The sequence below is a fragment of the Zalophus californianus genome, chromosome 9 (assembly GCF_009762305.2).
Source record: "Zalophus californianus isolate mZalCal1 chromosome 9, mZalCal1.pri.v2, whole genome shotgun sequence".
Lineage (NCBI taxonomy): Eukaryota > Metazoa > Chordata > Mammalia > Carnivora > Otariidae > Zalophus > Zalophus californianus.
This window is the reverse complement of record NC_045603.1, coordinates 77,938,605-78,010,693: the sequence shown is the minus strand read 5'-3', so window position 1 is coordinate 78,010,693 and position 72,089 is coordinate 77,938,605. Positions and strand designations below refer to the sequence as shown.

The window sequence follows — 72,089 nt, the reverse complement described above, 5'->3', positions numbered from 1 at the left end:
GTTCAGTAAATTTTGCTTGTTTCATAAAATTCAACCTCTACAGGGTATCAATTTTTCATTATGCAGCTTTGGCTACACACACGGAGGTGGCTCAGAGAACTGATCTCCATTTCATATTCTGTCAGCTCTCCTGATTTCACTTAGAATGAACGATTCCACAAAGCAATTCTAGGGAATACCACACATATGAGTGAGTGCAAAAGCTCCTTGCCCTAATACCCTATGCCCACTTTCCACCAAAACAAACTTTAAGACATAACTGTTCCTCCATTCAAAGATGGTCTAAGTGAGAACTGACAAATGCCCATAAAGGGCACAGGGGACTTTCTGGTAATTAAAAGGTTCTAAATGTGTGATTTAAATAGGCTCCAAGAAGAAATGGAACCTTCCAGGAGTGTTTGAAATGGCAACTTTCTAAGGCAATAGCAGCAGGCAGTACTGGAAAATGCTGCTTTGGCAGAAAAAAAGAAACAGGTTTCACCATTGAAGGTGTGGCAAAAAGGTTTTATAAATTAATGCATAAATCAGTCAACTTGTATTTTAATTAGCTTAGCGAAAAACACTAGGAGGAAAAAAATGTTGGGTTTAGAACGAAGTATAAATAACTCACTAATTTTATGATGTATGATACACATATAGAAAAGTGCAGAAACCATAAGTATACAGTTCCGTGAATATTTACAGGTGAACTCATCTATGTAACTGATGTCCAAATCCAGAAAGGAAAGATTCTTAGCACTCTGGAAGGCCCTCACTTGCTCCCTCCCTATTACCATCTGCCCCATCCCCAAAGGTAACCACTTCTCCGACTTTAAACCACATTGATTAATTTTGCCTATTTCTGAACTTTACATAAATAGAATGAATATAGATGGAATAATATAGTACTCTTTTTCGTCTGGTTTCTTTTGCTCACCATGATTTTTGTGAGATACATCCCTATTGTGCAAAGGTCTAGATTTTTCTTTCTCATTGCTATATAGTGTTCCATTGTGTAGATATACCATAATTTCATTATTTGTTCTTTTATTGATGGGCATTTGTGTAGTTTCCAGGTAAGGGCTATCACTAATAGAGCAGCATTATGCATTCTAGTACATTTTAGTTTTAGGTGTATGTACCTTTCAGTTGGGTACACGCCTAAGGATAGAATTGCTGGGTCATAGATGATGCATACATTCAGCTTTAGCAGGTACTACAAAAAGTTTTCCAAATGGTGTGCCAATTAAAATTTCTCTCTGCTGTGTACAAAAATTTGAATTGCTCCACATCCTTGTCAACACTTGATATTTTCCATCTTTTTCATTTTAGCCATGTTGGTGCTAATTTATGTTTTTATCATCACTAAGAAATTTGGCCGGATGGATATCCTCTTTTGCAAAGTACCCTTTCAAGCCTTTACCCATTTTCTTTATTGGTCTGTCTGTCTTACTGATTTGTAACAGTTTTTACACATTGACATATATTCAGAAAATATCTGTATGTGTTTGTGATTTCTTTGTCAGATAGAAGTACTGCAATTATCTTCGCCCACTCTATAGGTTGCCTTTTTACTCTCTTGATGATGTCTTTTGGTGAATAAAAGTCTCTAATTTAAAAATAATAATACATTTATCACTTTTTTTCTTGATGGTTAGCACTTTTGGAGTCCTTGTAACATTTTTCTACCATTAGTTTTTTTGCTTTAGTTTTTATATTTAGATCTGGAATCCATGTGGAACTGACTTATGTTTTGATATTAGGTAGAGATTAAAATACAGATGTGTATGAGTGTCCATTTTGCATAGTATCATTCATTTTAAAAAATTCCTTTCCCAATCATGCTGCATTGTCATCTTTGCCATTGATCTTATGTATGGGTCTGTTTTCTGGTCTCTAATCTATTCCACTGGTCAATATATTTATCCTTATGTTAATTCCATGCTGTACTCTTTACTGTAGCTCTATAAAGTTCTAGCTATCTAGTAGTGTAATTCTTTCACATTTGTTCTTTTCCTTCTTCAAGATGACAGTAACTGTTCTTGGTTCTTTGCATTTCTATACTCATTTTAGAATAATTTTATTGGGGCACCTGGGTGGCTCAGTTAGCTAAGTATCTGACTCTTGTTTCGGGTCAGGTCATGATCTCATGGGTCATGAGATCGAGCCCTGAGTCGGGCTCCGCACTCAGCGGGGAGTCTGCTTGAAGATTTTCTCCTTCTGCCCCTTCCCCCCTCTAAAATAAATAAATAAATCTTTAAAATAATTTTATCCATTTTCATAGCAAAATATGCTGTCCGTTTCAAACTGTGTTAAATCTGTGGATTAATATAGGAAATGTTAACATCTCTCAAACATTGAATCTTGCAATTTATTAACATCATATATCCTCCCACTTATCTTGCTCTTCTCTAATTTCTCTCAAAAATGTTTCTAGTTTCAGTGCAAAGTTCCCACATTTGTTTTCTACTTGTTGCTGGTATGTTGAAGTCCAACTGATTTTTGCAAATTGATCTTGTATCCAGCAACTTTGCCAAATTGACTCGTATGTGGTTTCTCTATGAAAGGTGATAGATTTTCTACTTACACAATTATGTCACCTCTGAATAATTCTATTTCTTATTTTCCTATTTGTATACATTTTCATATTCTGCCCTTGCTTACTGAACTATCTGGAAGTTCATTCAGTATAATGCTGAATAGAGGGATGTTAATGGACATCCATGTTTCATTCCCAATCTCGAGGCCAAGCTTTCAATCTTTCACCTTGAATCATGTGCTAGCTATATCATTTTTATAGTTTCCCTTTATCAGATTAAAATTTCCCATCTCTTCTTCTATTTCCTGAGAAAATTTTAACCTGCTGTTAAACTATGCTAAGCATACTTTCTGTAATTTTGAGGAGATTGTGTGGTTCTTCTCTTTTGTTCTCTTAATGAGTTAAAATATATTGGCTGATTAACAAGGTTAAATAATCTTGCATTCCTGAATAAACCCAACCAGGTTATGATGTATTATCTTTTCCACATTTTACTACTCACAATTTTTTTGGAATGTTTTCCTTCTTAAATGTTTGGTAGAATTCACTAGTGAGGCCATCTGAGTGATCTTGATATTCCTTTTTGGAAAGGTTTTTAATTATGCACTCAGCTTAGCAGTTATATGGGCATTTGGGTTTTTTTCTTTCTTTCCTTTCTTTTTTTTAAATTGAGACTGAAGGGGGGCAATTAGAGAAGGAGATGAATCATGAGAGACTATGGACTCTGGGAAACAATCTGAAGGTTTCAGACGGGAGCGGGGGTTGGGGGATGGGGTAGCCCAGTGATTGGTGTTAAGGAGGGCATATGTTATAATGAGCACTGGGTGTTATACGAAAATAATGAATCATGGAACACTACATCAAAAACTAATGATGAGTACATTTGTATGTGACTAACATAACAATAAAAATAAGTAAAAATAAATAGAGTTTTTCTAAGAATAAAAAAAGAATTTGTGCATTTTTATCTACCTTTTCAAAATTCATTGGCATAAAGTTCATAGTAAAATCTTATTATTGTCTTTGTAATGACTACAGAATTTACTTTAGTGACTATTCTTTCTTTCCTGATATTAGTAATTTTATCTCTCTCTCTCTCTCAGGCTCTTTGTCCTTTTTTAAAGATTTTTTAAAGGATTTAAAGAATTTTTAAAGAATTCAAAGAATCTAAAGATTTTTTTAAAGAATCAACCTTTGATTTTTTTTACATTTTTTATATTTACATTTTTACACTTTACATTTTATTTCTTCATTAGTTTTTGCTGCTCTACTTATGATTTTCTTCCTTCTCTATCATTATATTTAGTTCCTTCTTTTTGAGGTGGGTGTATTGCTTTTTAGTCTTCCTTCCTGAAACTTTGTGGCTATAAATTCCCTTGTAATCACTGCCTAACCCACAAGATTTGATGTGTTATATTTTTATTATCATTTGGCATAAAATATTTTCAAATTTCTGTTGTAAATTCTTCTTTGACCTGTGCATTATTTATAAGCATATGTTTCTTAATTTTTAAAAACATAGAATTTTCTTATTATTTCTTGTTCAGCCACTTCTAGCCTAATAGTCTTACTGTACCGGCTGAGACTTTTAGTACAGTACTGAAAACAAGTAGTACCTTGTCTTATTTCCAATATTGTGAATAACTGTTCAGTATTTTTCCTTTAAGTAAAATGTTTGCTATAGGATTTTTGAGGATATACATTATCATGTTAAAAAGGCAGAACATGTAATCCTAACCACTATGATGTACTTCTTCTCATTAAGTAATATTCGGAATATTTTACCTTATCCCACTTGTCTCCTAGACTTGGTCTGAGCTAAGAAAGACCTGCATGGTCACTTAAGTTTGCCCTTGCTCCTGATGAAGAGCTGGGCTTCCAAACCAAGACACATCACAATATTTTAATTTTCACTTTGCACCCCCAGTGGATTTCTCTACAAACTGCTTCTTTAGAAAGAAAGGAACTTCTTCCTCCGCTGCGGGATTCTGTGAAGCAGATTTCTGGGTCATTTCAGATCTGAGAGATGATGAGGACCAAGGGCTGAATCGTAAAGCATGGTATTTTTGCATCTTTTCCCCCTGTAATTGGGCATCTATTGCCTTTACCCCCTCGCGCATTCCTCTCGTCCCCTCCAGAGACACATTTCCACCATCAGAGAAAGAGGATCTCCTATCCATCACCCAAGTCATGTTGTTTCCTTGCAACATCTGCCTTTGTGGGCTAAAGGGATCCATTCAGTCTCTTTCTTTTTTTTTTTTTTTAAGATTTTTCTTGATTTATTTTAGAGAGAGAGAGAGGAAGAGCAGAGAGAGAAGGACAAGCAGACTCTGTGCTGAGTGCGGAGCCCAATACGGGCCTTAATCTCACGACCTTGAGATTACAACCTGAACCAAAATCAAGAGTTGGATGCTCAACCGACCGAGCCATCCAGGCACCCCCATTCAGTCCTTTTCTACTTCCTAAAGTGATTTTCCATTCTCAGCAATCAGTGGACGAAATAATTATGTGAGTAACACCTTTTGCAGGTGCCTATTTAGTGCTAAGATAGCAAAGAGACAGTGTTTGTGCTCCCCCATCACCCTCAGGCTCTAAGCAGACATTGTTCATCTTTCTCACAATAAAGTCTTACTACCCGTCCCACACAGCACATGGGTTTCCTTTAAGAGCATTTCTTCTTTACGAGTAGGGCAGACACCTACTTCTCTCCTCTGTAAGAGATCTTACTTCACTGTTAGCCCTGAAGTTGGGAAGCCCTTTGGGGGAAAATGTGAACTTTTGGTTGCTTCTTATAAACAAGTATGGGCTCTCTTTTCAGCCACCCTCTCAGGAGTGGAGGAGGACACTGCCCTTAATATAGCAGGAAAATATCTTCACTTTTTAAAAAGTAGATTTCACTTTTTCTATAGTGAGTAAATCAGTGTCTTAGAAAATGGGACGAGTTGCCAAAACAAAGTCACGTTTTTTAATGCGACAAGGTTTGAAATCCACTTGTATCCCTGATATTTTTAAGTGGAAAAAAAAATCAAAGCCAGATGAGTCACTGTATTGTGATTGGTTTTCATTTCATTTCTTCCTCTTTAGTTTCCAATATTCATCTGTCCACTCTAATCTCATGACTTGGAAGTTGTTAAAAGACTCTTTTCTTTTCCATCTCTTTTCTTTATGCCTTAAGCTCCCAGGGCTCCTCTAATTAGATGAGTAAGTGAAAAATCTCTTCATGACTCGTGCAACGAAGCAGAGGTTCCTCCATTCTCCAGGCTCCCCAACAAGCCTCCAGAGCAGAGCAAAGGCCTGGCCAGTCCTGGTTACTCCCAAAAGAGGTAAAGAAAACTACATTATAGCTTAAGTACAGCTTAAGAATTACTGGCAGCTTCTTTAAGTTGTAAAATGCTTTGTGCATATAGAGTAGGTTGAGTGACCCATTGATTAAGCAATCATGCATTCTGTATAGGAATGAGCAACAACCTTTTTTAACATATGTGAGAAAAAAATAAATCCTTTTTTTTTGTTCTTCTTGATTCCTATGAATACATTCGTGAAAAGGTCATTCCCATACACATTAAGGTTCATATTAGTGTTCCAAAGATAGTTTTCACTGTACACACAGGAAAAAAACAAAAACAAAAACAAAAATGGTATTGTGGAATAGCAATCATGTTGCATGAAGCAAGCGGCCACATTTCTGCCTTTCTGACCTCCTGTGGCCTTAAAGATTGACTCTTAGGTTGTGAGGGGACCGGTCACAGTTGCTAAGATGATCTCAGTTGTTTTGCTCATGTCTGAAACTGCAAGTACTCTCTGAGCCCCTCCAGTCTCTTGCCATCTTTCTTTGCTGGCATTCAAGAACAAGCACATAAGGGACTGATACATGAAAGCCCCCCCATATTTAAGAAAACATGAAGGATTTGGGATGGAGTGGGGAGGCCAGTGCCTAAGAGCCAGCTTCTGTTCTATTTACTTCATGTGTATTTCTCAAGAGAAAGATGTTCCTTTTCAAGAGTCTGGGACCACCCAGGACAGTGAAGCAGTCTTGAGACAGATGGCCTCATCAGGTGGGCCTCTTTGGGCACAAGTCATCTTACTTCTCAAGAGATTGGCTGAGAAATCCAGGCATATTGCACAACAGATCCTGGGGCTTCAACATTTAACACACACACATTTCAGGAGGGAGGGAAGATGGACTTACAGCAATCCCTATCACATCTTCCTTTCCAAGCTCCTTGCTGTTCTGCCTGAATCCCCTCTTCTTAGTTATTCCTTGGCGCCCCCACCCCCACTGCCACCCAGTCCCTGTAATAGTGCACTGACCTACTTGGAAGTTGGCTGCAGATCTGAGAATCCCAGTCCTTTCCCGGTTTCTGTGGTTGCCACATTCATTACTCAGAAAAGAGACAGGGAGTCCCAACTCTCCACGGGGCCTCTGGGCTTTACTTTACTATTTATTTGTTTATTGATTTTGCCACAGCTCACACTGGAGCCCAGGGAGGGCCCGTCTACTCGACCAAGACGGGCTAGTGCGGAAGCTTTGCTAGAAAGAGCTGTCAGTTCTAGCATCTCCATCAGGTGAGAGCTGGGTGTTCCAGGGTTTTGGTTTTTGTTTTTGTTTTTAAGATTAGCTCAACTAAAACGTCTTATGTTTTCATGGTTGTTCATACATGTGCAATTTTTTAAAACATGAGTATTTGTAGAGGCAAAGGAAATGAGTTTTCCTGCATGTGCAATGTTTAAAAATAACAATGCCAAATGTAAATAAAAAGGGAAGGTACTTCCTGTAAGTTTGTGAAGGACTCTGAAAATAGCTTCAAGCCTGAGCCAATGTTAATACAGTGACACAGCCAGAATTTCCATGAAAGCATTGGTACCTTGGGTATTTGTACTAGTAAAATTGTGCAAATATCTGCAGCCTGGATGCTCTGCTCACCACAGCCTGACTGTCCCACACACAAACTTGAGATTCCTTAGTTCTCAGGCCACTTTTTCACCCCAGTTAAAAAGGGGGCAGTCATGAGCCTTCTGATGTCCAAAGATTTTCAGACCCTTGCTGTATTTTATAAAATAGCGCGAAACCTGGCTGTGTCATTACAACAACACACTGAAGGGGTTGTGATCATTCTGAGAGTGTGGACAGGGGAACATTCCTCTCTTCATCTCACTGCCCTTCACAGGAGCTCCCTACATCATACAGAAAGGAAAGTCGAACCACACAGTCACGAATTTTCCGGATATGTTCTCTCAATTATCTCATTTAATCTTCACAGAAATCCAGTGCAGTACAGAAGCCAGAAAGTACTATTTTCACCTTAGAGATGAGGAAACTTAGAGACTCAGAAAAGATATAAAATGGAATAATTCCTGACGTTTCAATTTCATGGACTATCACGATTTAAAAAAAAAAAAAAAAACTAAGGAGGCCATTTAGAGTAGAAATTAGTATTTGGCCCAAATGATATTTTTTAAAAATGCTCATCAATAATTATGACAATGGTCAACCCCACACACCGTAGCACACACTCACCTCGGGCTGTGAAGTTGGATTTCCCTGGTGAGAATTCCAGTTCTGCCACTTAACAGCCAAATGACCTGGGCAAATCAGTTAGCCTCTTGGTGCATCTACTTCCTCACCTACAAGATCAAAGTAAGAGCGCCTACTTCATAAATTTGTTGTGAGCACCAAGTTAATATTTGTCAAGTGCTCAGAGCAATGTCTGGCTTAGAGTCAGCACTACTGCTATTTGTTAAATAAAGAAATAATTTCATTTAATCCTCACAACAGCCCACAGAAATGTATAGCAAGGTTAACCAAGTTAACTAAGGCCACACGGATAACAGAGCGCAAAGGCAATGCTCTCACCCAGAAAATGTCAGTCTAGAAGCCACAAACTTCAGGGTCATGCAACCCTGAGCATTAGCCTTTCAACTTTATATTAAGAAGGGGACATTTTTACCCCAAAAGTTAAATAGGACATGGCGTTAGGATAAAGGACAACTCTCCTAAGAAAAGATAATTAGAAATTATACAAAGGCATATATGTACATTTATATTTTTATTTACTTAATATATATGTATACATACAAGCATATATGTTTATATACACTATAGTGTGCTTCTTTTAAAATATTATGTAACAACAAAAACTTGGCAGTGGGTGGCACTGGCCTATGGAGAACACTGGCATTATTGATTGATTCTGGGAGATTTTCGAACGCATTCTCTTGTGTGGATCCACCCATGGTCACCCAGGAAGCAAGGCACAGTAGCATCTGTGTGCTGTTTTTCCAGAAAGAAAATTCCAGATATTGTAACAAATAAAAGCTATAATATTTCTTCCATTCTTTTGAGGTTGTTATTAAAGAAGAGAGAGTATAGGTCCCATGGAACCTGCCTCAAGTAAGTAATAGAATCATGAGTAAATATTACCATGACCGTCCATTACCTTGAAAGGAGATATAATCAGGAGCTCAGAACATACTCAAACTTCTGCCACCACTTTGAAGAAGTCAATAGTTGTCTCTGTTCTCTATCCATAAGAATAAAGGCATAGTGAAGAATCTAGGACCACTCAGACTTGAGATGAGAGAAATTTTTCAGCAGAGGGATGAAATCTGTGTGGATAATATCTGAATGGGGTTTAATAATGTTTAGAGTAGAGAAGCAGGGTCAAAGAAAAACCTTTCACTGGTCTTTTGGTACCCTGAATGTTCTGTCTTATTGCTTAAAGTGACTCCTGAATTGGGTAAGGCTCTGAATGATTCCTCAAGCTTATATGGCTAATAAAGTCAGAAAAACCTCCTGAACCTTGAATCCAGGGGGATTTTTATCCCATGATACTTGGTCTTGGTTGTGGTGACCATCAGGACTTTGACACAGTCTGGTGTTCTGGCAAGCTTTTCCTTTCTTCAGCCTGATCTGACCCAGTGGTCGTAGTAATTACCATGTTCCCTATGGATACCAGAAAGACCATAGTTCTGGAAGTTTTGCATCCAATCACACTGGATTCTTTTAAAAACAAAAGAAGTTTTATTGTAGTAAAATGCATGTAACAAAATTTACCTCTTCACATTTTTTTTTAATTTTTTGTTGGGGGGAGGGGCAGAGGGAGAGGGAGAATCTTAAGTAGGGATTGATCTCACCACCCTGAGATCATGACCTGAGCCCAAATCAAGAGTCCGACAACGCTCAACGGACTGAGCCACCCAGGCACCCCTACCTCTTCACCATTTTAGGTATACAATTCAGTGGTATTAAATGCATCCATAATGTTATGCAGCTATTACCACCATCCATCTTCATTAACACTTTTAATCTTGTAAAGCTGAAACTCTATAGCCATTAAAAAAAAAGTAACCCCCCAAGCCCTTGGCAATCACCCTTCTACGATCGTGACTATTTTGAATGACTTATATACGTGGAATCATCGAGTATTTGTCTTTTTGTGATTGGCTTATTTCACTTAGTATAATGTCCTTAAGGTTCATCCATGCTGTAGCATATGTCAGAATTTGCACACTGGAATCCTCTTAAGTCTCAAAGAAAATATCCTATTTTGCCTGATGCATTTGGGAGTACACAAAAGAAAAATGGCAATCTAAGTCTGAAAGCATTAGCAGGTCTCCCTACTTTTCACCACAAAGATGGGTGGAGATACAAAAAATATATTACTCATATAATTCTTATGGTTTGAAGGCTTTCACCTCTGTCACCATAGCAGGTACTATTCTCTATGGTGAGTAATTCTTTTCCATCTCTGTTCCACCTTACAGTCTACTGTAATTCTGAACTCCCTGAAACACGGAGTTCTTTCTGCCATTTCCTAGCAAAAGAGAATGTATGGCTCCTTACCTATGATCCCCTTTCTAATTTTATGGCCTTCCATCACCTGCCTACTCCCCTGCCCTTGACTTATCCCATCTGACTTGACAGTTTGATTTGTTCACAGTTCCTCCTCCCCTCTTCATCCTTGCCATGACTCCCCTCTGAGCAGGGTGTACTTCCCCACCCTACTGATACTGGGCTTAGATATGTCGGTTTTGCCAAATGGAGTGAATGGAAGTGACAAGTTGTTAGTTCTGAGCCAAAGATTTAAAAGGCATGGCAAGATTCTTTGAGCCCTCCTGAGCTTCTGACATCTTCCATTACAGAGCACGTGCCAAGTTGTCAGAGGTCCTGCAGCCTGAGTCCTAGGATGAGTAAATATGGCTTGTAGCCTAGAGCTAAATCCCGCTGAACCCAGGAAATCTTAGCCAAACGCAGCAGACACATACCTAACCTGTGGACTCATGAGCAAGAAATAAATGTTTGTTAGGCCACTGAGAACTGGGGCTGGTTTGATACACAGCAACATTGCAGCAAAACTGACTGATACACTAACCTCAAATTCTACTCATCTTGAAATATATCCCCTGCTCTAAATAAGCTTTCTGGTCTTTGAATATACCAGACTTATCCCTGCCTCAGTTATTATTCTTGTGCCCTCTCCCTCCTCTATATTTGTAAATCCCAGATCCAGCTTCACTTCATAGGTGAGGCTTTCCCTGATTCTCCCTCTACAATGTTGGAGCATTCCCTCAAGTTTAATATGGACTGAAATCAATACCATGGATTTTATTCTGATTTATTTCATTTTTAAATGAAATAATTGACTCATATTCATTTAATGTTCTATTTTATGACACCTTGTTGAGAAAGTTGATCATCAATATAGTAGAGAGTACTTTGGCATTGAGTCAAAAGACGAGGATTCAATCTTGCTTCTGCTACATATTTGCCTTACAAACTTGAGCAAGTTATACAATCTCTCTGAGCGTTAGTCTCTTCATCTTTAAAGTGGTGGCTATAATATCTGAATATAATATTCAGAGAAGAATAAATAAGATGAAGTATACTCCATGCTCTATATCCCTTCCTTGCTCACATTCACTAATGCCCACCCCATTCCAACCACTTTATTTTATTCCTTCTGTTGTGATGCAACAAAATCATTTCACGCAGATGTTTGAAATAATTGGAAGATTTTACATGAATTTTTATCAAATAGGTAAAACCAAATCAATGACCTTCCAGTATTTCATGCAAAATCAAATTTAAGCCCAGAAGTGCTAAGATTCATGTTAAGTACAGTAGAAATTTAAGATGTATTTCCTTCTTTGTAGAATGTCATAGTATAGCCTAGAAGTCAAATTAACAAACCCACCTGGAAATTATTAGAAAACAATTAAGAGATAAATTATACAGTCTAGATTTTTTCTAAGATTTTATTTATTTATTTGATATATATATGGAGAGAGAGAAAGCACACGAGCGGGGAGGGGGGCAGAGGGAGAGGGAGAAGCAGGCTCTCCACTGAGGAGGGAACCTGATGCAGGGCTCAATCCCAAGACCCTGGGATCATGACCTGAGCCAAAGGCAGACGCTTAATCAGCTTAATCCACAGGTGCCCCGTGGATTTTTTAAAGTTCAGTAAAAATAAGCACTTCAAGTAGTCTAAGAAGTGAAGAGGTTTTCAAGAAGGCACTTGGGCTGAATATTAAAATATCTGAAACATCAAGGTAGGCAGAAGGCTGAAGGAGGGGTGTTCCAGGTAGAGTGTGAATAACATCACTGAAGCCCAGTGGTAAAGGAACGGGGTAGTTTATGCAAAGACAGTGGAAATATCCTTCTAGAAGAATAAATATATGTACCAACCAGAAAAAAAGAATGAGGTTGGTTTGATACAGTGGGACCAGATTAAGAAGAAACAGGAACTGTTATTGGGATTTTTATGTTGTTGCCAAGAGTAAACTATTATGTGTACTTGGGCAGAACAATGATCTAAAGGATAGACAGATGATAAACACAGTTTATTATTCTCTCAGCTCTTGATAATTATACAAAAGCATCTTGCATTTGTTATCATTTCTACTTTCTTTTCTCCCTCCTAGAGCCAGAAATGCATTTCCCTCAAGTGGAGACCTAGCGGAGGTAAAACTTTTTTAATCAACCTTTCTAAGAATTATAATAAATAATGATATCTTTTGAAATAATTTTCTTAAAAAACACAATCTTGGGGCACCTGGGTGGCTCAGTTGGTTAAGTGTCTGCCTTCAGCTCAGGTCATGATCTCAGGGTCCTGGGAGTCTCAGCAGAGAGTCTATTTCTCCCTCTCCTCCCTCTCCTCTTCCCCCCATGTCCCCCGCCACTCCTGCTCTCCCTCTCTCTTAAATAAATAAATAAAATCTTTAAATAAATAAATAATAAATAAATAAACACAATCTTTTAATATTTATAGTATATTGGTAGAGTCCTTTCCTCATCCCTTATATGCCCTATACAACCCCTCTAGAGAAGAGCAGGAAAGATGGGGAAAATTATATAAATCTATCTTATGATAAAACATTATAATATTTAGTAACTTGAAAACCTTTATATCATGATGATCTTTGTCATTTGGGCAAACCATATTTACAAGCTCATTAGGTACATATTGTCTATGTTTGAAATATAGATTTTTATCCTTTTAATTTGTAAAGTTCTCTTAAAAACAATTTTTTAGAATAACTATAGAGTCCAAACGATAAGAAGAGTTGATTTTGAAAGAATTCCTCATAATGTTGGTAGAGAGATTGAGGTTTGAAGGTCCCTGAGAATCATACCCTAGCTCTCTAAAATTGCTTGGCTGGTAGATCAGAAAGCCCTAAGCTGTGACTTACTCTTCTCTTTGTCAGCAGTCATAAGGAGAGACCAGTATTTCTTTTAAACCTTCTCGGCTTTTCTAACATATTCTTACGCTGAAAACAAAAGATAAATCCCCTTAGTTACTTTGCCAAAATGTGAGTCTGATATTAACATGCATTGGCTAGACAATAGACTACATGGTACCAATTAGGAAAACTAATTTGTGGATGATAAGAGAGAAGACAGATACTGTTTGGTTTCATTGTCTTTTTTCTTTGCTGAAACCTCTTTTCTCTCTCCCTAGACCTGACTCATAGTGACATTAGGACTCCCAGTTTGACTGCCAAATCCTATAAATGATCCCATTCATGCCATGCAAATGCCATGTGGTGGGGTGTGGGTTCAGTGCAGTGTTTCCTACTCTGAAGTTTGCTTACATTGCTCTACATCCCCCGCCCCCGTTATATAGCACATGGGACAAAATCCCAAAAACTTGATAGAGATTTCTCTTTCTCAATATGACACTAGTCACCTTCAAGGTCAATGAGTGCAATACCCAGAGGGGGAAAAAAAAGAATGATTACAGAATAAGGGAAATGTTTTCACAGTGGATAATTGCATACTAAGTGAACTACCTTAGGGGGTCCGATGTGACAAAAGCTGCCAAAATAACAAGATTGGGAGGGCTAAAGAAAAGAATAAGATGCTTTAAGCCTGCTCTCTCAAATCTGAACATGTGCTATATCAGAAATAAATGTATGCTAAATCTGATTTGGGTAGTAGTAGTTTCTGCTCCTAAAACTGAAGAAAGAATATAGATTTCCAGTTTGCCTTAATCCACTCCCAAGACGAGCATGGGACCACTACTATTCCTGGTGTCGAATACCTTATAGTAGTTTACTATAAAGGAAAAATTCCAGAGAAGCCTCAGGGAAGAGAAGGGGAAAAAATCGAGGGCAATAATGAATATCATACCTATTGATAAAAAAGTTAGATTTAAACTTCAAGGATTCATTCTTTCCCGATTTAACCCTATCTTTCCAGCTGGTTCCAGCCCAACCTCTTCAATTCACTTCAGTGTTACCTTTAATCCCCAACCCTCTTGACCAGCTTTTTCTCTTTGTTATGAGAATTACATTTCCAAGTCATGGAATTTTCCTATTCTCTGGCAATTTTTGGATCATAAACCTTCCAGTACCAACTATCCTGTTGTAATCTCTTCCTTTTGGGTTTGAAGGCATTTTCTGTGATGCCTAATACAATGTTATCTATGTGCCTGGTAGATATTCATTCATTCCTAAAAGACCACTGGACCACTTTGTAAAGTGCCAGAATAAATTGAACCTTTATAAGAACACCAAAGTCCTACAACAACAGATTCCAGGCAAACACACTGATAACATGTTTAAATAGCAGGCACTCAAATAGTCCACACACTACTTATTTTCAGGAGCAGGAACCTAGACATAGCCAGCGTAACAGTTTGCAGAGGTGGGGGCAAGGATGGGGAGGATGTTGTGGCTGGAGGAGATGGAATCCTAGGATGAGCCAAATAAAACTTTAAACTGAATCCTTGATTTCTCAGTGGCAGGTATGGCTCAGCAAATAAGGATTACCCTTGGAAATATTTAATAAAAACACCCTGTTCTGTTCTGCTTAGTGGTGTTAGGAGGTAGACCACACTGTTGGGTATAGTCAAGCATTACATTTGTTTTTCAGAAACCTGGGTATTCTTTACAGTTTGGTCAATAACACCCAGGAAAAACATTCTCCCCTGGCTTTCTCATCTGCAAACTAAGTGAGTATGGGGGCACCTTTCTTACCTGCCACACAGTGTGGTTTTAAATTCAAATGACAGAACCCAGAGTTTAACAAAGAAGAGGCACCCAAAAAGCATGTGTTGAGTGAATAATGAAGGTTGATGATTTAACCTGACCACATGTAAGTGTGCACCATGCAAATTATGCAATACAGTCCTCATTAAATCAGGAAAACAGAACTAGGTATTTTCTGAGACCTTTTCACATTTCACCCTTTTTTCATGTTCTGCTGTTGCTGTTATTATTTCTTGTGATTACCTGTACAGTATAATTTTTAAAAGGAAAGGGAAATTTTAAATAATCTGCAATTACTACCCCCTCAAGGATGTAGGGTGTCACACTCCATCTCTTAAGTGTGGTCTATGCATAGTGACATCTTTCCAAGAGTATACCGTAAAAAGGAGTGAAAAGAGTAACTTTACAGTAGAAGAAATCAGACAGCCACTACCCCAGCTGGATGATCAAGGTTAACATCAACAGCACTAAGTCATGCTGATAGTATATACCCTCGATAGTGATAAGAATGGCACTCACATTCTGTCACCTTCCTCCCCCAAACTTACAACCCCACTCTAATCAAGAGATAAACATCAGACACCCCAAGCTGAAGGACATTCTACCAGACACCTTACCAGTCCACCTCAAAACTGTCCAGGTCATCAAAAATTAGGCAAGTCTGAGAAGCTGTCACAGTGTAGGGGATCCTAAGGAGATAGGATCAATAAATGTAATATATTACCGAGATGGGAATGTGTAGTAGAGAAAAGAACCATAGGTAAAAACAAAAGAAATCTGGACTTTAGTTAATAATTTAGCTTAATAATGGATCAATATTGGTTCATTAGTTGTGACAAACATATCACATTAATGAGAGATATTAACCACAGGGCACCCTGGATGCCAAGTATATGGGAACCCTACTCTCTTTGCCACCTTTTTGTAAATCGAAGCTTTTTAAAATAAAAATCTTAGTTAAAAAGATCAAAGCCATGATCGTCTCAAGTTCATTTTAAGGGGAGTCCACCTTTGCTCTGCCTACTCTGTGTAGAACCTGGCCACAGGGACCCTGTCCTTTTTTGAGATATTGACTCCTGAGTTCTGATTAGGATTCTCGTGTGTGTGTTTATCTTGTCTCATATAAAGTAGTTACTGTTTCATATACATTAATTAAAACCAGGCCGTTTGGTAGATATCAATTTAGACATATTTACCCCCTTCCTATTTAGTAAATAATATGAATATACGGTGAGTACTATGGTATACAATTCTTTTGGTAAGGATTATAATATATAGCTCGAGCATTCAGAATGCTACCTGAAACAGTTTAGACAAAGACTGATAGTAAGTAAAGTTAAGAACAAAACACTAGATTAGGAACTTAAAGAATTAGACCTTAGTCCTGTCTTGGTTACTAAGTCACTATGTGACTTAGACAAATCTGATCATGCCTCTGAGCATTAGATGTTTTATTTTAAAGTGATCTACTGGGGTTCTGGTCATTCACCTGGAAAGTGGTGCTCATTGGTGCTCACCCCAATTTACTGCCACTTGAGAAAGTTCCCTGAGTTTATGTTTGTCATGACTACTTGTTACAAAAAGGGGAACTAGTTGTTTAGCTGGAAGGCAGAAATTATATTCCCAAAGCTGGAGCTATAAGCACAGTCAACTAACCCTTCAGTAGTACCTAACAGGAAAAACACACACGTGCACACACTCACACACACACACAAGCCCACCACCACCCACGCTGCTTGAGAGAAGTGACTGGATCCACAGATGCTCTTTCCATTCCTCCATACTTGTTGAAAAGTTTGAGGTGCTAGATGCTACAATCTACTATTTATCTTTGCTTAAAGAAAACAAGAGCAGAGAAATTCTATTCTGTGTTCTTTGAATATGTGTGGAGGCTGTATGTATGTGCTCAGTCCTTAGATTTTCTCTTTAGTGGTGAAAATTAGTTACCTTCTTTATTAATGAGGCATCAGGGAATGACAGAGGTGATTTGGGGCTGAACTTTCATCATCTTAATTGCAAATCCAGAGTTTGGTGCCTTTGTTGGTTCCTGTTAGACCCAGGGAGCATATCTTCCTCCTCAATGCACAGTGCTACTGCAGAAACTGCACTCTGGGAACAGTCACTTAACATGAGTAAAAACAGAATTTCATTTAAGAAAAATCAAAGAAGTAATTCACAAATGATTCCCACAACTCTTTGGAGAAGCCTGGGCAGCCACAATAAGTTTATCATGGTGTTGATAGAGACAACAATCTAAACCACCCAGGGGTCTGTGGGAAATCAAACCCCAAGGGGTGGGGTAGATAGAAGTTTTCTGGGAGAAATTCCCAGGCAACTTGTGAGTGTGGTTCTAAATGAGACTGGTGGGAATTTCCAATGTAGACGGCACTTTGGGGGGGGCCAGGGCAGGACAGGGACTGGGAAATCTTTTTCTTTTGGAGTGGGGCTGGGAATGTTTCTTTTGAGTAAAAACTGAGCACCCACAAGCTAGACTGGTTTCTTACAGCCAAGTTATAAATGATTAATTTTATCAAGGAAAAGAAACAGTGCCTCTTTGCTAAGCTTTGTAACGGGGTTCATATAAATTTGCGTAAAATATTATGTGGGATGAGCGTAGCCAGCCAGGAACTGAGCTACAGGAGCCAAGTGGAGGGTGGGAGCTCAGCCAACAGGAGAAGCAGGAGATGAAGTGGATCGAGCTCGCCAAGCCAAGGAGGCCAGCCAAACCAGAGCTACAGTAGCACAGAAATGAGAAGGGAGAGTCTGGCTCATCCGAGGGGTGTTATCATTATTAGTATTGCTGCTGTTGTTTATAAGATAGATTTTCATCACCTCTTCCCCCCAAATAATATTCTCCCTACTTTCAAGTTTAGTAAGGATATAGGATTACTAAAGATGACAACAGGGAAGTTCATTTGTTTTTTAGGTTAAGTTTGGCCTTGCCAAGAGATCCAGCAGGTCAGGAAGTAGAAGACAAGGGACACGGATGGCCCTCCAGCCCCACAATTGCTGGAAAACAGTAGGAAGAGATGAATGTAGAACATGGAGCCTACATTATTTACCCCAGAACCCCCAGTTAGAATCAGGTCCAGGGGGTCATAACTGTTTTGTCCAGAGACTCCACAAGTCTTCACTTTGGCTTATTCTTTCTTTTTATTTTCTTTTAAGATTTATTTATTTACTTGACAGAGAGAGACACAGCGAGAGAGGGAACACAAGCAGGGGCAGTGGGAGAGGGAGAAGCAGGCTTCCCGCTGAGCAGGGAGCCCGATGCGGGGCTCGATCCCAGGACCCTGGGATCATGACCTGAGCCGAAGGCAGACGCTTAACAACTGAGCCACCCAGGCGCCTCTGGCTTATTCTTTCCATGATGTCTTCCTCGAGCCACTTTCCCAAGAGTTAGGAATGGAAGCTGTCAACAGTTTTATCAGGACAGGCCTGATTATGTCTCTTCAGCTCCGCTCTGGGTAATTGGGTTATTCAGCCATATTCCTACTGGGAGAAAAGTACAAGGGATCAGTCAGAATGAATACATTTGGGCCACACACAAGTTCTGCCATTGTCACCAGATCCAGTCAGAATCTGACGTATACCTGTGGACCCCCTCCAGCACCCCCATGATGGTCCTGGACTTCTGGCAAAGGCTCCAAGTAGCAGGAGGTATCCTACCCACAGAGGGAATGCATCCCTCCTCACATTCCAGCAGGCCTTCTTTTCCCCTCCCCAGGGTTCCCTACACATTCTCAACATGGAGGTCTAAACTAAAAAGGACCCCAGCAATCTGTCAATAGTGGCTCCTCCAGGACGGATGAAGGGGGGCTACCCCCTTGACCAAGCCTGCAGGAATTGCCCTGCTCTGTCTCAAGAGGGAATTATTTCTGGCTCCACTTCCAACCCCTTATACACAACACACACAGTGTATGAGAGCATAAGGCGAATCCCAGCTCTGAGACCGTTATTCCAATACGAGTCCTGTCTGTGCCCCACCACCACCAACACACAGACAGACAGACAGACACATGGAGGAGAAACAACCTCTCCATGCCTTCAGCAAATTCTGTGGGCTCCGCTCGGCTGAGAAGAGGATGACATTCTTTCTACCTTCAGCTGGAGTGAAGCTGACAATCTTCTCATAAACACAAACAGAGATTTCTTGTTTTCTGGAAAGAGACAGGGTGAAGTCTGGACTTGTTCCCTAAGCCATGGTAGAGGGAGTTTCCCTCTTGTAAAAGGAAGTCTTGCAGCCATGGCTGGCGTCACAAATGCCTAGAAATGGGTATTAGCATAGCCAACCACGGCCCCTTTGTCTGAGACTTTTTTTCATCTACTCCTTACTTTGGGGAAGCCTACCTTTGATTTGCTGGAGTCCATGAAAATAAATTTCCCTGGTGGCAGGTGCCTTCTGGAGATCTAGGGCATAGGAGAACTATGAGCTTCCTGTGAGGCTCTCTGGCCCTGCCAAGCACCCATCTCCATTGCCTGTGTCCTAGCTGAGGGATGTACTTGCAGAGGGGGGGTACAGTATTCAACCATTTAGTGAGAACTGGGGCATGTGGTGTTTTGTTTTTCTTCTAATTCTCATGACAACTTCATGAGGTACATTTGCATTTTATAGATGCAGTTACAGATTCTAGGTACATAACTTCCCTGAGGACAACCAGCTTAATAAGTTCTAGCTTGCAGATTCAAACCCAGGTCTGTATGACCTCAGTACCCAGGTTCATGACACTGGGCCACCTGTCTTAATAAAGCCCCAAAATTCTGTGTCCCAGAAAATGAGTTCTTAACTCCCTCAGAATCAGAGCCTGATAATGCTTGAGCAAAACTTTGAGGTCTCTGTGCTCAAAATCACAGCTACCCTGTTTGCCTTGCATAACAAAGGAAGAACCTGAGATCCCACAGAAGTGATGTGCCTGAGGATACATTGTGAAACTGTGGAGCCAACACTCAAATATAAGATTTTTATTTTGTCTTCTCCTACAGTCATTTGATAGTGAAACAAAATCAGTAGGAAGGGAATAAGCGCAACCCCCCCCCCTTAATTGTGCAATAGAGGCAATCTATTGCTGCCAGGTGAACTGAATTTTTCTTAGTCCTGGCACATGACTAGTATTTCTATTTCTGTTTGTGAATTTTCCATTTTGCCCCAAGATAGATCATAAGAGCTACCAGAAATGGAAGATGATTTTGATGATGACTTAGAGGGATGAAAATTACCTTTACTAAAACTTCAAGCAGAAAGAAAAACCTTCTATACTTGCTTTTTTATTAAATTTCATGACATCTAAATAATCACATAAAGAGTAATCTTCTATACTTGCTTTTTAATTAAACTTCATCATGGCTAAATAAGCATATAAACTCAGATTTTTCCTTCAGTAGGTGGTCTTGTGCCAAAACCCTCATGTTCAAATCATTCTCAGCTTAGTAAACAAAGCCATTTTCCTGAGTTTAGAAAGTAAGATGATCCATCACTATTTGCTGATATTAAATGATACTTGATCTCTGTGTACATCATCTGTCTGCTATATCAGAAACTCCTTACAGGCAGGATTTTTTTTCTTATCAATCTGTATATTCTCAGTGCCTATTTGAGAGTAATTGATGACAAATATTTGAAGGATGAAAGATAAATGAATAGGGCTGGCTGATACTCAAATTATCTATTCGCTTTCTCCAAGGAGTCAGGATCTTTAACTGAGAAACTGGTAGGGAAGGAACAACCAGATTCCTTGTTTTAAATGTGAAGAAGCCATTCATCCATTTAATGGATGGATTAATGGATTAATGGATGAATAATCCTTCCACCATTTATTTCATACACTTGGTGAGGCTTCCCTCCACTCCCCCTGCCATGTACCAGGCACTGGGCTGGGGTGCTCTTAGCAGCTCACATCCCATGAGAGTAGGCAGATTTGCAAAGGTGGACAAGTCCAATGAGAAAGTAGAGAGGAGAAACATCTAACCCAGCTCCCAGGCCCCAGAACTACTTTAATCTGAGAGAGAGAAAATAACTTAGATGCTTGAAATTGAAAAGGCACAAATAAGTTTGGTTATCGTTTGAGTAACCACAAAGATGTTTTTCAAACTATTACCCCCAATTCAAGGTATCATTGTTATGGGTCTGCCCTTGATGACATCATGCCAATGTACTTCTTCAGATGTCTCAGTTCCCTTCCTCCTACCTGAAGCATATATTTGCTGGACAAATAGCCCTCTTTAGTCTCCCTTGGGGTCTATTTTCCCAGTCATTTCTCCAGCTGACCCTTCTTTTCTCTATGGTAGATGCCTGCATTATGGCCTTGTTATCTGAGAACCTACCACTGGCAGGATTTTGTACTAGACAGTGAGCATACAGACATGGGTGCCACTTACTAAAAAAGCAAGGAGGTTGCTAAAGTTTTATGTCTGGTTTCCCTGAATCATTTAGTTAAATGAACCTACTCTACCTTTATGAAGTAGTATGGTTTGGAACACGCTGTCTTCCATTTAGATCCTTTCTAAGAATCTCTCTCCTTTTCCTCAAAAACTCAAAAGGAACATGTACTTTATTCACTCATTTATACTTAAATATGGACACTTGCTCTTAGCCAGCACTGTGTTAAGGATTGTGATCATATTCATCCCTGGTGACACTGACAGTCAGAGGAACTCAGAGTCCATTGGGAGGGACTAGTGAGCCCAAGGGTGCTATTGTGGGGTGCTTTGGAGACACAGAGGAGAAACACCTCAGGCAGGCTAAGAGTTAGAAAAGGCATCAGGAGGAAACTATATCTAAGTCAAGACTCAAAAAAGGAATTTGAATTAGCTTGATGGTAGGATGAGGAGAGAAAGTACCAGAAGCAGTGTGAATAGTATGAAACATGCTTAGAGAATCTAAAAAATAGGCTTTCACACACAGAAAGACAAATATCGCATTTCCTCATTATACATGGAATCGAAAAAGAAAAAAATGTTGAGCTTATAGTAACAGGAGAATGATGGTTATCAGAGGTTAGGGGTAGGGGAAAAGGGAAGATATTGATCAAAGGGCACAAACTTTCAGTTATAAGAGCGACCTAACATGTAGCATGGTGACTACAGTTAGTAGGAATGTACTTGGAAAAAAGAAAACATATGTTGAAACAAAACACAAGAACACAAATGTCCACAGCAGCCTTATTCACAATAGCCAAAGAGTGGAAACAACCCAAATTTCTACCAATGGGTGAATGGAGAATGTGACACATCCATACAATGGAGTATTTATTACTCAGCAATAAAGAGGAATGAAGTACTGACAAATGCTACAATGTGGATGAACCTTGAAACATGATGCTAAGTGAAAGAAGCCAATCACAAAAGGTCACATATGACATGATTCCATTTATATGACATGTCCAGAATAGGCAAATTCATAGAGAGAGAAAATGGATGAATGGTTGCCAGGGGCTGGGGGCGGGGGAGTAATGGGTACAGGGTTTCCTTTTGACATAATGAAAATGTTTTGGAACTTAGTGGTGGTGGTTGTACAACACTGAAAATGTACTAAATGCCTCTCGATTGTGCCCTCTAAAATGGTTAATTTTATGTTATATAAATTTCACACCAATTTTTTAAATCAGCAACTAGAATGAATAAATATATAAAAATTTAAAATAGGCTTTGCATGAATCAATTATTTAGTAAGACTTGGAGGACCATTGATTTCTGAATCTGTGAAATTAAAGGCCAGTTTCAGAAAAATAAAAGGATTTTTCTAGAGTTCATCTAATACTCCTCTTTTACTCCTAATATCTTATAATTACAGGAAAATTTATAAAGTACTTTGATATCAATTTCAACATAAAAGATCCCTGAACTAAGTTTGCAGAGGTCTCAGAATAAATTGGTCAGTGCATCCCTAGCCTATAGTGCAATGCAGGTGTGCCGGAGATTTTAGTGAAGGTGGTGCAGAAGAACATTCAAGACAGGGGAAGGGTAGAGGTACCAGTTTTCTATTGATCAGGACGTGAGGTAAAAAACAATTTTGTTTCCTTACACAATGGTCCATGTGCACACAAAAGTGCATACAGGGTTATGTATTTTATGTCCCTATCCTTAGAATTTCTGTATAAAAGAACCCAAAATTGTGTGGGGTACCTGAGTGGCTCAGTTGGTTAGAATTTCTGTATAAAAGAACCCAAAATTGTATTGGGTGCCTGGGTGGCTCAGTTGGTTAAGCGTCTGCCTTCGGCTCAGGTCATGATCTCAGGGTCCTGGGATCGAGTCCCACATTGGGCTCCCTGCTCAGTGGGGAGTCTGCTTCTCCCTCTACCCATCTCCCAGCTCGTGCTCTCTCTCTCTCTCTCAAATAAATAGAATCTGAAAAAAAATCCACAAAATTGTGAAATAGAGAAGATTGGAATGAGCAATATAATTTTTACATTTGGTTTGTGTTTTTTTGAAAAACATTTGACTGAAGAGTTTATGCAGGTTAATTTTATTATATCTCTGACACATGTAGAGTTAGTTACCAAGTGTCATTAATTGCTTCTTGGGCAGTTTCCTTATCTTGACTTTAAATTCAATAAGTTCAAGACTGGATAACCTATTAACTTGGTTTTCCTATGTGCTAACATAGTGTGGTTTAATGTAAGTCCTTGACAACTATTTGTTAAGTGAGGAATATGAGAGCTCCCTGCTTTAATCACAAAAGACTGCATGAAGAAGGAAGGGTTTCAGCCTGGCCGTTGTTACAAGTATGGGAAACGGTGAAGGGAAAGACTAAATGTAGGACCTGGAGCTTTGACGTTGGCTCATGGGTACATTTTCATGGCTAAGCTATCAGTCATGCACAGAGGACAGGTGAAAACTGGATAGCGGTTTGTTTGCTTACGTTAAAGTGATCAAGGGGACTGTAGCTTGTAGTAGAATTTTAGGACAAATGGTAATGTTGTAGAGTCTATAGCTGAAGAGCTGGTTTTACAATGAGATTTGTTATACTACATAGGAGTAGCCAGTGGAATGTATGAACTCTGTGTGAGGACCTCCTCAGCATAGTGTTTTTGAAGACTGTGGCTTCCTGGCCAGACTCCCTGGATTCACATCTCAGCTCTGCCATTTGCCAGTTATGTACCTTGGGATAACTTATGCAACCTCTAGCCCTCAGGCTTCTGATCTGTCAAAATGCTGATAATCACATTTATCTCGAAGTGTTATGGTAAAGGTAAAATGAGTTAACATACTTCAAAAATCGAAGGATAATTGTTGCACATATGAAGTGCTTAATTAAATGTTTACTTATTACTTTATTACATGAGTTACAGAGGATCAAATGGTCCTACCAGCCCAGAAATCTCTGCCATGGTTTACTCTTAGCTCCTACCTGGCTTAAAATTCTCAACATGGAGAATTTAAGTGTAGAGAAGGAGAAAGGTTTCCAGAGAGCCATTTTAAAATGTGCATAAATTACTTGAAAAGGGTGAAAAAATCATAAAATCATTATATGGGGGGGTGTGATGGTAAGTTTTATGTGTCAACTTGACTCGTCAGTGGGGACCCTGATTAAATATTATTTCTGGGTGTCTTGGAGGGTGTTTCTGGATGGGATTAGTATTTGAATTGGTGGACTCAGGTACATTGCCCTCCCCAATGTGTTGATATTATCCATTCCACTGAGGGTTTGAATGGAATAAAAGGTGGAGGAAGAAGGTATTAGCTTCTTTTTTAACCTTGCTTCACTGCTTGAGCTGGGATATCTCATCTCATCTTCTCTGACCCTGAGACTAAGATTTTTGTTTATTAGTTTTCCTGGTTCTTAGGCCTTTGGACTTGGACTTGGACTTGGAGTGAATTAAACCACATGTTTTCCTGGGTCTCCATCTTGCAGATGGCAACATGTGGGACTTCTCAGTCTCTATAAACCTGTAAAACAATTCCTCATGATAAATCTCTCTCTTTCTCCCTTCTCTCTCTCCCTCCCTCCCTCTCCCTCTGTCTGTCTCTCTCTCCATCTCTCTCTTTCTTAAATATGGACACTTGCTCTGTCTCTTTCTCTCCCCCTCCCTACCTCTCTCTCTCTCTCTCTCTCTCTCTATATATATATATATATATATATTTTTTTTTAACCAATGAGAAAAATAGATCCTCAAGAGGGAAAAGTTACCTCTCAAAACTTATTGATGTACCCGAGATTATCATTCCATGTATCTACCTCTTAATCTCCTTTATTTCACATCTATATCAAATCTTCTTCCATTAATATAATCACCAAGATGATAGCACACTGACTGACGCTTGAAGGCCTTCAGAGAAGACCCTCAAAAGCTGAAGGGAAAGTAGGGAACACCCTACCTTGTAGGCAAGGGACAACCCAAAGATTATCAACCAAGGAGCACCCTCCAGATAATGAAGAGGAGGAGAGGAAGCATCGATGATGAGGAGGAAACATTTGCTTATCAGAGAAGGTTTCTTCTAAGATGTGAAAAGGTAAGAGGTGCCAGACAGAGGTGATCCCAGCATTCCCCAGGTATTTGGTTGAGAGGATGAAGAGGAAGAAATGGGAATTAAGAAAAATTGGGATGATTGAGTCTGGCTTTCTTTGTAGATTTCCAGAGTATCTATTCTGGAACTTCACAGTTGGAGGGAAGTAAATGCCCAAACCCACTGAATGTTCTAAAAGAAAGCAACACTTGAGGGGTGCCTGGATGGCTCAGTCGGTTAAGCAACCGACTCTTGGTTTTGGCTCAAGTCATGACCTCAGGGACTTGAGATCCAGCCCCGCGACAGGCATCGTGCTCAACAGGGAATCTGCTGGAAATTCTTCCTCCCCGCTCCCTGTGTTCCCTCCACACCACCCCCCCAACCTCACTTTCTCTCTCTCTCTCTCAAATAAATAAATCCTTTAAAAAATTAAAGTAAATAAAAGAAAGCAACCCTTGATAAAGAGTTTAAATGTCTGCTACCCTCTTAACATAAATTGGAATTTATATGGGATTTTTTTTTTCATTTCAGCAAGATTGAATGTCATACAAGAAATCTCAAATCATGTGCAGCTTTTCTTCTGAGAAACCTGAGGGTCTTCAAATTTCCATTGCAACAGCTGATGATGATTGCAATGTGACCCCAGAATAGCATGACTATGAGTAATGGTCTAGGACATCACAATGTTTTGACTCGATGCCTTTTTTCTTTTCTATAATATGCAAGCAACATGTTTTATTGGTAAAGTGGATTTTAATTTATGTTTATCCTTTGCCACTAACATATTATAAGACTAGTAGTTTTCATAATTTGAGAGAGTCGGGACACCAGATATTTGCTATGTAATTTTTTTTATATACTCAAATGCCTTTAGACAAAACAAGAGCCTAATTTAGCCACCCACTAGCCATGAAAACATCTGGGGCACATAATATTTTTTCCATGGGCCCTGGATGACTGCTCTCGGTGCTTGTTTATTTGATCTGGGAAAACACAGCTCCTAAACAGCATCTGGATTTCAGAGAAGGTTCCTATATTTGCCCCCAAATTCTCCCTTTCAGTCAATGGTATCCAAGTGACTCATCTGCAGGGTCAGAGAGTTGAGTTGCTCGGCAGAGATGAAAATGCAAGACTCTCTGGCTCATTCCTTGTAACCACCAAGCCCCATGATCTCCTCCATGGTGTGCAGCATGGGAACCTGCGTGAGCTTTTGCCAAGACCACCAGGGACTGGGAAGAAAACCAGATCTTGTAGCCAAAAGTGGGCAACACAGTTCTAACAAGGGTAAGAGGGACCCTGGAGAGGGTTTCGAAGTTGTTTGTTTTGTTTAAAGAGTTCCCTGCTAAGAGCAGAAGCTGGGATGGGGTGGGAGAATTTTTTTTTTTTTTTCATTTAAAGGTGTGACTGAGAACTTGCAATTTTTGATGACATGTTTCTCCCGGAGAGATCTTCACTATTGGCAGTCTCATTTGAGACACCGATGAAAAGCTGTGGGGCACAGTTTTCAGAGGTCTCCAAGAGAAACCCAACAGTTGTAACTTCATCCAGGTTCAGTGGGGCGAGTAGAAATAAACAGCAAGTGGCGCTTCTTGAACACTTGAGTGGAAATGAAACAAGGCCTTGTCAGTGTCAGCTTGACCTGAAGCCTCTTATCAGCCTGAGAATTACGGCTTCCCTGGGTTTTGCCCGGTTCCTTCATTTACTTTATTGAATACCTTCTGGAAACAGGCCACCTCCCTAGCTTGACTTCCCTACCACTGTGGTTTTCAGCAACACCAGATTTTACGCCATAGCTGATTTATTGTATCGCCATGGCATCGTCGAGACACACCCACATAAAAGGAACGGTCAAGGAACATGGAGACTTCGGTCATTTTAATGAATGCACAATCAGGTTAGACAAACTGAAGAAATATCTCATTTCTCAAACAGGCTCATTAGCTGGTGACCCAAGTTAATGTTTAACTCTGAGCTTCTTGCATTTTTTTTTAAGATATTTTTATTTACTCGAGAGAAAGAGAGAGAGAGAGAGAGCACCAGCAGGGGTAAGGGCAGAGGGAGGGGGGAGAGAATCTTCTAGCAGATTCCATGCTGAGCACGGAGCCCGATGCCGGGCTTGACCTTACCACCCTGAGATCCTGACCTGAGCAGAAATCAAGAGTCTGGCACTTAATTGTTGAACCACCCAGGTGCCCCTGGGTTTCTCATATTTTTTTTCTTTCTTTCTTCTTTCTTTCTTTCTTTCTTTCTTTCTTTCTTTCTTTCTTTCTTTCTTTCTTTCTTTCTTTCTTTCTTTTTCTTTCTTTCTTTCTTTCAACTTAATTTTTGACATAAGGAAGAAGACTCCAGTTTTTCTGCAGTGTGTGAAGTCAAGCTCTAGTTATACCTACAAAACATTGTAAGTCTGCTAAGAACTGAAAAGTATGATTATGCTTAAAGGAATACACAAAATACAGATTAATACTTATATAGCAATAATTACATAGGGTCATTTCCTCAAAACAAAAAGGAAAAAAAAATCAAGCTTTTCCCTTTATCTTATACTTGGGGAAACCCAATATTTAAACGTTACTGACTTCCTACAAAGAGAGTCAATATTTAAATTCCTGGACTTGGTCCATAGATGTATGCTGGATTAGGTTCCCTTACTCTTCTTATTTTTTCTTTTTTTCTCTCTCTGACTTTTTCTCCATCTTTTCCTCCCTTCATCCCTTTTTGTCTTTCTCTACCCATAAGTTCACACCTTTTGGCTCTAGGACATCATTTTGTTTCTTTTGCCCTAAATAGCAGTGCTTCTCTTGACTTCTTGTAACATTATATTCTTGAGACTCACAGCTTTCTTTGTCATCTTAAAATGAATTCATTGTTATAGACCAGACCTATGTTTGATTTATGTATCTTACAGTATTGAAGAAATGTGCATAGCATTCAGAAAACTTGTTAGAATTCCTCTCAAATCCTTCCAAAGCTTTTATGGTGAAACACTATCCATCCCAAAGCTAGGTATCTTTTGTAACAGCCATGGTCCAGCCCTGAATGATAGATAATACTGGTAATGAAAAAACAGAGATGAATGTACCTAATTTAGCCCGTCAAGAAATCCCACACCACATTTCCTTTCCAACGTGTTCACAAAGTCTCATGACTAACGGAAGAGGTGTTGTAAGTCAGAACAATCATAGCCCTTGGGATAGATAAACCTGACTTCAAACATTGGCTCTGCTACTCACCAGTTGTGTACTCATGGTTGAGTTAATCTCTCTCTGCCTCAGTTTCCTTATAATGCCTACTCCACAATACGGTGGTGAAGATCAATAAGAAATGGAATGTGTGGTATTAGTGTTACATAGTATGTCACACAGTATGTGCCTAATGGAGCTTTAATGTGATGGGCAAATACTTTTCGCTGATGGTAAAAGCAGTATCAAAACTGCCACCTTACGTAAGTCACAGTAGCTTAAACAGCATAAGAAAAAAGCACAATTTCTACAAGGTCATTAAACACCGCTGATTATTTTTCATGGAGAGAGTGTCCTGATTTGAGACTTAGCTGAATTAATTTGATTATAGACCTGGCTTTGGGATGTCTGGTACTTTACTCTGGATGTGAAGCTGTCTTCTGAATAAAGTTTTCTCCCTACAGTGGTCACTATCTGGTTGATGGCAAGACAACATTAGTCATCATAATGTACTAAGCACATTGTCATTGCAAAGTGATTACCCAGGGGCCCTAAGTCCAGGGGAGTTATTTCTATAACTCCCCAGGACAAATTACCTGAGCTCATTTACAAACCAGGTCTAGTATAAATTAGAACGGCATAAATGGAGCCCAGAAATTTGTATTTCTTCTGTTTTTCTAGGGGTCATGAATACTTTTAAGAATCATAATGAAAGCTATTTGTGACATCTATCACTTTTCTTTTTTTTTAAGATTTATTTATTTATTTTAGAGAGAGCACACACAAGCACACACACGGTGGGGTGGGGGCAGGAGAGGGGGAGAAGCAGAACTCCCCACTGAGCACAGCACAGGATGTGGGACTCCATCTCATGACCTTGAGATCATAACCTGAGCTGAAATCAAGAGTCAGATGCTTAACCAACTGACCGAGCTACCCAGACACCCCAACATCCATCATGTTTCTCACTGTCTCCAGAACCTTCATGCATCTGTAGTTCTGAAGTCTGTACAATTCACAAAATCACAGGTGCTGAGTACAGCTAATCTTTACTGGTTGTCAATGCCTTCATGGAAGTGAAGAATACTAGTGAAAAAATGTCTATTCATGTCTTAGAGGGGAGGTAGATGGGGGATGGCTGAACTAGGTGATGGGGATTAAGGAAGGCACTTGTCCTGATGAGCACCAGGTAGTGTATGGAAGTGCTGAATCATGACATTGTACACCTGAAACTAATATTACACTGTATGATAACTAACTGGAGTTAAAATAAAAACCTAAAAAAAATAAAAAATAAAACTGAATATAAAAACAATGACCTTGAATTTAAATGGTTTAATGCTCTAATTACTTGAAAATTTCAGGCTGGACTTAAAAAAAAAAAAAACTACTCTTCTGTTTATTGGAGACACATTTGAACATCATAGCACTGAACAGTTGAACTTACAATGATGAGGATATTATATCATATAAATACTAACCAAAAGAAAGATGGTATATCAAGAAAATTTATTTAATGTCGAAGTAAATGTTAAGAAAAAAATATAAAAGATTTTTTTAAAGGCTGTTTCTTTAAGGTAAAAAGCATAATTCACCAGAAATAGATATCAATTATAAATTTCATGTACCAAAGAACATAACCTCAAAACATAGAAAGAAATGTTGATAGAAAGAAAAAGAAAGAAATGAGTTTATAATTATAGAAGGAGATTTTAACACACCTTGGTAACAAATATAACAAGCAGACAAGAAAAAAAAAATCAGGAAGGATGTAGAAGATTTTAATAACATGATTAACCAATTTAATTGTTGACTATGTGGAACGCTGTGCCTGACCACTGAAGAATACCCATTTGTCACATATTCACATGCGGAGTCTCTAGAAAAATCGACTGTTAGAAATGAGGGGAGACATGAAACCGATTTCCAAATATTTAAAGCATGCAGAATATAATTCCTCTCTATGTTGCAATTAAGCTAGGAACCAATGCGAAAAGGAGAACAGAAAAATCCTCTTAGGACTGTAAATTAAGGAATACATTTCTAAATAACCCGTGGGCCAAAAGAAATCCCAGTGAATATTAGAAAATATTTTGTTCTAATGGAAAGTCAGAACAGAACATTTCAGAATCTGAGTCAAAAACTTACAATGGAAATTGGGCAATATTTTGATCTGGCTGAAAATAAAGCTACATATCAAGATTTGTGAAATACCACTATGCCATATTTAAAAGTCTGAAACTGTGGATCCATTTCTTAGAAAAGAAGAAAGTCTGAAAATGAATGAGCTTAGCATACATCTTAAGAAATTAGGAAAAGAACATCCAATTGAACAAAAAGAAGGCAGAAGGAAGAAAATAATTAAAGATAAGAGAAATTAATGAAATAGCAAACAAACAATAGAAAAGACTACTAAAGAAGGAAGTCTCATTGAAAAGTATAGCAAAATTAATTGGTGCTGGACAAGACAATACCACCAAGAAAAGAAGAGAGAAGGTACAAATAAGCAATATCAAAAGTGGAGCGGGGGACAGCCTACTGAAGAGCCTGCACACCTCTGAAAAAAAATCATCAGAGGCAATGAAATGGTGTCAAGATTTGCTTTAAAATAATCCAGGGGAAGGGGGTAGTAGGAAGAATATAGATGAGATCAACTGGCATGTGTTAAAAATTGTTGAAGCTGTGAGATAAGTACCATGCTCTCTAATTTGGTATATGCCTAACATTTTCCATGGTGGGTAATGAAGGGAAAGGAGGGGAGGGAGGGAGGAAGCAAAGAAAGAATTTAGCAGAGTATTATTTATAACATGACTGCGTGCCCAGTTTATACTTTTTGGCCTGGTATCCCAACTGCTTCCTAGTTCACCTGAGTTGCCTTTTGTAACAAAATGTTAATTTTAATACTTATAAATAGTCCTGGATGGATTGTGTAGACCTCTTCTTTGTACTTTTTCACATTCTGCTGTGGTTTTATCTAGCAGTATATGAAATGTACGTTCAGGGCGCCTGGGTGGCTCAGTCGGTTAAGGGTCTGCCTTCCACTCAGGTCATGATCCTGGGGTCCTGGGATCGAGCCCCCACATCGCATGGCATCAGGCTCCCTGCTCAGCAGGGAGTCTGCTTCTCCCTCTCCCTCTGCCTCCCCCCACACCCTTCCCCCAACTTGTGTGCTTTCTCTCTCACCCTCAAATAAATAAATAAAATCTTTTAAAAAAGAGAGAGAAATGTATGTTCAGTGAACACAGTTCCCACTCTAAAACTGAAGATGAGAGATTATAAACTGCCATTCCTGAGAACCCTAACCCGACTCAGTTTAGCAAACACCTCCCTCACACGCAGCACGGAAGGCACTCACTGATTGAATTAGTGCATTTTGCAGGAGGGCAGCACCAGCTGATGCTGGACTCTGGGGAAGATAAGAGACCAGTCATCAGACAGCCCCTGTTAGCTACTTGGCGTTCTAGTGAGTTAAGCCATGATTCATGCTGAGACTATGAGATGCATGAAACCACCACGCTGCCAGAGGTGGAGTCTGAGAAAAGTGAAACGTTACAGGTTACATAAGGAATTTATGTGGGAAAACAGCTGTGCAGTCCTGCCAGAAAGGGTATGGACTAGAAAAATCTAAACTCTCTTGCCATATGGTTTTGTCATTCATTGGATGGAGTAACATGTATAACTGTATGCTTCTTTTACTCTTAGGTGATGCTTTTTTATTTTCTAAAAAAATTTTTTGAATTTTAAAAAAGCATATTTGGTAAAAATTAAGTACTGGACTTCAGTTTCTCAAGGATGTTGCTGATAAACATGTGAACTACACAAAATATTAGTTTACATTTACCCACTCATCATGGGAGTCCAAGTGTTATTCCTTACCACATGCACAAAAAAGACAGAAGACACAAATTTGCTAACATATCACTATCTCACTTCAAAATTAATATTTGTGAGATTATTTCTGAAAACAAAAATGAACAAAAGCAGCTGCAGAAGGTATTTTTATATATCATTCTGTGAAGCATGACTGTTCATTTAGATCAAATGACTGCCCTAAATGAATTCCACTCATTTTGTTAATATAAGATTTCTTGCACTCATATGAAAAGTAAAGTGACAGCTATGAATTTATTGGCTCCATTTGTTCAACAACTTCCCAAACATGTAAACACTGGCTTTATACTAGTGTCATCAGACGCTTCAAACAGAAAATCAGTTAATTCAATAATGCTTCTGTTGTTTACACAGAAATGCTTGGGAGTTCATTCTGCTCAAAGTCAGAATGGGACATTTTTGTAAATTTTGTTTAAAAGTTCAACAATAAAGACAAGATTATTTGTTTTGTGATAAGAATACAAATTTTGGTGAAACATGACACCAATATAAGGTAAAATTCTTACTAAATTTCAAATTTGTGTCTTAATCATTCATTGTGGTACACACATAATTTATAATTACACCCAAAGAAGCTGCTGTAATCTTCTAACTGAAATAAAAGCTCTAGTTGTCAGTACTTATAGATATATGTAAATTATGACAATGAACGACAAAAATTTTGTGATAAACTTGTTATTAAATTTCAATATACGTAGCAGCACAGCCAACCACACGAGCTGCCTTTGCCACTCACTCAATCAGATTTTAGGAATGTTCAAGGCTTTGAAGAAAAACTCTTTAATAATTCAACCTCAATGACCTACAATGCTTTTGAAGTTCTTCAAAAACTAAACTTCTAAAATTTGGTTTTATTTTTCTCAAAATCAGTTGTAAACCTTTAATGAAAATATTCAAGAAATGGAACAACAGAAAGCTTTAGCTCATAGAGTTACTAATTGCAATTAAGTAACAAAACTTTCAGAGAGAAAGAAATACAAATGTATCCCTTCATAAATAAGGAGGAACTGGAGAACTTAAACTGGAGAACTCAAATGGTGTGCAAGATTTCACATTAAAACATTATAGTTGAGATTTGTGATGTTAACTTGTCATAAGAATCTTTTGATGGACCTCCTATTTTTAATTGGATAAACTTATATTCTGAACTAGAGTAGGATGAAATTGAAAAGGCCCACAATTTTGCAGCATATAAATTCAGTGAATGCTCAAAGAATCATAATCATAGACAACTTGTTCAAAGTACAGAAGTGTACTTTGAATTGAAACAAAGAGACATAATCTGTGAAAATATTTGGACTGAAATATTTATACATTTCATTATGAAAAAAATAATAAAATTTATTCTAGGAAACTACTGTGAGTTTTGAGGTACCTCAACACCTGCAGAAAAAGTATGCTCTCAATTGAAAATATCTTCATCTACAAAGAAACATCAGTTGGGGCACCTGGGTGGCTCAGTTGGTTAAACGTCTGCCTTCGGCTCAGGTCATGACCCCAGAGTCCTGGGATCGAGTCCCGCATCGGGCTCCCTGCTCAGCAGGGAGTCTGCTTCTCCCTCTCCTGCTCTCCCTGTTTGTGCTCTCTTCCCTCTCTCTCTCTCCCTCTCTCCCTCTTTTTCTGTCAAACAAAATAAACATCAACTGAAATTGTCAACAATTGCAAATTTAGAAAGATGAAATTCAATTTTGAAAACACTGCAGGAAATTCTATGAAAAATTAGAAATAGTAAGACAATATTGTAAAAAATATATTCTTCAGAAATATGTTAATGATACAATAATATCAGTGATAAATACAGCCAAGAAACCAACGAAGTAACATGAATATTTACTAAAAACAAATATTTGTATATCATTTTATAATGGTTAGGCACTCAGTATTAAGACTTCTTTGTATTAATAAAAATAGATATGCTATTTATATTTTATAGAAAGTCTTTTATCTTTGAAAATAGGTTTTCAATAAAACCATTTTATAAATACACCAAACTAACAAAATCAATTTCAAGTAAAGAAATAAGTAGTTCAAAAATTACCCAATTTTAATTATTTATACTATCTTTCTCACTCTCAAAAGTCTTCCAGTAGGATTATAACTTATATGGTCACTATAATCATAAGCAACTTAAAGAAAATGAACTTGGAAATTTACATTAGTGAATTTCAAAAAAAAAATTTAACTTACTTAAAAATATATAATTACTGGGGCTCCTGGGTGACTCAGGTGGTTAGGCATCTGCCTTCAGCTCAAGTCATAATCCCAGGATCCTGGGATCGAGCCCCACATTGGGCTCCCTGTTCAGTGGGGTGTCTGCTTCTTCCTTTCCCTCTGCCCCTCCCCCTGCTCATGCGCTCTCTCTCTCTCTCTTTCTCTCAAATATATAAATAAAATCTTAAAATATATATGTATATAATAACCAAAGATGAAAGAAGAAATCAAAAACTTAAATAACACTATAATAACTATTAAATAAATAAACTCAGTAAATAAATACCTTCACTGGAAGTAAACTCCAGACCAAGAAAGGTTACCAATGAATTTTAACAAATATTCACGAAGAAATAATGCTATTTTTACACCAACAGAGAAGAAAAAAGAGTGTGGAAGAGCTTCTTATTTTTATTTTATAAGACCAGCAGAACCTTTATACCATAACTTGACAAAGACATTGTGGGAGGCAGGGGATCACAGACAAATCTAACTCATGAACATAGAAGGAAAATTCTTAAAACAGTGTATGAGCAAGTCATGCCAAGGTTAATACATCATGACTAATTTGGGTTTACACCAAAGAAGCAAAGGTGGTTTAACATTAAAAAATAAATCGGTATACTTCACCATATTAAGAGAATTATGAAGGAAAAAATACGGTTATCTCAATATTTGCAAAAAAAAAATTTGAAAATATTCAATATATATAATTTGTGATTTTTAAAAATTCCTAGTGAACTTAAGTTAACTTTCTTAATCTGATTAACAGTGCCTACAAAAAACCTTCAGCAGACACCGTTATGTTATGGTAATAAATTTTGAAATTTCCCTTTGAGATCAGGAACAAGAATAAAGATGCTCATTATCAACTTCTCAAAATCATCCTGGAAGTGCTAGAAGGATAAGTGCTATAAGAAAAATAAGTTAGAGGTGTAAAGATTGAAAGAGAAAAAAACAAATTCTTCTTTTCACAGACAATGAGATTATACAGAAAATTCAAAATAATAAGCAGCTTTTCAAAATTGCTGGGTAAAGATCGATATACAAAAAATCAATTGCATTGTGTTGAATTGCAACTAACCAAATGGGAGGCCGAAGTTTTAAGATGTCATTTACAGTAGTACCAAATAACCAAGTTATTTGATAGGAATATCAATTATGCACTTTTATTCTAGGAAACTACTATGAGTTTTGAGGTACCTCAACACCTGCAGAAAAAGTATGCCCTCAATTAGGAATAAATCTAAAGAAAGCCATGTGTCTACACAGAAATATATAAAGTATACAGCACGAAACCTAAATAAATCAAAGAAAACCTAAATAAATAAATAGATGGATATATCATGCTTATGAAATGGAAGAATTATGTTAAGATGTCAATTCTCCCCAAACTGATCATAATGGTTTAATGCAATCCCCCCCACCCAAAAAAATCTGGAAGCATTTTTTTAATAATTTTGGTGGATCTTGAAAGGCTGAATCTAAAACTTACATTAAAATGTTAACAAAGTCAAAGCTATTCAAGAGCTATTTGAGGGAAACTCCGGTAAAAGGATTTGTTCTCCCAAACACCAGATACCGAGACGTATTATAAAGTGGCAGTAATTAACACAGTGTGATATAGGCTCAAGGATTAACAAATAGATCTCTGGAAAAAATGAGAGAGTCTGCACAGACCCTCCCATATGTAGACACTACATTGAAGACAACGGTGTTACTATAGAACCACGGAAAAATAATAATCTTTTTGATAAGTAGTGCTGGGACAATTAGACCTATGTACAGACAAACTGAAACATCCTCTACATCAAATTATATGCAAATATCCATTTAAGTAGATTGTAGATCTAAACATGAAAGGCAAAACAACAATGTTCTAAAGTAAAATACTGGAGAGTATATGCATAACCCAACGGAGGGAAAGATTTCTTAACCAGAGCATAAAAAGCATTATCCTTGAAGGAAAAAAAAAAAAATAGCAAATTGGACTGTATTAAAAGTAAAAACTTTAATTTTTCAAAAGACATCAAGAGAGTGAGAAAGGCAAGCCACAGAAAGAAAGACAATATTTACAGTCTTTAAACTAACAAAGGGTTCATATCCAGGATATAGAGAGAAGTCCTACAAATCAATAAAAAGACAATCCGTTTGATAGAAAAATGATCGAAACAATACTTCACAAGTGGCCAATAAACATATAATAAATGCTCAACTTCATTGTCACCAGGGAAGCGCAAATTAAAACCATAATGCGATACCACTACACACTTGCCAGGATGGCTAAAACGAAAAAGACTTCGAATAACAGCTGCTGATGGGGATGGAGACAACTGGAACTCAGTGCTGGTGGAAGTGTAGAGCGTATAACCACCTCAGAAAACTGCTAGTACCTATTAAAGCTGAACATAACACATATCCTGTAATCCAACAATTCTACTCCACAGAAACGCAAGCACGTATGCACCAAAAGATTGGAACAAGAATATTCATAACACCGTTATTCATCAGAGCTCTAGCTGAAAACTTTCCAAATATCCAGTTATGATATAGTCTTCCCTGGGAAATCTATTCATCATTGAAAACAAGTGACCTATGGTTACTTGCATAACTTAAGTGAACTTCACGAATATATTATTGAGTGAAAAAAAAGTCAGACACAAAAGAATATCCACTACATTACTGTAGTGTAGACTTAACAGTCAGGACACACTCAGAGTAAACGACCAGATGTGTTCTAGATTACCCAGATAGTTCAAGGTTTCTTAAAGTAACTCAGGAAAAAAAAAAAAATCAGTTTTCTTGATCATTGTGTGAAAAACACTGTTTCCATTTGATAAATCTAAAGTAGAGTATAGATCTTTTCCCTAGAGGGCATTGTGCATGCTTGGTTAGCAGACTTGGAGAAGAAAAAAAAAAAGAGCATAATAATATTTTGTGTCATAGTTGGAATCAAGTCCAAATCTTGATTCTACCATTTACCAGCTATGAGATTTTAGGCAAGTTACTTACCTTCTCTGTGTCTCAATTAATTCATCTGTAAACAACAACAACAGTAGCAACAACAAAACAACTGATAACATTTACCTGACAAGATTGTTGGAAGAGTTAAATCATACAATAGAGGCAAAGTACGTAAAGCTCCTAGTATTTAACAGTCACTTAATGACACTCAGTAAGTGGGTGATAAAATTGTTATTATACACTTGGGTGCTTTAACAGTTAAGTTCATGAAAAGGAAGAGAAATAATATTCCCTAAGTCTATTATGTTTCAGGTACCACATCAGCCTATTTCTATATTTTAGTTAATCCACAAGATAATGCTATTGAGTAAAGATAATTCCTAACTGATAATATTAGGGAAACATCATAGGAGAAGTTAAATAACTTGCCCAGGATCGAACAGCTTGCTTTGGAATAAAAGCCTCTTTTTCATAAATATTTTGAATGTCATTTGTCTGGCAGTAAATTTGACACCTTCTCCATGTGTACCTGTCCTTCTGTTTTATAAAGTAGCCCCCCATTTCTTTTCAGGGTCAAGAAAACTCTCAGACTCCATTTTTTTTTTCACTTGGCTTCACATTTCTTACCTACTGTGTATCTGAATAGCCGACCTCTCCCCCAACCCCCGATCATTTCCTTGTGGATCCAGATCTACAATTAGACTCATAAGTAGAAGGGGTGAGATGGATAGGAGGGGACATTCTATTAGAGGCTTTTTACATGTGCCCCTCTAAGGGATAAAGGTAAATGGATTCACACCTTTGAAGAGAAATTACACTTATCCATCCCTGATTTACACCACCACCACTCCTCCCCCGGCCCCCCAGCACAAAACATTTGGCTGTTATTTGGGGATTGATTTAAATTAGCCTCTAAGTACAACTCAAAGCTTAAAGAATAATGAGGTTCTAATATCCCCAGGACCCTACGAGGGAGTCAAATTCAAAGAAACAGGAACTAAGAACAAGAAAATGTGACCTGGAGGGTCCTTCCCATCTCTATTAAGAAAAATAAATGCAATATTTTGCCTCCATGAAAAGTAAGGGACACAAGCTTGAGGGACCGAATTCTATAATGTATTAAGGATCATCTCAGTGGTGAGGTAAAGGAAAACCAATCATGGCATCTCCACTACCTCGGCTGAGGCTGCTCTCCAGAAAGGCTGCCCAGTTTTCCTATGGTGAAAGGGGAAGGGGCTAGCACACATATCGTACAAGCATAACCATAATGGACACCGATTCAAGCTCTAAAAATGAATGAGCCAATTCTGACTTCTTGAAGTTCCTAAAATTTCTAAGCATGGAGCATCTAAGATGTCAATTTTCTAGGCTTTTCTTTCTATAAAAGAAATTAAATCATGCCACTGGTCACCTAAATTATATAATTAATTTTTAATGTAAAATAATCATCAAGGTTGTATTGTTTTTTGGTTTATTTGTTTACATATTTTATTTATTTTTATTGAAGTATCATTGATACACAGTGTTACATTTGTTTCGGGTGTAAGGATGTCTTGTCCATACTGTTGTTAAGCATGGTAATTGAACTAGTTTCTTCTATAACCAGTTTGGCCACATTGTTATAATCAAAACCTATAGAGAATCAGGTAGTTTAAGCAAATCAGAACCCCCAAAATCAACATTTTCAAAACAAATAGATCAGTGGGTGATCATTCATTTCACAAAAGTTTGTTTTTCTAAAGCATCCACCATAGGATTTCTTCTTTAAATAGAAGAGCTGTCTGGTGGCATTTAAAGTATGATTTAAAAAAAAAACTTTTTTTTTTTTTTTTTTTTTTAACACCGGGAACTCAAACCAAGTGAAATATCAGGTCGGTCAAGTTGGGTTTGGAGAGTGTTTTGATGTTCTGGTTTTGTTCCATTTCAATTGCTTTAGAAAAATTTATAATGTCAGTCATAGCTCAGACTGACTCACAGAGGCTTTTTGGAGGGAGTAGGGTTGAGATTGTTCATAGTGCCACAGAAAAGAATCATTCGGAGTTTTAATTTCTTTCAGACTTTTTTAGATCTATTAATGGAATTCCTCCTACTCTTTAGCTCATAGTTTGATTTTGGTAAACACTCTTAATTTACATATAACTTTTTGGAAAAGGAAACTTCTTGGCCTAAAATGAAGTAAATCTGAAACACAAACTAATCCTTCTACCCTCTGTAAAAGTAGAAGCCAACAAAAAACTGTAATTTTTATAATGATATTAGGTATCCATGAGTGGTACTCGATCTTTTCCTCTAAACTGAACAACCCAAATGCCATTAACATTTACCCATAATTCCTGTCTTCAATTTCTTCCATCTTTTGGTAGTTTTTCTCTAAATCATCTTTATCTATCTTATCTTTAAGTGTAAATCAAATTTGCAGTTAATATGTTAGTAACAGCAAATTTCTGAGTATATGAGAAAAAGCTCATTTTGCCAGTCTCTCTCTGTTCAATTCTATGCCATAGACTGTCTTAACTTTTTCCTTTTATTTTTCTGCCTTTAAAAAAAATAATAATAATAAGGTAATTCAGGGGCGCCCAGGTGACTCAGTCAGTTAAGCATCTGCCTTCGGCTCAACTCATGGTCTCAGTGTCCTGGGATTGAGTCCCAAGTTGGGCCCCTGCTCAGCAGGGAGTCTGCTTCTTCCTCTTCCTCTGTCCCTCCCCCTGCTTGTGCTCTCTCCCTCACTCTCACTCTCCCTCAAATAAATAAGATATTTATTTAAAAAAAGTAACTCAAATATATGTTTTATTTCTAGATCATTTTCAGATTGGTTTGTGTATTTCATTGTTTGGATTAAATCCTTGAACTTCTTTTCATTAACCATCATTCCATTATGAATATTGTGTACTTCTCCTTTTAAAAAACAATCTTCCAGGATCTTTATGATCAATATCTTATTAGAGCATCATCTAGAAGTCTTTTGAGCTAATTTCTGCACTTATCCTTCATGTCATTGGAGAGCAGATGGGATACCAGCAGCCTGAAATCGGCAGTGATAACCCCCTGCCCTATCCTCCCCAGTCACAGATCAGCTTTGTTGTTTGAATGGAGAGACGAGAATGTCCCTGCTGAAGAGCATGGATTTTGGAACAAGCAGACCTGGGTTTGGGTCACAGCTCTGCTACATTGTCACCATGTGACCTTGGGATATTGACTTAACTGGTCCAAAGCCTCAATTTCTGCCTCTTTGATGGGATCATTGAATTACTAGGATGAATAAATGACATAAATGTCATCTCTATGGAAACTGCTAATACATAGCACATCATCAACATCATTTTTATTATTTTTGCCATCATCTGCTTTTTGCTCTGTGGCAAAAAGTGTTATGAGAATATATAAGTCTGGTAGAGAAGACAATGAGAAATTCTCTGGGGAGCACATGAGCAGAGAAGTCTGACTGTCTCTGAAATTTCTGGGAGATTTTCAAATCCTCTGCTTCTCCATGAGATGCTTTTGCTTACACTGACTTACCAAGGTGGATGATGTAGAGCGTAAGACAGCATCATTATGCTTGCCATCATTTAAAGGCATTAATTCACAGTCATTTTCCCAAAAAAAGTACCACGCTGGTGCCTACCCTCTCAGAGCACAACTGATATCATCTACACTGATGAGCCAAAGAAAAAGCCCACCCAGAGCTCCATTACTGGAGTAGCCATAGGAGAGTATAAATCAATACCTATGCTCTATCGAGTAGTTTGGGAAGTGGGGCGGGAGTATAGTATAAGCAAAGAAATCCATAGGCATCTGTGGGTCAAAAGAAGAAACAGTCTTCTTCTTTATAGGAAAAGACTGCCTTCAAGTTTTCTTCGTGTGATGGTTGATGGTGCCAGGAAATCACACTGCTTTACATTGAATAAAGACTATGTGTTTACAGAACCATGGGTCCCAACACCAATTGCTACGCGTTGGAATAAAACCTGTTTTCTGCGGATCTAACCAGAAACTCCAATTGAAACTACTCAACTTTTTGGGAAATGTAGCGGTATTTAGAATTCTACTTAACAAATTTAGTAATTATGCTAAACCTTCATGAGTCATGGTAAAGAGATTTCAGTCTAAAGTCTCGGACTCTGCACTTAGTTTATACTCACTATTACTCAGCGACTTGCTGGGTATAGTTATGGTTTCTGAGCCCTTAAGGATTAGGTGTACAGGCATTTTGATAATGTGCTCCTTTATTCTTGGAACTCACTACGTGCCTTCTCCACCTCAACGAGAGTGTTTTTGTCTATATAGTCTAGTCCATAATCCTGGGATGTCTTTCTTCCCTGTCTTTTGGCATCTATTCATGCTTCATATTAAAAAATAAATGCATTCTTGGGGTGCCTGGGTGGCTCAGTCAGTTAAGCAACTGACTCTTGGTTTTGGCTCAGGTCATGATCTCAGGGTCCTAAGAGTGAGCCCCATGTGGGGCTCTGCACTCAGTGCGGAGTCTGCTGGAGATCTTTTCCCCTCCTCTCCCCCCCTCCACTCTTCCCCCTGCTCTCTCCCTCTCCCTCCGTCCCTCTCTCTCTCAAATAAATAAATAAGTAAATAAATAAATAAACACAAATAAAAATAAAATGTGTTCTTTCAGAGAGAGCATTCCATGACCCCCTAGCTGAGCAGAATCAAGAGTTCCTACTGGGCATTTCTTCTACACTTTTTTTAATGGACATATGGTTGGCACACTAGTTACATTAGTCCCAGGTGTACGACATAGTGATTCACCATCTCTGTACATTATGCTGTGTGCACCACAAGTGTAGCTGCCATCTGTTGCCAATACCTATTACAGGTATCACTATTACAACACCATTGACTATATTCCCTATGCTGTAGCTTTCATTCCCACGACTCCCTCATTCCATGACTGGAAGCCCGTACCACCCCCTTCACCCATTTTGCCTACTCCATGTTGTTTATACACCTATCTGACTTATTTATTTAATGTGACTTGTGCGGTACTAATACCGGTAGGGGCATTTATGGGCAGCTCAAGCAGGGACCAGAAGAGGAGGCCCCTATGAGGGCCAGCAGTAACAGGGATCTCAGTGGATTTTGACGAAGCCGGAAGGCATGACCACAGTGAACTGATGCGAGAGAGAACCAAAACGGTGTTTGCAACATGGGGGTCAATGGTTTAGTGAGCGGGTCACTCCCGGATACCACTGAGTAATCTGAAAGGAAATAGAGCCAATGAAAAACTCTTTTGTGAGAATCATTTTGATCCTATTCTAACCCCTGGAAAACACTGGATGTATTTATGAATTCTTTTTTCCCTTTTAAATTGCAATTCTTGGAGGCAGGGAATGTTTTTTCTTTCTAAGTCTGGGTTGTGGTCTTGCACATAGAAGCTGCTCAGAAAAATCTATATTGAATTACATTATTTCAATCAGCTTTTTTGAATATTAGACCAGTTAGGGTATTACTTTAAGAATTTCTAGGAGTTGTTCATCATAAGAAAAAGATCAATGGTGATTTTCAATATTTCTCAGACTTTGAAATGTGCTTTGGCTTACATGCCAAACAAACTAGAAAACAAGAACATTTGAGGTTTTACTTCTCTTTCTTCCTGCGCACTGATTAAATTTAATTTCCTATTGTCAGTTTCTCGTCCTTTCTTCCAAAATTGCCTTCAGAAAACATAGCTGTTTTTGGCATAGCTCTTTGTACATGGAACTTTTCTATTCAACTCTGAGCATAAGAATCACTTCATTAAATAATAATAAATATCCCTAATTTATATATCACTTTACACTTGTAATACACAGACATGTATTCTCTCATATGACTGTTAAACCAACTCTCTTTAAACAAACAGGGTAACTATTATTGAATCCATTATCTGTGTGGAAGCTGAAATCATTAGAAACCAGTAAGTCAGAGTTCAAACTAGGTCTTCTGTCTCCATATTTATATTCTTTCCACTGCACCAGAAGACATCACATCCTGGTACTTTCCCTCAAACTTTGCTCTGGGAACATCTAGAAAGCACTTGTGAGCTCAGGTTTCCTATTCACCGCCATCTCTCTCTTGACCACATCCCTTCAAACTCTGCCCTTTGCTGATTTTGACCTCTGAGTGTCTCTGGACTTACATAATGGATTTGTTCTTCCCAGGGTAACCAAGTAAAATATAACAAATACAAGGAACAGCGGAGTGGGCAAACACAAATACGTATTGGCCTATTAAATCATCTATTCCCAAGAACAATGGTTCACAGAAATTGGAGATGGAAAAGACCTATGAGGTCATCTTATCCGCTCCCGTGCCAAAGCAGGTTCAAGCCCAGAATACTGACAGCCAAGTTGTCATTTTGTTTCCAGCCCTGCCTTTGAGGCTCTAGATTGTATCTGCTGCTGGAATCTGTTGGAGGGGAAACAGCAAAGTGATCTCCAAGTTGGAGCATAACTGGGGGTCCCAAGGGCCTTACTGCTCTGTGCAGAGGACAGTGCACTTGGAATCTACTGATCCTCCCCTAATGGATGTGGTCCTGATCAGAAGTGATTCCTGCAGAAGCTTTCACAGGTAACTGGCTGAGAATGCAAGTCTGAACTAATAAAAGGCCCACAAGCTTGAATCCTTTCTGGTCAGAATTGACCAATGGGAATGTCCTACTGCAGGCAGTTTGAATCACGAGGAAACCTGCCAAAATCAGTGCCTTGATTTTTTTTCTCTGTCATTTCCTAATTAATCGCTGAGGCAGATTGGTCAGGCAGCTGGAGTGCTGAACATTGTGAGAGACCCCTAAGTGTCCCCTAAAAACATCGCTGTTTGAAGAGCAACATTAACATATAGAAACATCCTTTATGTGGCCCTTCTCACAGCAACCGTTCTTATTTGAGAGAAGATTTCATTAAATATTACTGAAAGGAAGAAGATAACATGTTCTGAAGGTATAAAGAGAATACTGTGCTGAGAGCTTTACAAAAAGGGATAATATAATAAAATAAAATAAAATAAACACACAAAAACAAAAAGGCATAATAACCAAGTTCAAATCTAATCACTCACCAGCCACGTGACCCGCGGCAAGGTACTTCCCTCTTTCCCTTATAAAATAAGAGCGTCAAACCACATTGCCTCTAAGACGTTTTCTACGTCTAAACCTGACAAAAGAGCCCCAAATAACTATTTATTTTAAACAAAGTCTTCGGAAAAATGACTCTTCTTTTTCTCTGATTTGTCAAAATGCCCTCAACCTGACCTAGGAGGGGAACTTGGAACGTTAAGAGAATGGACCTCCTTTTTATGCTTTGGTTTTCAGAACTTGATCACATTAGTGCCTTCTATGAAGAAAGATTTTAAAGAACAGACAGTAAGTTTAGAAACTGTATGAGTTTGAATTCCTACGGAAGCTTTGGGCAGGAATGAGCTCCAAAAGCGGTACTCTCTCTCCATCCCCCTTCCTCACCATCCCTTCCCAGACCCAGCAGGTCTGTGCCACCTTTGCGAAACACTTCTTTCTTTTATACCCCAGGCATAAGTTCCTGGCTCATTGAGAAATTGTTTAATTGTGGCCTCAGTAGAGATAAAGACTTACCTCTTTCAGTAATCCATCTTTAGTCAAAATTGTGTGTTTTAACCCAGCTCCCTGGGGCGCCCAGGTGGCTCAGTTGGTTAAGTCTACCTTTGGCTCAAGTCATGATTCCGGGGTCCTGGGATCCAGCCATGTACTGGGTTCCCTGCTCAGCGGGGAGTCTGTTTCTACACACTCCTTCTGCCCCTCCCCCCCACTTGTGCTCTCTTTCTCAAATACATAAATAAATGCTTAAAAAAAAAAAAGAAAAAAAACTCAGCTTCGTTTGAGGGCCAAGTTGTAAAAGTTCCTTCTTACTTGTCCCTCTTCCTTTCTTTTGTCACTTTTAGGTCACTGTTTTCATGATACAAAGCCTCTTTGTTTCCCTGAATTGCTCAGTCCTCCCTGAAGCAGCCTCTACCCCACTCCATCCCTCAGCTTCCTTTCCTTCTGCCCTCCTCCCATGGCCTTACTGTCCCTTGATCATTTGTCAACAGCTGAATTGTTAAATAAGCTATCAGTATACCTCAGGGCTTCAGAATTTCAGGGAAGATTCACCTCACTCCCTTCGGGCCCCAGTTGCTCTATTCCTGAATTATCAGGTGCAGAATACAGTCCGCCTGCTCTTCACTGGCCGACAGCTGATAAAATAATACATTCCACTTGCACAGATTATTTTTTATGCTCTCACTTGTTTTTGTTAATAGGAAAAAGAGGATAGAGTATTGAGAATGAGAGAAAGAAGAAGAAAATGGAAAAACTGAGTAAATGTTTTCTCAGTTCATCTTTGAGCAAATTAAGAAAAGCTGAATCAAAGTATAACTTGCCCTTTACTTGAACCCCTGAATTTGCTCAGGGATAAAAAGGACTGACATAATTGTATCAGAGTGAACTGGTAAATGTTCAAAGTGGGCAAAAATTAGGCAATAAAGTTCTGTATGAGAGGCCAGAGTTGGGGAATGACAGCCCTGGGTACAAGGAGCGTCACATATCCCAAGTACGTACTGACACGCATTTGGAAGACTTGAGAAGGTAGGAGCCAATGTTAATGATGCTGTAGGAGAAAAAGTATCAGAAAAGCCTCTGGGTTCTGTGCTGCAAATGCCTTTAGTACCTTTGATGGGTCTGTTAACCTTCTCAGCACCATTTCTTAAACAAGTGTGAGAGCCCAATTACACATCACTCAGTGGTGAGAATTAAGCTTGATTCTTTTAGGATCCTCCTCTGCCCTTGCTGCTCAGTTCGACTGCTTTAATCCATGTGTTTGGGCATTGGAACTGGGAAAGAGATTTTTTTTTAAATTTCAACATTTAGATTTAAATATTTGAAAAGAGGAAGAAAAGATCAGTCAAGTATTACCATCACTAGCCATTCACTCACACACACACACACACACACACACACACACACACACACACACACAGAACTTGGTCACAATCTACTTGATATTCAAAGGGTGATCCCTGGACCAGAAGCATGAGCCTCACCGGGCACTTGTTAGAAATGCAGACTCTTGGGATTCCTGGGTGTCTCAGTCGGTTAAGCATCTGCCTTCGGCTCAGGTCATGATCCCAGGGTCCTGGGATTGAGTCCTGCATCAGGCTCCCTGCTCGGCGAGGAGTCTGCTTCTCCCTCTGCCTGCCTCTCTCTCTCTCTCTCTCACTATCTCCCTCTCTCTCTCTCTCTGGCAAGGCTCAGAAGCTGCATTTTCACACGAAGCCCAGGTGAATTATTTGAGAAGCAGTATCCTAGAGCCATCCTAAAAAGTGGAAAGAAGGGCACCATATAATGACATAGAAGGGAGGCATGTAACTGGGGGGATTATGGTGAATTGGAGAACATTTGCTTAACCTTACTTTCAGCCTGTGTTGAGAATAAAGTAGGACAGTAATCAACACATTGCACTTTGTTGTCTTTAAGGCAAGTCTGAATTTGTCACTCTCACCCTAAAAGCTCAACCTGAAATGCCAATAGGTGCCTCCAGCAGAACAATGGTGTTTCACACACAATTGCAGAAATCACCCAGGAAGGCTTTCCTCAGGCAATACCACTGGGTCTCACCTTCTGGTACCCAGTCCAATCAGTGTTGTTTTTCTAAGAATAAAAGAAACCTTTAGTTAAAAGTAAGCAGAAGCATCAGCACGTGTTGCTCTCTAGTTGCTAATTGAGACAATCATACACGATTTAAGTGTAAAATGAAAAGAAATGCCATTTGGTATCTTTTTCACTAAATAGTTTTCAACTGCTGTTTAAGCTAATTGCTTTATTTCCATAGAAACAAAACTTACCACAAGCCTTTCCTTAAAGTCAAAATAGCCTTCCAGGGCTCCAAGGCTTCAGCAGTACTTTGAAGCTTAAGCACTGTTTGGCAGTGCTTCTTCTCCTTGCTAGTGAGACCTATATGCGAACCAGCCCGTTTGCGCTCTCTGTGCTCCAGATGTCCTAAGAGCTCCCCCCTGCTCGGCTGGGGCTTTGCTAGTTGGAGAACAAGCTTTTGGCGACAAGCCCCAAACATGAAAGCAAGCTCCCTCTCCACAGTCACCTATGCAGCAGGCAACAAGTTTCTCCCGATAACACCAGACATTCCAGCTTTCTTTTTTTCCCTTCAAGACCCCAAGCTCAGCTTGAGAGTTTCCTCAGTATTGATTTCTACACCAACGTCAATAGATATCTATACACTTTCCTTGCTTTTCCAGAGACTTCAGAAATTTGCTTTTAATTAAAGGAGACAGACCATTTTCCCCTCCTGAAGCTTTTTTTAAACAGGTCTTTCTATCAACCTAGAGGGTAGTTTCTCCACATGATGTTATAAAGCGTGTTTGTTTGAAGAAGTCTCCACTGGCACCACGTCTTGAGATGGCAAATTACAGGGAAATGTGTGTGTGTTGCTTTACTTCAACATAATTATTTGCTTGTAAAAATACTTGAGAGGGAGAAAAGTTTCATGAGGGTCTTTTCAAGATCAGAGATCTCAGCAATAGGATTGGGATCATCTGGCCTGAAGACAAAATTCCTTCCCCTACAGAGGTTAAGAATATGTGCCCCGGAGTTGACGTCCGTGGTTCAAAGCCTGACTTTGCCAAAACTATTTTGGCAAATTGGGCAAATTACTTATCCGTATCTTGGTTTCCCCATCGAGATGATAAAGAGAACCTACTTATTAGTGTCATTGAGAAGACTGAATGAGTTAATATGCAGAGAACACCTAAAATACCTAGCATATAGCAAGCGCCACATAAATAATTACTATTATTAGTTGTAGGCTACCAGGAGGGAAAGAATGAAGCAATTTTCCTAATACATTCAGCGCTATACTTGAATACACCATAATTCTAGGCTTTGTATAATGTAGTTTATTATTATTTTTTTCATCTGACAGCATTGCCCTCAAGAAGTTTGAAGCATTTCATATTATCCTCCCACCAATTATCAAGGTAATATACACAAGCATCCTTCCTGGAATATGGGGAAACTGAGGAACTAATAGTATAGCTGACTTAATTATAGAAAAAAAACAAAGGTCAGCCTCTGCCCATCCCCTTTGATGCCCAGCCAAATAGTCTTTCAATTAAAAGACGCTTTCTTTAAAGCTAGTTCAAATCTGTTTTGACCTCGGAAGGGCCGAGAACTTCTGGCCTAGAATAGAGCTCTTCTATTACTTGAACTTGCCTACCAGTAAATAGTCCCATGGCTGGAAATCCCCTAAAAGGCTGAAAAACGAGATGACGGAGGCCTGCATGTGACTCAGAGGGCCTGAGCTCCGAGACAATCCTGCACAACAGAAATCAGAAACATTCTCAGTCTTTTATTTCCCTACTTACCCACAAAAAGGGGGCCAGCTCTTAGGTAACTGGGTGCAGAGTATACGGCTGCGAACAGGAATCTTTGAGAAACAGGAGGAGAAGACCTACATCATCTTCTAAGAAAGCAAACAGGATGAGAAAAAAAAAAAGGAGAAATGTCTTTACTCTCTCTGGGAATTCTTGGTTTACTGGAAAAACTGAATTGCTCGGCTGCCTCGCTGCTCTGGGTCCCTTGTTCCCTTTCCAAGGCCGTTGTTCTGTGCAGCATGATCCACATGCCCCAGAGCCAACCTTAACGAAGTTGGTGTTCCCCAGGAAAGGCTTTTGTGCAACACCCCCACACAAACCCTCTAGATAGTGGTGCTTCTGTGAACCGCATTCAAACTTCTGCCTTCCGTGAATGGAGGTGGAAATCGAGTGAGAACATGTTTCCTGGAGGGTGAGTTTGAGACCTCTTGCTTCTAGTGTCAGCCAAGACCAGACAGACAGAACAGGAGCTGAACTGGGGAGGGAAAAGAGAGGAACATAGAGCCGGGGAAACATCGCTGTTCCTAGCAACGGGTCCAATTAAAGTTTGGAGCGGAGGCTTCAGTTGGTTCTCATTTCATCGGAATCTGGTTTATGGCAATCTCGTGCCCAAGCCATTGTGCTTTGTCATCAGGGCCCCAAAGGCACTGCCAACTGCTCTTCCTGATGCATTGCTCGGGGCTGGAATACTGGGGCAGGCAGGTGAGGTGTGCGCCCTGGTCAGTTCCATGACCTTCACGTTTCCCCGACTGTACAAACAACCACCACAGTTTGGGAAACGGGTGTCTGCCTGGCTGCGAGGTGGCTGTCGCCAGCCCGGGGGTAGGGGGGCGGTGCTAGAGGCTGGGGCTCACTCAAACACCTCCAAGTACTTCTCAAATGTTTTGGGTTCGGTAAAACCCTAAAGTGTGTTTCGCCTGCTTGCTCCCCTCCTTTTCTCCAACCCCTGCGTATTTCAAGGGAAATTTAATCCATATGTTTCTGATACATTTACACTTAACTCATCAAAATATTGTTTTGTGAAAACCACTGGATGTCCAGGGCACTTTAGAAGTTCTTTCAATGGAACTTTTTAAAGCTTTTTTTTCTTAGAAACAGGAAGTCACGTTGGTGCCAAAAGTTGAAAGAGCTCGAACCTCAAAAAAAAAAAAAAAAAAAACAAACTTGGAATTCTATCTGGAGTTCCAAATCCACAGGTTTCCAGGGGGTTCTAAACTTGGCAAACCATCTCCTGTTTTGCAAGCCGAAGGCCTATGACAGAACCCAGTGTTAGGTTCTACATTCTACCCCTGAGCACACCCACTTCTCTGCTCCATTATGTGAGATTGAAAATGCACCCAGCGAGGGAATGATGGTGACTGCACCCCACAGAAAAGACAACCTTCGGTGTTTGGGTAGGACCATCACAACCTGCGCGGGAGGACCTGAGCTTCATCCGCGCCTTGGGGCGGGTTTGATCGTTTCAAGTGCCGGGGAAATTATAGGTTCCCCTGGATGCCTAAATCCTTGCTTTTTAAAAATAGAAAGTGAGAGATTTGGGCCAAAGGTGCTTTGTTGCTGCAGAGCCCAAATGAAAACGAGGGCCAGGAGCTTCAGTTGTAAAACCAGGAGCTGCAGTCTGAAGGACAGAACAAGGCTTTCCCCTCCTGGGGCGATAATTACCATGACTGCATCAAGGTCTTGCCAAGGGGACAGCTTGCAGGCCCTGCCCTCTCGTCCTCCTGCTACAGGTTTCATTTTCCTGCCCAGGGTCTCGAACTTAAGCCCATTAGAGACAAGTTTAGTCATCTGGTTTCTCCCAAAATTCGTCAGTCCTCTGTCAGCTTTGTACTTTAAGAATCTCGTAAAATCTATGTTACTGTCCTGACATGATTCTCTACAACCACTCCGCATGAAACCCTTTTCATCATGGTAAAAGACAGCTACTTTTTTTTTTTTTTTTTTTTTTGCTCAACTCTGGGGCCAACTCTAGCTCTTGTCCTCTAAGGCCCAAGGTGAAGGAGAGCTTTATATCCCACCTTTGCACCCCTCTTTCTGCAGACTGGCTTCCTAACCCAATGCCTTGATAAAGAATCCTCGCTGTTCTCTGCCTTAATCCTGAGCCACCTCAAGGTGACCAGGGAGGATTCAAAAGTTCCTATGAGCTTCCCCACTGAGCTCTCCCATCGTTGAATGGACTGAATGTTTGTGTCCCCCAAAAATCCATAGGTTGAAACTCTAATCCCAATGTGATGGTATTTGGAGGTGGGACCCTTGGGAAGTAATTGGGTCATGAGGGTGGAGCCTTCACAAATGAGATTAGTGCCCTTACAAAAGGGACCCAGAGAGATCCCTCACTCTCGTTCTGTCACATGAGGATGGACCAAGAAGTTAGCAGTCCACGACCAGAAGGAGCATCTGATCAGGCACTGTGATCCCAGCCTTCCAGCCCACAGAAGTGGGAGAAACAAATTCCTTCTGTTCATGGGCCACCAGGACTTTGTTAACAGCATCTCGAACCGACACGTGGCTTAAGAGGCAGATCTTCTGGGGTGCCTGGGTGTCTCAGTCATTAAGTGTCTGCCCTGCCTTCGGCTCAGGTCCTGATCCCAGGGTCCTGGGATCGAGCCCCACATCGGGCTCCCTGCTCCATGGGAAGCCTGCTTCTCCCTCTCCCACTCCGCCTGCTTGTGTTCCCTCTCACTGTGTCTCTCTCAGTCACATAAATAAATAAAATCTTAAAAAAAAAAAAAAAGGCAGCTCTTCCACAGGCAGCAGAGCACTAGCCTCTCTCTTTAGGAGACAGTTGCCAGCCCCTTCTGGAAGGAAGCAACTTCTTCTTCCTCGTGTCTCATCCCCATCCCACGTGTGCACCCAGAATTATATATATTGTCCACAGGTGTTTTGCCATCCATCAAAAACCATAACTTCCCACATGTGTCTCCTTCATTCAGAGCACAGCCAGGGGAAGTATGAACCACTTCGTCAACACCATTCCCGTGACTCCTTCTCTGAAATGGGAATACCCTCATAATGACTCCAGCACCACGTGCATGCCCTGAGTTCTCATTTAGGGTGGTGCGCATGCACGAAACCACACATGCACACGCACCTGCCATGCCTACTTACACACAAACAAGATACATGTGATGACCAGATAGGGACTGGGAAAGCAGCTGGCCAGCCCGAGAGGCTAGAGATGCTGGGGAAGGTACTCAGTTTGTTTCAGCCTTGGCTTCATGCCCCCACCCCCCCCGACACAGGGCCCCAGTGACTGCACATAGGGAGGAAAGGCCCCGTCTAGGACTCCAGGCACCTTCCTGTTTGCTTGGCTGCATTTGCACAATCTCTCTAAAAAATCAACTGTCTCTCCTTTCAGGCTCCCCCGGGAAAGGCTCTGGCGGTCCATGGAAGTACTGCGTACAAGGTCTGTGAAACGAAACAATTCCCAGGAAAACAGTTTTGGCCCGAGCCACTTTCTGTTAACCTTGGGTATGCACTTTTGATTTGAAAGCAGGAAAAAAGAAATGCCATATTGTTTCCTCTCAACTTCTCTTACCTTGCTGGGCATGCCATTTGCCAGGTCAGACCACCTATCATGCAGACCTGCCTTGGAAGAAAAGGTTCTCTGATGACCAGAAAACTCAGGAATTTGTGAAGCAAGAATGCCCTCTAATGGAAATGCAAAGGACACCATATAATTCACAAACTTGTTTATCCTGCCTGGTGCCTTATTTTAACCTAACTGGCAACAGCGCTGCCCCAGATTTTAGATCTTGGGCTCAGAGTTCACATTTACTTTGCATGTGATTCTGAGAGAATGAATACCTCGAATGATCATGATTTGTATGTCTAAACCCCGGGATCTTGTAAACTGTTTTGAGAGGCTCTTTGGTGTGATTCTGGTCTTCAATGCCACTCCAGGCTCCGTATCCAGCAAACTATCCAGCCATGCTATGATAAAGCAGTGCCAAGAGCCAACAAAAAGTATTCTCTCACTTGTCTAAGTGTGTATAGAGATAGTTCCTCTTACCAATTTCCCTTATATCTCCGTTTAAAAATGTTTCCCTTATTCTGCAACCCTGATGATTGAGGAGTGTACATTTTCCATGCTTAGTTTCTTTCAAGTTCAAGATGGAGGACCCAATTCTCTCAGACTCCTTTCCATCTGAGAAATTTCTATTTTCTTTCACAAAGGCATATCTTTGCCATTTCACTTAGCCCAGAGCACCAGCAAAGCCATCTTGGTCATGCAGTGCTGCAGGATATGAGTCCAAACATAGCCGTGTCAGACAGCATAGGAGGGTTTTGTTCAGACTTGCTGACTGCACTTACCGAGAAAAACCCACATAGGCATTTCCAGAAAGAGGGTGCTTAGCTTAAATTGAACCTAGGATAAGGCTAAAGCTCTCTGGGTATTACATATCTACTTCCTCTGTTAGTCAAGTAAATAATTAATACTAAGTGGTACAGAGGCAGTTGCCTCGCACTTAGCGGCCCATGTCTTGAAGGACTCCGCACCTCCAGTTATTTTGGCATGACGATGGCTCAGGCAGGAGATGGGGTCTAGCCAGGGTAGGACTTACTCTACATACCACCCAAGCAGCATCCCAGAATCCAGGCCATGGGTGTAATTGCCGACCACAGACTTGGGAGGGTGGAGTTTTCTGAGATGAAAGCTGCAGAGCTTGGTGTCGGCAATTTAATGTCATTAGAACCAAACCACATAGACGCTGCTGCTTCCTCCCACCAGGGTGGAAAATTGCTGTCAGGCTTATGGGTCGTTGGGTATTCACTTGACTTCTGACCGGACTAGTCAAACCTGAGCCAGTGGGAATGCTGGCTTTAATCTCCGGTTTTGATTAGTGGTCCCATCTCTGACTTTTGTGATTCAGAACATTAAACAGCTTGGGTAGGGAGGCTTCTATGGAAAGCCTACTATCTAATCTTGCCTATACAGATCTCTTGCCAAAAGGCTTCACGCATCCAATGCCACTGCTGGAGGAGGTAAAGATGAAAACTACAGTCTCAGGTGGGACCTAGTTACTCAACATGAGTGTGCATGAGCCAACATGTGAACGAAGCCACGTTCATCACCGTGACCACAACCTGGCCGACGCGAGTCAACTGCTTGCCTGCTGTATGCTTCTGCCCCTCCATCTCTAAAAGGAAAACAATGATTTCAACTCATAGGGGTACCAGAGGGGTAAGGAGACCAATTACCTCCAAATGAGCAGACAATCTGCATTTGTTCGGTCAGTGGAGATATGCTTTTCATTGGGGTTTTGGTCTTGAAATGTAACAGTGATGATATTCAGCATTCCAGCTTTCTCAGTTTTTGTCTGTGGTGGCTGATTTGACACAGTAGGGGAGCACATAACTAGTTCTTGTGTCTACCTAAGTCTGTCACGAAGCACATTACTCTCTCCTGATTTCTTCTGTTGAAAGTCATTCCAGAGTTGGAGTGATTTGCTTTCGAACAAAATAATTCTTGTTTAAACTTTGGCAGTGTTTTTCATTGAGAAGACCCTATTTAAAGTTCCACTTTAGTTTCCAAACAACTTTCTAGCAGGATAGGTCCTCTGAAATCATTATTCAAAAGTTCAAGTATCCATGAACAGCTGAACAACAACAGTGTGTCATTCTTTCTGGTATATTTTGGAGGGCTCCGAGTCTTTGCTGAAAAATGTCATCTTGTTGTGATATGAAATTCTGCCCTCACAACATATTTCACTGAGATCAACATTTCCTTCTCTCTGTGTGTTTTAAACAGTATGGGCACCAGGCAAGGTGATATATCAACCAGCAGGGAAAAGTTGTAGAGAGTAGAGAAGGCATTTTGTTTGACAGCAAACTGGAACCTCCTTGATCCCCCCTTATTGGCCTCCCCTTGCTTTAAGACAACACAGGGGCAAAGCCTGGAGGCCCGCTTTGAAAAATATCCCAAGGCTCCAGCAGTGAACAAATTACATCCTTGCCCTGGCTGAGGCCTTCGTCCCTAGGGCAGAGTCCAAAGTGGAGGGCAGTGAGAAGCTGGTAGTCAGCAAAGAAGGCATAAGTAGATGCAGGGCTGTAGGTCAGATGTCGAGGTGTATTGCTTGAATTATGTGTGGGCTTGGGACTTGAGAAGCAAAGTGTGGGCAGCCTGGCCTCAGGGGTACATAAAGAACTGTGTGGCAAGATGCTTACATGACCTCTGCCCAAAGTTGACTCAATCTGGTTCCAGCCAAATGTTATTCATCCCTCATTTTTAAGAGTGACATAGTCACTCACCAACTCCCAAAGGCCTGGAATTAATCAAACTTCAGAAAGAACAACAACAATAAAAAGCGTGTTTAAGTATTACCTGGTGATTGTCTATAAAGCTTACAGTGGGGAGCCCTCCAGTGGCCAGTGGAAAAATTGAACCCTGATCAGTTAGGGCATTAGATAAGTCTCTTAGAAAGATACAGTCAACACAGAATTGCCTATTAAGTAGCCCCGGTCATGTAACAGCCTCTGAGATTAAGCTGAAAAAGATCTCAGAAGAGGAAAGGGAGTCTCTCTATCTTGAGGATAGGGGTCAAAGCTGGGGAAAGTCAGTTGACATTGATGTTGGCTGCTGAAGTTTGTTCTGGTTCTTCCCCATGCAAAGTGCATGACTTTAGGTTCTTTATGCCCCTCTCTGCTCCATCAGTTCCCTTCTCTGTTTCTCTCCCATAGCCCTGTTATGAGGATTCAGTGAAATAAGGGAGTCGGCCAACTAGCACACAGAAGGTGTCCTAAGAATGCTAGTCTGTCCACTGGTCCCAAGATTATAATTTATGGTTATCCACTAGCTTTGGACCTTACAGAACAGAATTGTTTTGTTAGTTTTCTGCTTCTTTGATGAAGAGTTGTCTTCCCAGCTAGCTTGATGACTGGCTCTTCATACTTCTTTGCATCCACTAACTAGTGTCTATGTGGTATGTGGTCAGCACCAGGTGAATGCTGATTTGTTTAACGCTATCTATAACAAGTATTTCCTCAGGGTCTACTATATCAGGTACTCTCCTGGGTACTTTTATTGGGATTGACCTGCATCCCCGGCAAAAAGACACACTCTCCTCTTTTTTCTTGCTTTTTCATTTACCTAAAACCAAAAACAAACAAACAAAATCTCACCTAAAGAGTTTTGGGCTAAGATAATGATTCTTTCCAACTGTGGACAATGAGGGATTAAAATTAACCTTCTGCTATGAAGAATGAAATGTTTCTATTCATTGAACAGCCCTTGCTTCAGAAATGAGAAGATGAAGATACGCCAAGAAGTATACACCAATGAAGAGAAATACAGCATATAGAACCAGTCCTATAAAAGGCTGACAAAACAAAGTAAGAGTAGTAAAAAGATATCAGAAGAAAGAAAGAAGAGTGGAGCAGCAGGGAAGGCAAGCTCAAAGTTCTGAGCACTACCGCTCAATCTCTGCATGTTAGCATTTTTTGCCACAGACCTTACTTGAGTGTAACTCACTAGGTGAGGATCAGACCTGGCATAGAATTCAATAGGTCAAAGTTCAAAAGGTGGTGTGATAAAAAAAAATTATTTTTTTAAAGATTTATTTATTTATTTTGAGAGAGTGAGAATGAGAGAGAGGGAGAGAGAGAGCACATGAGAGGGGGGGAGGGCCAGAGGGAGAAGCAGATTCCTCGCTGAGCAGGGAGCCTGATGCGGGACTCGATCCCGGGACTCCAGGATCATGACCTGAGCCGAAGGCAGTCGCTTAACCAACCGAGCCACCCAGGCGCCCAAAAAAATTTAAAAAGAAGGTAAAATATGAGTGAATATGGCCATTATTCTCTGAGGTCCAAAGTGTTTTCATATGTATTACTTGTATGTGGCAGATTGTATTTTCCAAAAATTGTCACAACAATATCTCCCATTTCATTTGTTCTTTTACAATGTGATATTGCCAGCCCCATCAAGAGGCAGAGTCTAATTCCCCTCCCTTGAATCTGGGTGACTTGTGAACACTTACAGTAATAGATTATATTAGAAGTCACACAATGAGCTTTGAAGGCCAGGTCACACAAGACAGTGTGGCTTCCATTTTGTTTGCTTAAACCTTGTATTTGGAACCCTAAACTTTCATGTAAGAAAGCTGATTACCCTTCCATTACAACTGTGAAGAGGCCACAGATTGGTGCTCCAGTCAACTGCCAGTCTTATGAGCAATTCAACTTGGACATCCAACCCAGATGAACCCTGGGTAAGAGCTACCCAGATGAACCTTGTCTAAATCCCTAACACAAGGGGAACCTGGGTGGCTCAGTCAGTTAAGCATCCAACTTCTGGTTTCAGTTCAGGTCATGATTGTGAGGTTGAGCTCCTCACTCAGTGTGGAATCTGCTTGAGACTCTCTCTCCCTCTTCTTCTGCCCCTCTCCCATCTCTCAATCTCTCTCATAAATAAATAAATCTTTTAAAAATAAATAAATGCCTAATCCACAAGTCATGAGCACAATAAAATCATTGTTTTAAACTGCTAAGTTTTGAGGTAATTTGTCATGCAGCAACAGTATTCAGAACAATATGTGCAGTTGATGGCTTATTATTCCCATTTTAAAGATGAGGATGGCTTCAGATCATTACCATGTGCTAAGTGCTGGGAATTGGTACAAAAAAATATAAGATGTAAGCCCTGCCTAAATGTTATCCCAGACTACTAAAGAAGATGACTTGTGATGAAGATGGTATGTAGATAGAGCCATGAATAACATCATCAAAGCACTACAGAAATGAAGGGAATGAGATGGCTTTAATTCTCATGCTCAGAGAAATCTTCTTATAGATGGTGACATTTGAGCTTGACTTTGAACAATAGGATAGATTTTTTTTGAAGAAGAAATAACATAAACAAAGATCCAGAGATGGGAGTGGAAAATGTTTTTGTACTAGTGACATCTTCAAGCAACTGAACATTAGCCCTTTGCCTTCCTACTCCATTTCTGATTATTGCTTCCTGGTATCTAAAGTTAAGCTACCTATCAGGAAACCATCTGACCAATTCCACCAGAAAGAGCAACAAGCCTTTGAAAATGCCCATAATTACCAAGAGACAGTCCTTACAACATCTCTGAGGCAGAGATTTCTGGGGTTTTAAAACAATTTGTAGTGTGAAATCTTTGAAAAAGTCTTTGCAGGTGTCCTTGGAACACTCAAAAGAGAGCTAAAGATTTCCCATTCCTCTATTCTGTTCAGTATTTTATATGCTAAATGTTTATTTACAAAGTAGCATAAGTCAACCTTGAATCAATGGCAAAGATTCCTTATATCCCAAGACTTTATAGCTGACATATTCCAACCGTTTGTTGTTGTTTTAAGACAATGGTTTTAAAATTCAAGGCAATTTATTACTTATGTGACCTTTTAACTTTGAAAAATAAATGATTCCTTCTCTTCCCTTTTTACTCCTCCCCCTTGAAAATACCCATTTTACTACTTTTGAATTTATAGCCATATTCTAGATCTAAGATACTTAGCAAGGATTTTATTTTTATTATTTTTATTTTTTAATATTTTATTCATTTATTTAATAGAGAGAGAGAGACAGGGAGAAAGGAACACAGGCAGGGGGAGTGGGAGAGGGAGAAGCAGGCTCCCCGCCAAGCAGGGAGCCCGATGTGGGGCTCGATCCCAGGACCCCAGAACCATGACCCAAGCTGAAGGCAGCCACTTAACCAACTGAGCCACCCAGGCACCCAGGATTTTAAAGTACTGAAAGAAACATTATAAAACAAAATTGGACAATGCATGAGAAATAAGCAAAGGCATTAGTTTAAAAAAAAAAAAAGACTATTCAAATACCATGGCTTTTAATGTCTATATTGTAACTAAAATTGTTCTTTTACACAATGAGCAATTTGGAGGAAAAAAAAAACACATTCAACTGGGGAGGAAAAAATCTAACCACAGTTAATATGTCTCAGAGCACAGTGCCTAAGAGGCAAGGGTCTCTGAGTGTCCAACAACTAAGCCTGCTCCAGTTTGGTAGCCCCTAACCACATATAGTTACTTAAATTTCAATTAATTAAAGGTAAATAAAATAAACAATTCAGTTCCTCTGTTATATTAGCCTGACTTCAAGTGCTCAATAGCCACATGTGGCTAGTGGCTACCCTGTTAGAATGGGTAGATATCAAATATTTCATCATCATAGAAAGTTCTATTAAACAACATTGCTCTGGAGAGTTAACTATGTCCTTTCATGAATATTCAGACAGCAGTGGAAAGGATTTGAAATGGAAAGGATCTAATAATTCTTAAAACACAAAGCATTGCACTTCTGTTGGAGGAATACATCAATGCTACAACAAAAAGCCTTACTATATGTTAACTTTTGAAGAGGGGTTGATAAGTTTGAAATACAGCTATAAACATTCATTCATTTTGAAAATGATCACCAATTTTTGGCTTATAAGTATCCAAATAGGTGCTAGGTCAAGAAGCCACTTTGAATTTCAAGGGCATTTAGAAACTATAACTTTATAACATAGATGTTAAGTAGGATGAATACTTGTTCAGCTTCCCATAAATCTGCCCAGACACCAAGTAAAAAAAAAAAAAATTGAAAAAGAATTGTTTTTTTCCCTGAAATTAGCAATAATATTCAATATATAGACCAAGTTATATGCTTTATTTTATATTTCAACTTTCCTCAGCAATAAATTTCATTTACTGATTTATTTATCAATGAATGTTTGACCATTATCTATAAGACTTATACAGTAAGTTTTCTCTTCTCAAAAGGCTTCAGCTCATTCAAAAGACAGCAACCAAAATGGGGAAACCATGGCAAATGCGAACAGTTGAAAGAACCAGGAATGTTTTCTCTTGCAAAGAGAATTCTCAGAGGGCATATTGCTTTCTTAAAACATGAGAAGGACTTTCATGTGGAAAAGGCTTGAGACTAGTTCTTTGTAATCCCAGTGAAATCAGTGTAAGAAAGCTACAGAGAAATTGATTTGAAATCAATGTTAGTTCAAAACTAGCTAAGGATAGAATAGGCTGCTTTAAAAGAAGTGAGTTAAAAGTCACTGATGACATTCAAGTCCAAGCCAGGTTTGTCAGGGATGTAGTGCAAGGAATTCAAAGATTATTGACTTGACGTTGTACAGTATGCATATCTCTCTTGTCTCCTACATAACTACCGAACTTTATTGAAATCTCTTTCAAAATGATAATGGTTATCTCCATTTGAAAAATTAAATATAAAGCCGTTTTCCTTCAAGGTGGCAGACCGAACCAGAAATCAAACTTAAAATTATGGGTAAATTTTGGAAAGTTCCAAGTTTTGTCAGAATCTGTGAAAACTTTTATTTTTTTTAAGATTTTATTTATTTATTTTTTGAGAGAGAGAGAATGAGAGACAGAGAGCACGAGAGGGAAGAGGGTCAGAGGGAGAAGCAGACGCCCTGCTGAGCAGGGAGCCCGATGTGGGACTCGATCCCGGGACTCCAGGATCAGGACCTGAGCCGAAGGCAGTCGCTTAACCAACTGAGCCACCCAGGCGCCCAGAATCTGTGAAACCTTTTAAAAGTTATTTTGAAGCAAACACACTGAAAAAGGAGAGGAAAATGTTAAACAATCAAGCTGAAGCAGAGACTTTCCATTTGATTAATGAGTATCATCAGAGTTTCTGTCAGAGTTTCTTAATACCCCTGTCTGTGCAGTGTATTTACCTGGAGTGAGTTCCAGTCAATGGCATGAGCCATGAAAAAAAGTGTGATCTGTGCATTTTAATAACTTCATAAGTGTTTGGGCTTATGTTAATAATTTTTTTAATTAATTACTAATTAATACTGAAAATATTTGGTCTTTGATGTATTTATCAGAAAGAAAGTTTTATTATTTTTCTTCTTCTAAGCACTGGTAATAGTGAAGTAAAATTAAATACATAAAAATCCATCAAAAGAAGAGTTTAATTAAAGGCATCGATGTTGTCCTGCCGTTTTTAAAAATGAAGCCCCACAAAAATGGTATCCTATCTTAATTGAGTAATATACATAATAAAAAAATGCTACTAACAACCTTCTTAATTTACATGAGTGGTTTCATCTGAACTTCTATTTATGTGTGGATTTCTTATCATCATAGTTAAAGACTATGCATTTGGATAATATTGGCCTTAATTTGAAAAGCTGTCAGAATAGTCTTATAAAACTTCTCTTGGATACTACAAAAACCTAGAATGCCTATTCATTATTCATATAAAATCTTCCACAAGGGGATTCTGACTTTTCTGTCCAATTTCCTTTCAAATTTCTTATCCAGGTGTTTCTTAAATTTTAACCCTCTGACAATCTGCAACAGAATCTTCAGGAAAGTATGTAAAAAGGCAAATAACCACATTTTGCCAGAGTCAGGTTAAGGAGATCTCTATAGGGTAGAGACCAGAAATCAGTATTTTTTAAAGCCCCCCAAATAATTCTTAACAAAGTTGAAGAATATTTTCTCTTTCAAATAGTAACAGGATTTTCACTTGTGCAAAGATGGAAAAACCAGGGCCATATCTACCCTCCAACCTAAAACTCCTTTTGAAAAATAGATAAAGTATAACAAAGAGTAGGTTTCAGATACTGGATATCCAGCAGGGCAGTGATCTCTGAGAGAGGGGAAATAAATAAGGTGATCTCTAGGATTGCCCCAGCAAGAGTTTCCAGGCTACTACACAAGAAAAAGAGAATGTAGGAAGAGCCTAGTAGTCTCCCTGAGTAGAAGAGATAGAGCTGGGAGTCCCGGAAGGCTATAGGGACTAAAGTTTGTAGGGCAGGTGCCAGAGAGGAGAAGGCTGACTGGTAAGAAGCTCTGGAAACCAGCAGAGGCTCCACTTCATTTCGTTAGCTAAATACCAACCAACATCCCCAAGGTTTTTAACATAAAGCTGCAATTATTGAGTTAAGGCTTTTCCTATTTTCTAATACAAGCATTTAATGCTATAAATTTCCTTCTATGTGAAGAAACTTAAACTGCAATAAAACTCAGAAAGACAATTCAATAAAATCCCCCTAAAAAATAGGTTCAAAATGAGATATCTAGCAAGGAGATAAAAATCATTTAAAAAAAAAGAACAAGAAGAACTGAAGAACTGAAGAACTCAGTGGTTGAAATGAAATATATAATAGAGAGCATTTTCAGTAAAGCAGAACAAATGGAAGACAGAATAAATGAGTTAGAGGATAGGACTTCTAAAATAACCCAATTGGAGGAGGGAAAAAAAAGAGAAAGAAAGAAAAAGAGCAGAGAAAGCCTACATGATCATTGGATACCATCAAAGAATAAATATTAGAATAATGAGGATTCCAGAAGAGAGGAAAAGGGGACAAAAAATTTATTTTAAGAAATAATAGCTGAGAACATCCCAAACCTGGGGAGAGAATTGAACACCCCAATTTATGACTTAGTAGATAACCCTATCCTCTCAATGCAAAAAGACCTTCTCAAAGACACATTATAATGAAAATATCAAAAATCAAAAATAATGAGAGAATTCTAAAAGAAGTCAGGGGAAAAAAAGATTATAACCCACAAAATAACCCCCATTAGGCTAACAGCAGATTTCTCAGCAGAAACTCTAGGCCAAGAGGGAGTGGAATGACGTACTCAAAGTTTTGGAAGAAAAAAAAATGCCAACCAAGAATACTTAACCCAGCTTATCCTTCAGATATTGAGAAGAAATAAAGAATTTCCCAGGCAAACAAAAACTTAGAGAGTTTCGCCACTAGACCTTTCAAGAAATGCTGAAAGGAGTTCTGTAAGCTGAAATAAAAAGATACTAGTCAGTGACATGAAAACATATTAAAGTATAGAGCACACTGGTAAAAGTTAATATATAGTTAGCCTTAGAAAGCTCTGGCTTGTAGTAGGATGGTATAGTAACCACTTAACTGTAGTACAAAGGTCATAGGAAAGGAGTATTAAGAATAATTATTAAAGTAACTTCTGTATTTGATTAATGGATGCACAATATAAAAAGAGGTAGAGAATGACATCAAAATTATTTTCAAAATGGGGGAGTAAAAGGGTGAAGTTTTTGTAGACAATTAAAGTTGCTATCAGCTTAAAATGGACCATTTTATTTAAAAAATATCTTTTGTAAGGCTCATGGTAACCCTAAAGTAAAAAGCTAAAGTTGATGCACAAAAACTAAAGAAGGGTAACAGAGCATACCACCAAGGAAAATCAAACTTATGAAGGTAGATGAAAGCAATGGAAATATAAAACAACCAGAAAACAATTAATAATGTGGCACAATAAGTCCTTACATATTGATAATAACTCTAAATGTAAATTTGAGTTCACCAATCAAAAGGCAAAGAGTGTGGGTGCTCGGATGGCTCAGTCAGCTAAGTGTCTGACTCTTGATCTCAGCTCAGGTCTTGATCTCAGGGTCATGAGTTCAAGCCCCACAGTGAGGTCCATGCTGGGCATGGAGCCTACTTAAAAAAAAAAAAAAAAATGCATGGAGTGACTGGTTGGATAAAAGAAAAAACAAGCCCGGGGCGCCTGGGTGGCTCAGTCGTTAAGCGTCTGCCTTCGGCTCAGGTCATGATCCCAGAGTCCTGGGATTGAGCCCCACATTGGGCTCCCTGCTCGGCGGGAAGCCTGCTTCTCCTTCTCCCACTCCCCCTGCTTGTGTTCCCTCTCTCGCTGTATCTCTTTCTGTCAAATAAATAAAATCTTTAAAAAAGAAAAAACAAGCCTAGGTATATATTGCCTACAAGATACTCACTACAGCTTTAAGAACACCCATAGACTCAAAGTAAAAGGGTGGAAAATGATATTTATGCAAGTGGAAATCAAAAACAGGGGTAGCTATATTTATATATAGACAGGCAAAATAGACTATAAGCCAAAAAATGATAACAAGGGACAAAGAAAGCCATTATATGATGATAAAAGTGTCAATTCATCAAGAAGATACAACAGTCATAAATATATAAGATACCCAACATTGGAGCACCTAAATATATTAAGCAAATACTAACAGATCTAACGGGAGAAATAGACAACATACAATAATAGTAAGAGATATCAATACCCCACTTTCAGCAATTAATTGATCATCCAGACAGAAAATCAATAAGGAAACTTTGGACTTGAACCATACATTAGACCAGATGGACCTAATCGACATATATGGAACATTCCATCCAACAGTAGTAGAATACACATTCTTCACAAGTGCACATAGAACATTCTCCAGGATAGATCATACGATGGGACACAAAACAAGTCCTGGCAAATTTAAGAAGATTGAAATCATACCAAGTATCTTTTCTGACCACAGTGGCCTGAAACTAAAAATCAACAAAAGAAAAGCTAGAAAATCTATACATATGTGGAAATTAAACAGCATACTTCTGAACAACCAATGGGTTATAGAAGAAAGCAAAAGGGAGTGCAAAAAATATCTTGAAACAATGAGGCACCTGGGTAGTGCAGTCAGTTAAGCATCAGACTCTTGTTTTCCCCTCAGGCTCAGGTCATGAGATTGAGCTCAGCTTTGGGCTTCCCACGCACTCATCGCAGAGTCGGCTTAAAATTCTCTCTCTCTCCCCCTCTGCTTCTCCCCACTATCATACTCTTTCTCTCTCTCTAAAATAAATAAATAAATCATTTTTTAAAAATATCTTGAAACAAATGAAAATGGAAACACAGCATACTAATACCTATGGGATGCTGAAAAAGCAGTTCTGAGAGGGATGTTTATAGTGATAAATGTATACCTTAGGAACATAGAAAGATCTCAAATAAAAACCTAATTTTATACCTCAAAGAAGTAGAAAAAGAAGAAGAATCTAAGCCCAAAGTTAGCAGAAAAAGCAAACAACAAGATCAGGGCAGAAATAAATGAAATAGAGACCAGAAAAACAATTTTATAAATCAGCAAAACTAGGGTGCCTGACTGGCTTAGTCAGTGGAGTATGCAACTCTTGATCTTGGGGTTGTGAGTTTGAGCCCACGCTGGGTGTAGAGATTACTTAAAAAATTTTTTTTAATTTTTTTAAAATTAACAGAACTAAGAGCTGTTTTAAAAAAATAAAACAGGGGCACCTGGCTGGCTTAGTCGGTTAAGTGTCTGCCTTCAGCTCAGGTCATGATCCCAGAGTCCTGGGATCGAGCCCCTTGTCGGGCTCTCTGCTCAGCGGGGAACCTGCTTCTCCCTCTCCCTCTGCTCCCCTGCTCCTTCTCTCTCACTCTCGTTCTCTCACTCTATCTCAAATAAATAAATAAAACCTTTTTAAAAATTAAAAATAAAAAATAAAACAAAATTGACAAAACTTTAATTAGACTAGAAAAATAAGAGAGAAGACATAAATAAAATTGGACACAAATGAGGAGACATTACAATTGATACTAAAAAAAAATACAGAAGATCTTAAAGGCCTACTATAAAAAAATTATATGCCAACATTGGAAAACCTAAAAGAAAGAAAATAAATTACTAGAAATACACAACCCATAAAGACTGAATGTGGAGGAAATAGAAAAATCTAAACACCAATAACAACGGAGGAGACTGAATCAGCTTCAAAAACCTCCCAACAAACAAAAGTCTAAGACCAGTTGGCTGCACTAGCAAATTCTACCAAACATTTAAGGAAGAACTAAAGCCAGTCCTTCTCAAACTACTCCAAAAAACTGAGGCACAAGGAACACTTTCAAATTCATTTTATCAGGCCATTTTTACCCTGATACCAAAGCCAGATAAAGACATTATAGGAAAAGTGTAGAATAACTATCTCTAATGACTTTTGATGCAAAAAATGTCGACAAAATGTTAACAAACCAAATTCAACAACACACTAAGGATTATACACCATGGCCAAGTGGGATTTATCCCTGGGATGCAAGTATAGTTCAACACATGCAAATTAATCAATGTGATACATCACATTAATAGAATAAAGGATTGGGCGCCTGGGTGGCTCAGTTGGTTAAGCGACTGCCTTCAGCTCAGATCATGATCCTGGAGTCCCGGGATCGAGTCCCACATTGGGCTCCCTGCTCAGCGGGGAGTCTGCTTCTCCCTCTGACCCTCTTCCCTCTCGTGCTCTCTATCTCTCATTCTCTCTCAAATAAATAAATAAAATCTTTAAAAAAATAGAATAAAGGATTAAAATCATATAATCATCTCAATAGAAAAAATAGAATAAAGGATTAAAATCATATAATCATACAAAATAGATGCAGAAAAACATTTGACGAAATACAACTCCTTTCATGATAAAAACCCTCAATAAATTTGGTACAGAAGGAACATACCTCAATATAATAAAGACCATATGCAACAAATCTACAGCTAACCATACACTCAATGGTGAAAAGTTGAAAGCTTTTCCTCTAAGATCAGGAACAAGACAAGGGTGCCTACTCCCACCACTTTTATTCAACATTCCAGCTTCCAGCAGCTAGAAGACCTAGCTACAGCAATTAGACAAGACAAAGAAATAAAAGTCATCCAAACTGGAAAAAGAAGTAACATTGTTATTATTTGCAGATGACATGATCTTATATATAAAAACCCTGAAGACTCAACCAAAAAACTGTTGGAACCATAAAAAAATTCAGAAAAGTTGCAGAATATAAGATCAACATACAGAAATCATTTGCATTTCTATACACTAACAATGAAACATTTGAAAAAATAAATTATCTAATTCATAATGGCATCAAAGACAATAAAATACTCTGGAATAAACTTAACCAAGGAAATGAAATATCTGTATACTGAAAACTATAAAACTTTGATGAAAGATATTGAAGAAGACATAAACAAATGGAGAGATATCTCATATTCATGGGTTGAAAGTATTAATATTGTTAAGATGTCCATACTGCCAAAGCCATCTATAGATTGAATGCAATTACTATCAAAATTTCAATGATGTTTTTCACAGAAATAAAAAAAATCCTAAAATTTTTTAGACTTCAGTAGATTTCAATAGACTTCAAAGACTTCAAATAGCCAAAGCAATGATGGGAAAGAACAAAGCCACAAACATCACACTTCCTGGTCTCAAACCGTACTATGAAGTATAGTAATTAAAACAGCATAGTATTGTCATAAAAATAGACCAATGGAACAGAATAGAGAGCCCAAAAATAGACCCCCACATTTATCATCAATTAATGTTTGACAAGGGAGCCAAGAACACTCAATGGGGAAAGGATAATCTCTCCAACAAATGGTGTTAGGAAAACTGAAATTGAATCCTTATCTTACACCACTCATAAAAATTAACTCAAAACAGATTGAAGACTTAAACATAAGACCTGATACCATAAAACTCCTAGAAGAAAACATAGGAAAGGAATTGCTTGACATTGGTCTTGGCAATTATTTTTTTGTATATGACACCAAAAATAACAAAAATGCATCTCCATCTAACTAAAAAGCTTCTGCATAGCAAAAGAAACAATCAAAAAACTGAAAAGGCAGTTTTGGGGATGGGAGAAAATATTTGCCAAGCATATGTCCACCAAGGGGTTAATATCCAAAATATATAAAGAATTCATACAATTCAATAAGAAAAAAAATATCTGATGTTAAGAATGGGCGAGCATCACTAATCATCAGGGAAATGCAAGTCAAAATTACAATAAAATACTACCTCATACCCGTGAAAATGGCTATCAACCCAAATACAACTTTTCCTCTCCCAGTCTTCCCCTTTGTCCTCCTCCCTAACCCTTGGCCCTTGGTCCACAAAACTGCAGGAGCTTTCTGGTCAGGGGTCCCTCCTCAGTGACATACCCCCACATCTGTGCTGATCCACCTTACTGGTGCACTGTTCCATGGGGGGAAATGGAAGAGGGAGTGGTCGGCACTTTTTCCAGTTTTAGACTCTTGCTTACACCATTGCAGTAAGTGATTAAAGGCTTTACCATGACTTTCACTTTGGTTTGTTTTTATTCAGCTGCTCTGACAGTGGATGGCTCCCTCAGCTTCCTACAGTTCAGCTGAACTCCTGGCACATTACTTTTTAACTGACCAAATTCAGAGGGATGGATCCCATTTTACAGATTAAAAATTGGAAGCTCTGGGGCGCCTGGGTGGCTCAGTCAGTTAAGCATCTGCCTTCGGCTCAGGTCATGACCTCAGGGTCCTGGGATGGAGCCCCGTGTCAGGCTCCCTGCTCTCCCTCTCCCTGTGCAGCTCCCCCTCCTTGTGCTCCCTCTCTCAGTCTCTCTCTCTCTGACAAATAAATAAAATCTTTAAAAAAAAAGAATTGGAAGCTCTGAGGGGTGACTTGCTCAAGGTCATTCAGCTAATAGTGATCAAAGCAGAATTTGAACCCAGATCTATGTGCCGTGTCTTTACTTAGAACAGTTTTTTGGTTTTTTTTTTTCAAATTACATGTCATGAATAATTAGTGGCTCTTAAAAATATTTTAATTGTTTCAACCAGATGTTTCAAAATAAAACAAAAAAGAGATGATTAGATTCCATTGCAGATAGTAATGGTAACAACTGTTTTTTGGACATTTTAGTTTCTAATATATTTCGTATTGTGGGCGATTGTCAAAACCTTTCAACGCCACTAGCTTCAAAGGGTTTCTTCCATACAACTCACCCTTACAAAAGCCAGACTAGTCTCCTTGGGGATAATAATATCCATTGCACCTGTATTTCACCAGAGAGGGTGATTTGTTCAGCATCTCCAAAGTTGAATTAATATAGGGGTGCCTGGGTGGCTCAATCAGTTAAGCGTCTGCCTTCCACTCTGGCCATGATCCCAGAGTCCCAGGATCAAGCCCCACATTGGGCTCCCTGCTCAGCAGGGAGTCTGCTTCTCCCTCTCCCCCTGCCCCTCCCCCCCAGTGCACTGTCTCTCTCTCTCAAATAAATAAATAAATAAAAATCTTAAAGCTGAATTAATCAAATCCTCAACCCTTTTTAAAAAGTCTAAAGAATAAATCTGATAGATGAGAGTATCAGAGGACCAGCCCTATGCTAAGAAAATCTAAAAAGCTTAATAAATGCTTATTACAGCAAAAGAGTATTTTCCAAACCACACATAGTACAACCTTTAACCACATGACGGATGCCAGTCAAACACTGGAGCAGGTACTTGTTGGACTCCTGAGGATTACAAGCCTGATCAATCCGTATCAGTTCATCAGTCTATCAGCATGAAGTGGTCCTGCATATTTCCAATAATCATTGCCATCTTTGCTTTGTCCAGATCTTACCCTAATGGGTAATGAGGCCGCTTAAACTTTACAGTTGTTTCTTATGTTTCACATCAATCCAATCCAATAACCTTTTTTCCAGTATAATTGGCAAATAAAATTGTAATCCACTGACTTTTTAAAAAATCTTGTTATTAAGATCGCAGTCTCATTTTGGTTCAAAATCTCCTTCTTCCGTGTCTGGAAAGCTTTTCCCTGGCCCTCCATTCCAGGCTATCTTGAGCCACAGAACTTTGTTTTGGAGTATAATTTTCTCTTTCACCCTCTTTGTCTTTCTTCTCTTTTCTTACTCTTGTGAAGGATGGGTCATCTAGGGGTGGCCATTGTTGTATACAGTTGTCTGTTGATTTAAGTTAACTCTCCTCTGATTTTTTATTTTTTAATCTTTTTAAAGATTTTATTTATTTCTTTGACAGAGAGAGAGAGGGAGAGACAGCGAGAGAGGGAACACAAGCAGCGGGAGAGGGAGAGGGAGAAGCAGGCTTCCCACTAAGCAGGGAGCCCGATGCGGGGCTCGATCCCAGGACCCTGGGATCATGACCCGAGCCGAAGGCAGATGCTTAACCAACTTAACCACCCAGGTGCCCCTCCTCTGATTTTTTAGAAATTACTTTTTGTCTCATATTACATACTTATTTGTACATTTATCTATTATCCATCTCTCTCAATGAATGAAAATCAATCTTTGTCTGGTTGACTACTCTACCCTCTGGCAACAACAGTTCTTGACAAATAGTAGGTACTCAGTAAAGATTTTGCTGAGTGAATGGGTCCCTGCTCATGTGGCTCCTGCGGATTCTATATGTACAGGTGGCGGAGGGATCCAGTCCCTCCAAGGTTTCTTGTTGTGAGTAATCCTCTTGAAAGATGTAGTTAGAAGTTCTATCTGGCCACCAGATGGAGATCTCATGTCTGTGTTCCTCTGTCTTGTGTGCCTTTCCCCCTATACTGTGGCAATTCCTGGCAAGCCTGCAGAGGGCTAATCCCTACCCTCCGTACCCCTAAACTGGGACCTATGGATACAGGGTGGAGCCACCTTCCTGTGGAGGCTTGGGCAGGATGAGGGGGGCCTCCATCCTCTCTCCTGATGAGTCTTCTCTTGCTGTGGCACCTGCACGTGTCCCCATGTCCTTTTGCTCAGCGGTCGTCCTGCTAGGCAACATAAGGACCGTCTTTGTTTCCTACAGACACCTGCGAACCTCACTAGGAAGGTTCTTGGGGGGTCCTAGGCCACTCTCCCCCATAGGATAGTTATAATTTCCTGAACTCTGCTCTTCTTAAGAAGGTAATATCACTTCCATTGTCTCCAGCTGCGTGTGTGTGTGTCAGCTAAAGGGAACACAGCTTGCTGTGTTGATTCTTCTAGAGCTCCTCTTCGGACTATTTTCACTGCAATAACCACTGTCAGTCACTCTGGGAGAACAGGAGAGGATTATGAGAAGTCATTCATAACTTTATAATCCATTGGAGAAGGAAGGTAGTCAAACAATATGACAGTGGAGCTATGTCGCCACTTCCGGCCGTGGCTGTCAATCAACCTGTACTGGTTCTGTAGAGTTCATGTATGCTCCCCCTAATGCTGCTCCTGGACTTTCCCTAAGAATTCCAGTGAGAAGCGGAAACCCAGGCCATATACTTACCCCCACATCTTGCTTTTTCAGCATTTAATCCTTAAAGACATCGAATAAATGTTCCCTGTGGCTGTCTGAAACTCCCTTTTTCCCACCTATGACCCTTTGCAGCAGAACCAAACCTTCTCTGGTCTGTCTCTCAGCACAAGCTGAGAAACAAGACACATCGGGTGGGAGATTAAAGGAAAAAAATCAATTCCATTTTCACATCTTCATGCTCAGGACTCCGAAAGTAATGAAGAGTCGCAGTCAGAGAGTGCCTGCTGTAGCTCGGTGCCCTCACGATCCTGACAGAGATGCTGTTAAGAAACCAGTACCTCATTTGAAGTAAGAAGGTTCTAGCTTTGGGGCGACTGGGTGGCTCAGTTGGTTAAGGGTCTGCCTTCGGCTCAGGTCATCATCCCGGGGTCCTGGGATCGAGCCCCACATCAGGCTCCCTGCTCTGCGGGAAGCCTGCTTCTCCCTCTCCCGCTCCCCCTGCTTGTGTTCCCTCTCTCACTGTGTCTTGCTCTGTCAAATAAATAAATAAAATCTTTTAAAAAAAGAAAGAAGGTTCTAGCTCTTTAGGGGTGTCTGTTTCTTCTCCCTGAGAGATTTCAGAAAAATAAGCTCGTTCTCCACAGTCAAGACAATCTTTTCTGACCCATGAGAAGAAATTGCCATATCTTCCTGAGTTCAGAATCCTCTCAACCAACTGAAGGCCCTAATTACCTTAATCCCTAAACTGAATCCCTTTATTTGCTAAAACCAGACAGGAATCCACCCTTGAAGATACCAGACCAAAAATTGTGTTAATCCTCCAAATCTGGCCATGCTTTTAAAAACCAATCACATGCCTGCAAACACCAGCCATTAAGGGATACAGCCCCCAAATTCAAAGACTGGCAAGGCCTATGTTTAAAGCCACCTCCCCAAAACCACACCAAGACACGTTTTCTCACCGTTTTACCCATTATGTTAGTTTCTCGAGGTTCCCAGGCTAATGTACCATGCACCCGGTTTCAGAAAATGAGTTACCTTGTGCTTCCAGATTCTGTCCCAGTTAAGATGAAAGGACACAAAACATCTAGCCACCAATATGGCAATAATTGATTTGGTCAAGAATCATCCGAAGAAGCTACACTAATACGTCACAGTTTGTTGTTGAATGGGATCAAACTATCCAGGTAAAGACTGCATATTAGTTACC

The 72,089-nt window shown here is 39.3% G+C and overlaps 1 long non-coding RNA gene across 1 annotated transcript; it reads right to left on the bottom strand.

Moving 5' to 3' along the window:
- Window positions 1-18,290: 18,290 nt before the first annotated feature.
- LOC113921268 lies at window positions 18,291-49,207 on the bottom strand. Its single transcript, XR_003519619.1, has 3 exons — window positions 49,066-49,207; window positions 19,043-19,167; window positions 18,291-18,499 (listed from the first exon to the last, which is right to left on the bottom strand). It is a non-coding gene; the product is annotated as an uncharacterized LOC113921268 (long non-coding RNA).
- Between the last annotated feature and the right edge of the window lie 22,882 nt (window positions 49,208-72,089).